This window comes from Corvus kubaryi, unplaced genomic scaffold (genome assembly GCF_017639235.1).
Source record: "Corvus kubaryi isolate FWS band 111438036 unplaced genomic scaffold, C.kubaryi_AGA036_p1.0 split1-37296, whole genome shotgun sequence".
Classification (NCBI taxonomy): domain Eukaryota; kingdom Metazoa; phylum Chordata; class Aves; order Passeriformes; family Corvidae; genus Corvus; species Corvus kubaryi.
This window is the reverse complement of record NW_024582075.1, coordinates 17,761,921-17,833,799: the sequence shown is the minus strand read 5'-3', so window position 1 is coordinate 17,833,799 and position 71,879 is coordinate 17,761,921. Positions and strand designations below refer to the sequence as shown.

General features: G+C 40.6%; 2 protein-coding genes and 2 long non-coding RNA genes across 8 annotated transcripts; 2 read left to right on the top strand and 2 right to left on the bottom strand.

Moving 5' to 3' along the window:
• Positions 1-12,742: 12,742 nt before the first annotated feature.
• On the top strand, positions 12,743-27,542 carry KCNV2 (potassium voltage-gated channel modifier subfamily V member 2). Of its 2 annotated transcripts, none has more exons than XM_042012763.1 (2): positions 12,743-17,887; positions 21,104-27,542. In XM_042012763.1, the coding sequence occupies exons 1-2, from the start codon at positions 16,712-16,714 to the stop codon at positions 21,380-21,382; spliced, it is 1,455 nt and encodes a 484-aa protein (XP_041868697.1). In that variant the 5' UTR covers positions 12,743-16,711; the 3' UTR covers positions 21,383-27,542. The 2 variants fall into 2 exon arrangements, with proteins under 2 accessions (XP_041868697.1, XP_041868696.1); XM_042012762.1 differs by having other exon boundaries at positions 12,744-18,130.
• Positions 27,543-33,650: 6,108 nt separating this feature from the next.
• On the bottom strand, positions 33,651-58,252 carry PUM3 (pumilio RNA binding family member 3). 3 transcript variants are annotated; one of them, XM_042012759.1, is made up of 18 exons: positions 58,188-58,252; positions 57,849-57,955; positions 55,819-56,001; positions 53,997-54,132; positions 53,187-53,262; positions 52,389-52,482; positions 52,126-52,192; positions 51,405-51,579; positions 49,682-49,785; positions 49,098-49,176; positions 47,361-47,459; positions 46,299-46,352; positions 44,643-44,723; positions 42,591-42,733; positions 41,594-41,816; positions 40,462-40,549; positions 38,496-38,586; positions 33,651-33,903 (listed from the first exon to the last, which is right to left on the bottom strand). In XM_042012759.1, the coding sequence occupies exons 2-18, from the start codon at positions 57,943-57,945 to the stop codon at positions 33,774-33,776; spliced, it is 1,920 nt and encodes a 639-aa protein (XP_041868693.1). In that variant the 5' UTR covers positions 57,946-57,955; positions 58,188-58,252; the 3' UTR covers positions 33,651-33,773. The 3 variants fall into 3 exon arrangements, with proteins under 3 accessions (XP_041868693.1, XP_041868694.1, XP_041868695.1); XM_042012760.1 differs by lacking the exon at positions 58,188-58,252 and adding an exon at positions 58,094-58,173; XM_042012761.1 differs by lacking the exon at positions 58,188-58,252 and adding an exon at positions 58,080-58,168.
• Positions 58,253-58,299: 47 nt separating this feature from the next.
• Positions 58,300-62,230, top strand: LOC121657287. Of its 2 annotated transcripts, none has more exons than XR_006013549.1 (3): positions 58,300-58,430; positions 59,614-59,691; positions 60,719-62,230. It is a non-coding gene; the product is annotated as an uncharacterized LOC121657287 (long non-coding RNA). The 2 variants fall into 2 exon arrangements; XR_006013548.1 differs by having other exon boundaries at positions 58,300-58,606.
• An 802-nt stretch (positions 62,231-63,032) lies between these two features.
• On the bottom strand, positions 63,033-71,534 carry LOC121657288. The gene is made up of 2 exons (XR_006013550.1): positions 65,491-71,534; positions 63,033-63,742 (listed from the first exon to the last, which is right to left on the bottom strand). It is a non-coding gene; the product is annotated as an uncharacterized LOC121657288 (long non-coding RNA).
• Between the last annotated feature and the right edge of the window lie 345 nt (positions 71,535-71,879).

Sequence of the window (71,879 nt, the reverse complement as noted above, 5' to 3'; positions counted from 1 at the left end):
GGAGATCCTTCCTTTCCAAAGTATGTTGGGGTTCTGACATTATGGTGTCATCCCTGGAAATGCTTTAAAACCTCCAAGGTATTGCTCCTCCCCAGGAGACCAAGTCTGGTTCATAAAAAATAAGATTTTGATCTCATAGGTACATAAATATGCTGTGCAAGCATTATGCTGAAATGCAGAGAATTTTTCAGCTGAACTGAGATTTTGTGCCATAAAGAACCAATGTTTCTATCCATCTAAACCCTCTGCCTATTTATAGTTCCAATCACCATGGCATCCAGTCACAACAAATGGAAAAAACCCCACAAAACTCCTCTTCATTTGTTAGTCGTCATTATCAGCACGTACGAGCCATCAGATCCTGCTTGCACTGCTCATGCAGTACCCTCTACAGCTCCCAGGGTGCTGCATCTGCAGTCTGAACGTGTAGTACTCACTTCAAACTAGAGACAACATGCAATGCTGAATGCTTAAATGCTTTCTCCACTGGAAGTTTTTTTTCAATAATTATCTTTTGAGGTGGAACTCCACTGGAAGCTTGCATAGACAAAAGGCTAAAAAGGGACTTCTTTGTCAGTGACCTATTAACATCTATTAATATATGTCTTAGTATGCATTTCTTAAGTCTTACACTGTCTGGGTATGAAGGCATCAGTTCATCTCAAATGGACTAAAAATCCATCACCCTGGATTCTGCATCACTATAACTTGTTAGAACTGCAGCTGAGGCAGCATTCCCTTCTGGTATGCACAATATCATAATGATTTACATTGATTTCTTCAGACAGAGGATCAAGCTTGCAGAAGACTTGCTTCTTCTACCACAGCTGAGTATGTGGGGGTGCAGATTTAGTTTGCCTAAATCAAATCAAGGATGGATTCTATGTGTTTGAAGCTCAGCTCAGGCTCAAGAGCCAGTTTAAGTCACTTACTTTCCATTGCAACCTAACAGAGTACCTAAATTAGTTAGCTCATTCCACCATTCTAACCCAGCTTATGATTCTATGGTACTCCCCTGGCACCAAGTTGGGGATCAAGATATCCCTGGCCATCCCGAGGGATACGTGGGGATACAGGCACCCAGGCTAGGCCCCCCCAGAGAAACCTGAGAGCAGCGTTCCAGCAGGTGTGGGTTGGTGATCCCATGGTGCTGCTCCCTGGGAAGCAGAAGGTTGCAGTCCCATGTTGCTGGGGGCAGATAATGGTGACAGTGTGAGGCAGGTTCTCCTCTGTTCATGCCACAGTCCCTAGTGCCCCAAACTCCCCCTTTAGTGCCTTGTAACTTGGACACTTAAATCAAGCACACTGATTTATGCTATCTGTGGTTAAATCTATTATGTGTGTAGGTTTCTTTAATTTATAAATAAGGCTGCAGTCAAGTAAATGGTATTCCTTGTGTGCTGCTTCACTTATCAAATCTGCTATAATGTCTTTTCTGAGCTCATTACAGTTTAGTCCCTTCAGACTTATGCCAGCCTAGGATGGGTATGCAATTGCTCACATTTGAGAAGAAAAAGAAAGCCAGAAAGAAAAGAGTAAAAAGAGAAAGTGCAAGGAATCAATGAGCCAAAGATATATCGCTGGGTTAATTTAAGATCAAGATTTAGCTTAAAGCATAGTTCATGGCAAAACAAAACTAACTGCAGTTCATTATTCTGAGCACAAGGAAAACAGCAACCTAGGACATTGTAATGTATGCCAGGTTCCCTCCTATTGTCAGAGTAGCCATGGGGTAACATACATTCCCCCAAAATATATGCAAGGCACTGTTTGCAATGGAGCATCACAGGCTTCAGGACAGGCTGCAGCCACCAGCAGCAGACAGGAGCAAGAGGTTGGAGAGAGGCAAAGTAGTGGGAACATCTGAACTGCCAGCACCTCAAACAACAGTGCTGAATGGTGATCTAATTCTAAGAAAAAAACTTTACATGAAGTCCCATGCATATGTGGCAAGTTCAGAGCTGCCCTGTGATAATTCATGACTACCATGCACTGTCTTTCCTCCAGCAGACTCTGTGTGAACATGTTGGTTCATGTCAATGGGGAGACATGGAGAAAGAGCCAGAACAATAAAAATAGCTCTGGCAGCCACCTCTGTGAAGGTTCAGAAAAGCAAATACTAGGAAAAAAGTTCAGAGAGCAACTTTCTCTTTAAACATCTCTCATCTTTTAAAAACAAGGCTTTCTCCTCAAGGTCTACAAAACCTACCATGGTCCTAGAAAAGGTGAGGTAACTGATGAGCTGTGACTACTACTGGTTATCAAAGGATCACAACCATTTCACTCCCACTGTAAGCTTTCTCCCACATGTGCATTAGTTACTTCACCTCTTGCTGTAAACTCCAGTCTTAATTAATTTTGGGTGAACCACATTGCTTTTTGTATTTCCTGGGGTTCTTCAGTGAGGATGGGTTTTGGTGCTTCTTCATCATCTTCCTTGTTCTTCAGTGTTCAGTACCTCAGTATCGTTTGGCCATAAACTATCATTCCTGTGCTGATGCCCTCCACTACTGTGCCTCTGGTGTACAGAGCTGATGCAGCTTCTTGGGCTTACACCAGGTATAGGCTTTCTTACTCTTTCCAACCGGAAAGACAGCAATCCAATGTTTCTTCCTAGTCTTGTTCTCTACTTCCAAGTAGAGAACTGGGGGTGATGCATTTGTGTTAGTGGTGGTATGCTTGCTTACACTGTCCCCAGCAGTAACTAAAATCCTGAGTGCAACTTTAAGTTGCCTTTACACTGTAGAGTAGTAAACTACCACTAAATGGATCATTTCTTTTTTCATTGAAAAATGGAAAGTGCAAGATAAAGAATGCTGTGCTTAAACACCCTCTTCATCTCTGGAGTCTTGGAGAAATTTGGTATGATCTCTCCGTGTTGTCTTCCCTGCCTGACTTCCTATTAAATGTTTAAAGACTAATACACCTGCATGTGTTGTTTTACATCAAGTCTCCTTCTTTTCTTTTCTTTTCTTCCTCTGGTCCTTCTGATCTGCCAGTGCACCGTACCATTTCTCACTTATCTCCTTCTACAATGGCATCCCACACTTTTTGTAGCTAAATTATGTCTGGCAGATTATTGAACCCCTTGACCCCAGGGAGCCAAGATTGGCTGTGAAGATACATGTAAAAACTGCAGCCATGAGCCAGTGGAGAATTAAGCTGGTAACAAAGTAAAACACTGGATGGAAGACACTTAATGAAGTAAGACATAAGCTAATACAGTTAGTGAAGCAGAATGGTGACAAAGAATTGTCCTTCAGGATCCAATTGTCCTAGTGGAGGATTTTAGCAAGTTACTGAGAAAGAAATCTGGTTTGAACATATTAAGGTTATCACTGAGTGACAAGACAGGAAAATGACTATTAGACCATATGGTCTCTGAGCCAGGAAAATATCACAGAAGCATGTGTGCCTGACCCATCACAAATGACTGACTAATCATAAGCCAAGGATCATGCTGGAAGGAACCTCTTGGCCATTAACTCCCTCCCCGTGGTCCTGTAAGAGGCACCAAACCCATACAAAAAAATTAAACATGCAGCATAATTACACTTTTACTGTGCTTTCCAGCTCCTCAAATAGATTTCAAACAGGGGTGCTGACAATTTAGGCAAATCACTGTTTGCTACACTGTCAAGAACCTACATTAGCCATTATCAGTTAGTTATGTATGGATTGTTTCTCCCAAAATGTTTTCCTTCCTTCCTTCCTTCCTTCCTTCCGAATTCCGAATTCCTTCCTTCCTTCCGAATTCCTTCCTTCCTTCCGAATTCCTTCCGAATTCCTTCCGAATTCCTTCCAAATTCCTTCCTTCCTTCCTAATTCCTTGCTTCTGAATTCCTTCCTTCTGAATTCCTCCCTTCCTCCCTCCCTCCCTCCCTCCCTCTCTCTCTCCCTCCTTCCTCTCTCTCTCTCTCATTCCCTCTCTTCCTCCCTTCTCTCTCTCCTTTCCTACTTCCCTCCCTTCTTTCCTCATGATACCTTAGTGCTAAGCCATCCTCACACCAGGATGATCTTATATTTTGAATATTAGCTTCAGGAAGCTCAGTTTGAACTGCAGTGAAGTCTGTATAATTCAGGCAACCATGTCTCATCACTTAAGCCACTCACTTGCAGTTGCATCAGGGAAAAGCTCACCTATGCCTGACTTTTTCTTCTGATTCCTAGAAGTCACTCATTGTTACGGTGGGATCTCCTGCAACATGCATTAGACAGCAAGGCCCATGGAAAGAAATAGGGACCGATTCTTGATAGATGTTTCAGAGATCTTTATTCTCCAGCCACACGGCCAGGGGGACTGCTGAAGAACTCAGCAATCACGGGACAATCAGGGTCCTGCCTGGGCAGGAGAACACAAAATAACCAATGGGGAACAAGACTGACCAGGGAGTAGGAAAACCCCATAGGCCGTGCCTCTACTCCAGGGTCCCCTCCCACCGGACCCCAGGGCAGGGGGGAGGAACCCCAACACTTCACCCTTTTGTTTTAACTAAAAGAGATTTAAAACTTAACATTGAAAACAACTGGATAAACATAAGATAACGAGAACAGTTTCAAAAGAAAACAAGCCACCCTCTTGAGTCTCTCAACGTCTTAGGGCTGGCAGAAGAGAGACAGGACTCTCCGAGCATGCTTTGTGGGGAAACTGAGACAGGAGAGGGTTTCTTCCATTTGTACCTGTTGGAAATCTAAACAACAACAGTTAATTCTTTCTCCACTTTTGTCATCCCCCACTCAGTATTGGAAAGGGATTTTTGGGAAGACAGTTGGTAAAGGCATGGTTTTGTGAGGAAAACCATGGGTGGAAAAACGAATTAGGAATACACTGGGGATAACAGGATATAGGATAAAAGGGAAAGGTAGGATTAGGAAAGGGAGACTGTAGGGGTTGCTTATAATGGGGATGTTGTCTGAGATAACTACGATTTGCAGCATGTATACTGCCTTTCACAGAAACACCACCAGGCCCAGTAACATTTGCTTCTTGCAGGCCTTTCCTTCCTTGAATAATCTTAAACCCTACCATTTCTCCATCTCCTAAGCTTGGGATATATTTTTGGGGGTTATTCTTCATAATGGTGGTATGATGAACAAGTATGTCTTCCTGGTTGTCACATCTCGGTATAAAACCATAATTTTGTTTGACATTATATCATTTTACTATTCCTAAAACCTTAGCTACGATAATATTTTCTTTTTTCCGTGTTGGTGCTGGTTTTTGTCTTGCTGTGTTCTTGATTTCACTTTTGCTTTTGCTCGCTCCTGTGTTGGGGCTGCTGGAGGTGCCAGGGCTGCCAGAGCTGCCCGTGTCTGTGTGCTCTCACCACAGACTCTCGACTTCTCGGGGTCGCATTCGGAGCCATGCAGGCTGGGCCGGGCTGCGCCACTCAGCTCCTTGCGCACCGCTGCTGCCGCTGCCTCTGATCACAGCTGAGCTGCCGCTGCCTGGCGTCGCACTCACATCTCAGCCAGGCCCCAGCATGGCAGCCCCACCGTGCCCTGCAAATAACTCCATTCTGGCGCGCATTTCGGCTGGACACGGCTCCACTCCACCACCATTGCCGTCACCCACGCGCCGCCCCTCTCGGTCAGGCGTTCATAGGGCTCGCTCCACCACACACTGCACAGGGCCAGGCAGGCACCGCCGAGTCGCGCTGCTCCCGCTGCGCCTCGCTCTGCTGCCGACACCACAGCTCGTGCTGGCCTGCCTGCATGCAGGAACAGCCTCACCGCCACCCACAGTGCACTCGACGCATGTGGCCGAGGTCACACGGTCCCTGAGGCACGTTTCCCTTCACAAGGACACAGCTGATACTGTTCAACAGTCTCAATAATTAAATAATATTCATGGAAATATTCTTCCATTGGCATATATTTTGACTCAGAAATTAACTGCGTCCAAACATTCTTCCAAAAGTCTCTGGTAAGAATCAAGTCCCAAGAAACGTAGAAAAAGTTTTTAAACAACCGTGCCAGGAAGCGCTTCAGTTCTTTTTGAGCCTGAATTAAGCTAAAATTTACATGTCGCTGTTAAATAATCTTTTCAAGTTCAAGATAAATGTCCCTTTGTAGCTCGGACAGCCAGGAGTCTTTCCACAGCTCCTCCATAGTTTATGGAACAGCAAAACAAAAGCAAGAAGAGAGATCCAGAAAGTTTCTTTACTCACAGATTTTTGGGGATCTTCAAAATCCTGATTGTCTCATAGTCGCTGTCTCCAGTTATGTTGCCCACATTCTCTACCATCTGTTGCAGTGGGGTCTCCTGCAACATCCGCAGACAGCGAAGCCCATGGAAAGAAATAGGGACCGATTCTTGATAGATGTTTCAGAGATCTTTATTCTCCAGCCACGTGGCCAGGGGACTGCCGAAGAACTGAGCAATCACAGGACAACCAGGGTCCTCCCTGGGCAGGGGAACACAAAATAACCAATGGGGAACAAGACTGACCAGGGAGTAGGAAAACCCTGTAGACCGTGCCTCTACTCCAGGGTCCCCTCCCACCGGACCCCAGGGCAGGGGGGGAGGAACCCCAACAACTCATGATCAAATTAATGTTACTCTGAATCACCTTTCATTAATATTGTTTACTCTTCTAAGGCTACTTAGAGATAAACTGCAAATCTGCTGATACTGGTTTTTAAGCTATCTAGATCCTTTATTTCTGCAATGGTTATTCACATAGCAATGACATCATGTTTCTGCAGAATATTTTCTAAATCCTGTCTTCCAAACAAATCTCAAGAGACCATCTTGTGTACAGAGGTCTTAGATGACACTGCAACTCCAGTTTGACATAAAGCATCTCACAACTAACCTGTCATAAAGCATCTCACAACTAACCTGTCATTATAGCAAAATTAACATCCATAATTACGAAATATGGATTTATGACCATTTTTTAGAACAGGAGAGCACAGTGTATTTTCTAAAAGAACCAATTTTCAGGATCATTTTTTAAGTAGTATTTGACAAAGGTAGTGATTAGCTTAAACAGGCACTTGTTACTCCATCACATATAAAAATCTTCACCAGTTTTGCAGCTCTACATATTTCCTTCTCTTGCCAGCCTTTGAGGGTAGAGTAAGGAATGAATTTGGTTTTTACCAGAAGTCAAAATCAAAGGAATATTTTCAAAGGTATATTCATTATTTCTTCAGGGGCAATATCAGCAAAAGATCTTTTCTCTGTCTTGTTCACTGTTCAAAAAATGGCAATTTCTGAGAACAACAAAGAAAGAAAGTTTTGGGTATTGCATTGCATTTAACAGAGAAGTACAGAGTTGAGAATTGAATTCTTCTTCTTCTCTAGTAAAGTTTAGCCTATAAATCAAGCCAGTACAGTGCAGTGTATGGCCAGAACAGGAAAATTTTTAAAAGACAACCTGTCCAAATCACTAAGATATATATCCATGATATGCCCAAAATGCTCACTGCATTAAAGTGGTTTGCAAATGGCACACGGTTAGGATAAGGATAGCAATCTTGCTGACAGATTTTCACACATATGTGTAAAATATGTGTGTATGCAAACATCCATACACAAAAACTGGCTAAAATCCAGGCTTGCAAAAGCTTTTTTTGCCCCTGAACTGATTTGTTCTTTGGTATGCAGGTTTATAGATAGAGAGCTTTATTATAAATCTGTGTTAGTGTTTGGAAAATATCCCCCAGAATTTAAAATCACAATTAGCTCTGAATTAAGCATCTCAGTAATGACTAAAATCCTTTCTTCCACTTCACAAAGTTATCTAAATTCCTCTGAAAATTCAAGGAGCAGCTTGTTTATTTTTAGCCAACCTTTCTTGTGTATAACGAAACGCTAATAATTTTGCAGCATTTCAATTGGTGTGCTAAATTGGTATGGTAATACACTTTGTATTCTTTGAACTTCATCATGATAGAGCATATTAAGCTCTCATAAGGAAGCTGAGAGATGAGCCCTCAAGCATGCTGTGGATAGAGAAGTCTTCATGAGGAACATAAACATCTGACTCAGAGGAATGCTTGTGTCACTGATTTTATAGGAAGAGATGCTGCTGTAGAGAAGGCAGACATATGGGACCAAGGCAATACAGCACAGATACAACAGGGGCAGAGAAGGAAGCAAGAAATAAATGTCAGAAAAGCAGAGGCCATTCAGCTGCAGTCCCAAACTGACAGGGAGAGAGAGAGGGAGAGGTGTGACGTGCATATGCAAGAAGCAAACAAAATTTCACAACAGCACAGCCTTAAAAAACCCACTACGAATGATGGACTTAAAATTATGGGGTCAGAAAATTCATTTCAGGAAGTGTGGCACCCCTTTTCCCCTTTTCAAAGGCAATGCTGGTGTGAAGCTGGGTATGGCTTTGAGTATACTGAGATGGAGAATCTAGCAGATGCCATGCTGTTTGTTCAGATTTGGGATGTAGCATAGACCTGCACACAAGGGTAATTCAGCCGCAAAGCAGCAGCTAAACGTTCAGGAGAAAAGTAATCTGTGCTAATCTACTATCACCAGTAGTGCTGGTATAAGAAAGACTCAGGAGGGGCAGCTACACCCAAGGAAACAATAAGGAACTATGGAAAAATTATTACAATGGATACGTTTGTTAAGGGACAGAACTTGGAAAAGACTATTCCTGCATATATGCCTTGCATTGAGTCCTTTCTAAGTCTGTGTGATCCTGTCGCAAGCAAAGGGCATGAATAAATTGGTTTTTTTCCCTGTTGCTAGCTGGTTTCAGTAAAGTCAAACTAAAGAACCAGCAGTTTTCAGCACAGTATGTGACAGAATGCATAAATCAAAACAAAATTCTATCCAGAGGCCATGACGCATGTATCTATCATATTGCTCTGTAACTGAGTCCAACCCAACTCACCATTATGCCACCAAAAGGAATCCAAGGTTAAATGCTGGTGACTGGTTTCTGCTAGGAGTGGGACGTAAACAGGGTAAAAAGGAGGAAGTGGTGACTGGAACAGTGTCAGAATGATACCGTTTACAAACTCAGTAGGCTCTTTGCAATTCGTGGGACAGATTGATGTCCACCCCACTAGTGATCCTGAAATCTGAAAAGGGAATGCATGTCATGCTGCTTAGCGTGCCAGGAAGGGCTGTGTGGGTTAGAGGGACTGCTGTTCCTCAGGTCACACCTTCATCTGTGGCTTCTATTCTGTGACTTTATTGCTGTTGATTTTTAGATTTTTTTATAGGTATAATGGCACTACTGTTTTGCAAGGTCCTCTCATATTGAAAATAAAGCACTGTATTACTACATGCTGCCAGGAAAAAGTGCCTCTATCATACACAAAGGAACAGCAAAACAAAAAAAACCACCCCAGAAATGTAAATTCCTGGGAGAGAGAGGAAGTGGAAACACTGCATAAATGTATCAATGCTTCCTCTCTTTCAGTGGTATGAAAAAGATTCTCAAAGCAAAACTGGCAACTCTGCCAGAAAGAGAAGTGTTTATTCCAATAAATCTGACATGCTCAGAAAACATAAAGCCTGTTGATTGCACAAGTCACTCCTCCCATACCTGTAGCAATGTGTTGCTGTCATGACTTGGTCTCTGCTTCCAGCATATTTCCCATTTCTCTACATATAGTTGATATTCATTCCCACTCATTCAGTAAAATTACTCTTGCCGCTGCTGTTGTGTGCTTTGTCTGTTTGCTTGTGTTCACTGTAGGGCTGGCACCTGTTGCCTCCATCTGAAGAGCTACTGATGTTTATGAATGAGCCAACACATACAGTAAGCAAGGCCCAGTGGAAAGCCCAGCAATATAAAATACAGAAAATACTGGTTTATTCTTCTCCTGCTTGTTTCGAGGTTAAATCACTTTGTTCTTCAACATCCCATCTGTAAAAAAAGGCTTATGAACTCACTAAGCTAGAACAATATGGTACTGTTGTTTTTGTGTGTGCCACATTTTCATGTGTGTTCGCTGCTGTAACATATTGACTTGCTGAAGCACCTAAACACTGTGGGTTTATCTGTTTAACAAAATTGTAATTTACAACAGTAAGCAGAAGTTCACTGGGAGAGGAAAGTGGTAGCATAGAGCGGCAGAGGTGGAAATAGATACCGACAAGGGCACACTGATACATGACAGCAGTGGGAGTGCATGTCATCCATCCTGGGTCTCTGGGCTCTGGGTCTCTGGTACGCTGCTGCAGTCAGCTGGTACAGCCCTTGGACATACATCAGTGCTGCTGCCCTAGAAGACACAGCCTAAATACTCAGGTGGCAAGACAATGACCTCAGTCTGTCCCTCTGCCTCATGCCTGTGTCTGTAGCTGGCACTCTATGGTCTTTTGCCTTCCACATGAAGGCAACATTGATGCGTGAAGAAAGAGGATTGCACAGGTACATGAGCTCTTCCCTGGACGCAGGTAGAGGTAAACTAGGTGATGCTGATTATCTCACCCCTCAATTACCCTCTCTTCCCCCCTAATCATCTTTTCTAAGCATTGTCTCTGTGACTGTGGCAGCAGGGTTGGCAAGTGAGGGAAAAAGAAAACCAAACAAGCAGAAATAGAGTAAGCAATGAGCAGGCAAGCATTTGTTTAGCAACAACATGGCATTCTGATTGCTGAGAAATTCTGCCAGGGTGGTAGGGTGCAAAGACACTTGAAGTGACAGAGCAGAAAGGATCCTCTTACTCACCTGCTTGCATTTGAATCTAACTAATTGAACTGAGTGTAGAGTGAATGTTGCTTCAGCTCTGCGCAGATCTGCTATTTTGGAAAAGCTCTAGCTCAAGATTTAAAAAAATTTTATTCAATTTTCTTTTTTTTTGATAATCACTCTTTACAAAATATGGGTATGTGGAGAGGCAGAAAGAACAGAATCTTAATTCTCTTACTTGCTGAGTCACTCCTTACAGTTTTAGCAGACGCTGCAATCAGTCTGTCTACTTTCAGCCCTATTATGTTTCTTGAGTGCTCTAAAATGATAAACAGGACATAATTAATTATTACATTCTTAATAATCACCATTAGCAGTATTTTCCACATGGTCAACTGTTGGGGTTTTAGTTTAGTCCTAGTTTTTTTCTGTTAAAGGAATTTTTCCTCCCCTATACATGTTGCTAAGGGAACAAATCGCTGATCATTGGATACTTAAGAAAACAAAGAGCTACCCACTGCGGGTGGGGTGTGCTTGGCTACTCCTTTGTTTCACCTGGGTGTGGGGTCAGTTCGCTCTCGGCGTTCTAGGAGGGAGAAGCTGCTGGTGTTTTTCGGCCGTTTTTCTTTCTGCGGAGAAAGATCCCAGGATCCATGGCCCGCCTTCCCTGCCCCGCTGGAGGCCGGGCTGTGGCCGCCCTGCCCCGCCGCTGCTTCGAGCCTTCGCTGCGTTGTGGCTGTGCCCAGCCTCCCTGCCCGACCTCCGGGGGGTTCCCTGTTTGGATTCACCTCATCTGTCCTCTGGGATTTGTGTTCAGCCTGCTGCTCCAGCCTGCTGCTCCAGCCTGCCGTTCCAGTCTGCTGTTCCTGAGGGTCTGGCTGGACACCGGGATCGGCTGCCCAGGGGTTTGTGAAGCCATCTGCCACTTCAAGGGAGGCTTCTGCCTTCCTTAGCAGACACCTGTCTTTCAAAACCAAGACATTAACTTAGCTTCAGAAGTCACTGGATGTTAAGGAAAGAGCCTGGCTGGACCCTTTGAAACATGCAGAAGGGCAAAATTACTGAGTGAAGTTCTGAGGCTATTGTTCAAGTAAGTCAGAAAAAATGATCTTACAGGCCTTTCCTGACCTTAAAAAACTACTAATCTATGAAATGTTCCTTATGAGGTAGGAACTAATCCACTGAGGCCCTACAGGATCATATAAATTCTTTAAAGTAATTTTAATTTTAAAACTGTCTTATCTTTAAACCAAGACAAAGCACATATGCTCAATTTTGAAGCTGATTTGCTCAGTGAAAGAGCATTACAACTATGCAGTCCCCTATCCTGGAAAAGTCAGCACTCCTAGAAATGAAGGCTTACAAAGACTCATCTGCTCGTGACTGTCTTCCATTTTAATTATTGTTTTCTCTTGTGAAAATCCTGTTCTCAGGAAGCTGGTACCCAGAGCATTGTCTGGTTGATTGGACAGCATTCTCCAATGTTACTGACTGCTAAGTTTTCACATTTCTTCTTCTATCTGTAGAATCCTAGAATCATACAATATCTCAAGTTGGAAGGGATTCGTGAGAATCACTAAATCCAAATCCCTGCTCCTCACAGGACTACCTGAAACTGAACCATATGACTAAGAATGTTGTCCAGACAGTCCTTGAATTCTGGCAGTCTTGATGCTGTGACCTCTTCCCTGGGGAGCATGATTCAATCACTGACCACTATCTCCATGAAGAACCTTTTCCTGTTGTCCAGTCCAGTCTGAACTTTCCCTGATGCAGCTTTATTCCATTTCCCCATGTCCTATCACTGGCCACCAGAGAGAGGAGATCAGCACCTCTCACTCCACTGCCCACCTTGAGGAAGCTGTAGGTTGCCCTGAGGTCACCTCAGCCTTCTCTTCTCCAAGCTGAGGAGACCAAGTGGCCTCAGTCTTGCTATTGAGGATTTTCACCATTTTGTTCACACTCCTCTGGACACTCTAACAGTTCAATGTCCTTATTCTGTGCCACCCAAAACTGCCCCAGCACTGGAGGTGAGGCCACCCCAGAGCAGAGCAGAGCGGGACAATCCCCTCCCTTGCCTGGCTGGTGATGCTGTGCCTGATGCCCCCAAGGACAGGGTTGGCCCTCCTGGCTGCCAGGGCACTGCTGACTCATGTTCAGCTTGCCACCAACCCAAACCCCCAGATCTCTTCCCCCAAGCCTGCTGTCCTCCAGTCTGCATGTACCTCCAGGATCCCCCCATCCCAGGTGGAGAATCCTGCAACTGAATTTGTTTAATTTCTAGTGGTTGGTAGTTGCCCAATCTCTAATCTACTCAGATTTCTCTACAGGGCCTCTCTACCCTCAAGGGAGTCCACAACTTTTCCTAGTGTAGTATCATTACCACACTTCATGTGCATTTAATCCCTGCATCCAGATCATTTATAAAAACATTATAGAGCACTGGCCCTAAAATGGAGCCCTGGGGAACCTCTGGTCCCTGGATACCAGCCTGATATAACACCATTTACCAAAACCCTTTGAGCCCGACTCATTGGCCAGTTGCTCACACAATGTATTATGGACTCAACTAGATGTGTGCCAGGCAGTTTATCCAGCAGGGTACTGTGGCAGACAGTACCAAAAGCCCTGCTGAAATAAAAAACAATCCACATCTACTCTTGGTCACCTAGATGGTTTACTTGAAGATAAAAGAAAATTAAATTGGTCAAATGGGACTTTTCCCTTTTGAACCCCTGTCTGTTGGTGACCAATGACTGCATTGTCTCTTAAATGTTTTTCAGTAACTCCCAGAAAAACCTCCTCTATAAATTTACCAGGTGCTGCAATAAAAATGACAGGCCTACAATTTCCAGAGTTTTCTTCTTATCTTTCTCGAAAATTTGGACAAATTTTGCCAGGTTCCAGTTGACTAAGACATCTCCAGACTCACAAGACAAATGAAATATAATGGAGAGAGGACCTGCCAAGTACATCAGCCAGTTCTTTCATGGAAAGAATCCTATCTGGCCCCATACACCTGTGTGCACCCAACTGAAACAGCAAGACTCAAACAATTTCAGGATTGCCTGGGAATCTATCATTCCCCAAGTGACAGTCTTCCAGCACTGGGATCCAAGGATCCCAGCCCACCATTGATGTTGAAGACAGAGGTGAAGGTGGCATCATTCTCTGCTGTGTCTGCAGTCCTATTTGAACCTCATCAAGAAATGGACCGATGTTATCTCTGATCCTTTTTTTGCAATTAATATATAAAACCCAAAAAAGCTCTTCTTGCTTTCCTTCACAGCTTATCCCGGACAGCTTGAATTCTATCTGAGTTTTGGTCACACAAATTTTCTCTCCACAGAGATGAGCAGCATCTCTGTCATCCTCCCATGTCACCTTGCTTCCAGTGTACATACACTTTCCTTCTCCATCTAAGTTCACTGCTCAACCAAGCCAACCTTCTGCCCCATTGACTTGGATTTCAACACTTTGTGTTTGGCTGCTCCTGCACTCTTAAAAGACAGCTCTTGAAAAGGGACAAGCATATCTGGACTCAAATAACTGCAAAAAAAAAAAATATATATATTCCCAAGAGACTTTACTAACTAGCTCTCTAAGCAGCCCATATATGAGATGTTATGCAATTCTTACTAATGACATTTATGAAGAAAAGCAGCACAGTGAATAAGATAGATAAGGAAAAAAAGTGCGTCCTTTCTGGTCACTTCATTTTCTTATTTATCTAGACTGAGGATCTAGCAGCTCAGAACCAACTCCCACCCCAAAATAAAGAACATACATGAAGCAATTTTATTTTAGCTACTTTGTCAGTCAGAGACAAGTATGAGCAGAGTGCAGCAGGTGTCCCAGAGCTCTGTTCCCATGAATATTTAGGTCAAAGAGATTAGTCTGAGCAGACAGAAGCCAGTGATCTTCCTTGCTTTGCTTAGTAATGATGTCCAAGATCTGAGTCCATGTGCATGAGGAGCTGGTGCCTGACAGTCATGAAATTCACCCTGCAGAAGCTCCTGCTACTGCAGTATGGTGTAAGAAATTATCTCGAATAGTGGGCAATCAGCCTTACTGGATACTTCTCAGAAATGAGACCAGGGAGCCTGACAAAAAGCAAAATTAAATGCAACAGCAAAGGCTGGCATGAGGAATATGGTTATAGTCTACCCTGGATCTTGATTAAGAAATATTCAAGAATTTTTGGTACTAAAATGATGGCATTGCAAACTACCCTTTTTCTTATGTCTGAATTAGTTTGCTTAGGAGAAAGAAAGAGCCTTGAAACTGGACATGAATTTGCATTAAGGTTGCTATACAAAGGACTCACCATGGTATGGTTTAATGCTCAAAGCAAACTGAAAAGCAGGTTGATATCTCCAAAGAGGTACTGACACACCCTATTAATAGGGACCTTGTCTCTTTTGCATCAAGAAAGAGAACAGGCAGTGGAGACAAATTCGCTTTCAAGCAGAGTTAAATATGAATTACAAATAATTCAGGCCTTAAACAGTGTGACTCAAAGAAACCTTGAACAGTTTGGTGTGATCCACTCACAAGAATAAAGCCTGAGAACAAAAGTATTGCAAAATGCTCAGCTGTGGCATCTTCCAAGAACTAGTCAATATAAATACAAAAAACTACAGCTGGAGGTAGAGGAACAGGAAAGAAGAAGGAGACATTCTCATAGCAACAGCAATTGCTTCACATGGGACACTACCGAAATGACAGTATTGGACTCTGCAGGTGCAAGAACATGAGAGCAGTGCAGAAGAACAGGAGTTTGAGGACAACAAAGTGAAAACGCTGCTGCAGGAGCTCTGGGATACACTGTCCCAGCAGCTTACATGAAAGGGTAGAGAGCTGCAAATGGAAAGCAGGCTACAGGATTGCAAATGGGAGGCCTTCCAGACCAGCGAGGGTGTTGCCAAAGCTAGTAGTTTTCCAGCGCCTTGTCCCTCCCTGCACCAGCCTGGATACAGGTGGGATAATGAGCTGCTGCTTAGAAGTTTTAAGTCAGATGCTAAGAGCATGCACAAGGAACCAATATTTTGTTGTGTGTATCCCCTGCTTTACAGGACCTCCAGCTTAGCTGAAGTGCTCCCAGTGACAAGGGGAAATAACCTGTTTTTGGGATGCTTGTTGTTACAGGAGTTGCTGGTGCCAGCCCAACCAGAGCTGAAGATTCATTCAAACACAGGGAAAGCATCTCTCCTGTCCTGCTAGTTACCCACTGCAGCGTTATACTACTCTAACATGATCTGCGAGAGAAACAAGAGTGGCTTTATGCTGTTTCTCAGTAGCTCATGAAGAGTTTAAAGCTGGAAACCCCTTCACACCCCTGCCCTTCACTCCTACTGAGCCCAGCAGAGCATCAGACCTGCACTCCCAGAGCACATCCAAAGCTTCAGGCACAGACCGCAACATTCCTCAGCTCTTAACCAAATGGAGGTATCCTAACTCTGAATAAAATGAAATTACTTCTATTTGCTCATCTTTTGAAAACATTTTAATAGCTATTCCAGTGAGTTCCTACCCTTTATCTGCATATCTATTATTCATTATTTTCATTAAAGAAAACCAAGCCATGCTATGCTCATGAGGATGAAAGAAATCTGTAACGTTCTCTCTCTCTGCACTCCTCATACATTTTTATTTGAGATTATTTTTAATCCATATGTACTTGAAATAGGAAAATGTGTGCATTTTATTAGCAATAAAACTTCAGGAATTTTTCCCCCCTACTGATTTTTCATAGATTTATGGATCCATAATCATTCACGTCACAGCCTAAGGGAAACGAGGTTTGAACAGGATAATAGCCCTTAAATCCCTTCCTCTAAGCACTCAGATCTTTGCTGTCAGCAAGATTAAAACAGTCAACAGCAGTCTTCATGTGTCTATATCCCACACAGAGCTTTCACAACAACTGGAGTGGTAGCTGGCAGGGAGAAATATGCAGAACCACTGCTGTGCATGATATTACTGAGATAAAGAGAGAAGAAAACCAGGTTGTCAGCTTTTGCAGTGTTGAAAAGGACTGGTATTAACTGTTTAATCGGGTGAATGCAGAGGGGAGAAGAGCAAGGAATAATACTATGTTGCAGTTTAACAGGCAGCAAGAGTTTCCTTTCCTAAAACATAAAGGCAGAGAGATGGAAGCACCAAACATCCTCCCTAAGGAAGTCATTCATGTAGACAACCAGAGTGGTTCCTCTGCCACCACTCCCTTGAGCGCCCAGCCCCTACTGCAACTTGGACCTGAGGGGCATTACAACTATTATGTGGATGATGAAGATGAGGAAGATGAAGAGAAAGAACAAGGAAAATGGCCACATGAAGATGCATTTAAGGGAGAAAGCAAGGCCTCATCATTTATTCCTTGTTCCCCTGCTCTTTCCTCTAGAGCCCCAGCCATGGCATCTGCTCCATCCATGCTGAATATCAACGTTGGTGGCCAAAGTTACCGCCTCACTTACCAGGCAGTGGCCATCTATCCCAAGACTCGCCTGGGCCGCCTGGCTACCTCCACCGACCGTCGTTGCCAGCTGGGCCTGTGCGATGACTACACTGCCCAGGTCGATGAGTATTTCTTTGACCGGGACCCAGCTGTCTTCCAGTTGGTGTACAATTTCTATGCCTCGGGGGTGCTACGGGTGCGGGACGAGCTGTGCCCCCGTAGCTTCCTGGAGGAGCTGAGCTACTGGGGCGTGCGTCTCAAATACACACCCCGCTGCTGCCGCATTTGCTTTGAGGAGCGCCGGGACGAGCTGAGTGAGCAGCTGAAGGTCCAGCGGGAGCTGCGCTCCCAGGCAGAGGCTGAGGAGAATGAGCATCTCTTCCACCACATGCGCTACTACGGCCCTCAGCGCTGGCGCCTCTGGAACCTCATGGAGAAGCCCTTCTCCTCTGTCACTGCCAAAGTGATGGCCGTGGCCTCCAGCTTCTTTGTGCTCATCTCTGTGGTGGCCCTGGCACTCAACACAGTAGAGGAGATGCAGCAGGTAGGCTGGAAGAGTGGGGATAGTCGGCCTGTCTTGGAGCATGTTGAGACCTTGTGCATTGCATTCTTCACTCTGGAGTACCTGCTGCGCTTGGTCTCTACTCCAGATCTGCGCCGTTTTGCCAGCAGTGCCCTCAACGCAGTAGACCTCATTGCCATCCTGCCCCTCTATCTGCAGCTGCTGCTTGAATGCTTTACTGATGATGACCAGCCCCGGGGCCGGGGCTCCCAGCACGAGCACGATATCGAGAAGGTGGGACGGGTGAGCAAGGTAGGACAAGTGCTTCGCATCATGCGCCTCATGCGCATCTTCCGCATCCTCAAGCTGGCCCGCCACTCCACAGGGCTGCGTGCCTTTGGCTTTACCTTGCGCCAGTGCTACCAGCAGGTGGGCTGCCTTTTGCTCTTCATTGCTATGGGCATCTTTGCCTTCTCTGCCATGGTCTACACAGTGGAGCACGATGTGTCCAGTACCAACTTCACCAGCATTCCTCATGCTTGGTGGTGGGCTGCTGTAAGTAAACACATCTTACCTTGCTGGGTAGCCAGAGACCCTCCCTTCCTTCCCCTCCCCTTCCTTGCTGGAGTTGCTGACAATCTTGAAAATAGCAGGCTCAGATCAGTGAACATCTGGTCTGAATTCCGAGCTTACAGGACATAAGCTCACACACACACCCCCATACACGCACTCATTCACCTCTCTGTAAGCTTAAATCAAGGCTTAATCAGGCAGACAGTGTTGAAATTCCCATATCTCCAAATGCAGAAAGTATTTTCACTTTTAAAGAAGAAGTGGGCGAAGAGACAGGAAAGAAAAGCATTTCCCCATTTAATGCCATTGTCAGTGTTGCCAAAACAATAGCGGGAAAAAATGCATGCATTAGGCTATCTAGTTACAGATGGACACAGGGTTTTCATTCTTATTCTATTTGTAGATCTTCTGTGACCTATCATACAACTGCAAGATCGTAAGACAGAGTTTATTAATTATAGTCAGATCACTTAAACTTTAAGAGTGAAAGCCGTCCCAGAACTCTGGCTGTTAAAAGTCCATTAGGACCAACAACTGTTTTACACAAGAGATTGTGTTCTGTTGTGCTGCAGAGGATGTGTGTATTTATAACATCCTAGATGTAGCTAGACATTGTACATGCTGAGGACCCATATCTTGGCTGTCTATAACCCTAAGGCATGTCCTAGGCTATTGTCACACACACTTTGTTTTGCAACAGCTGATGCTGGCCTCCACAGACCATTATTATGGAGGGCCCCAGGAGCACTTCTGACCCCTGGGCCTGGCTATGGGTCTGGCTCTATCCTAGTCATTTCCCTGGAGAAAAAAGTCCATGCAAATAGACTGAATATGAGTTAGAACATCTCATGTTGGTTGATCAGCACAGACACTGGATGCACAGAGCTGCATATGGGGCCCACCAGACAGTAATCCCAACCCATCCAAGGTCACTTCTCCTGGCCAGCCACCCCAGAGCCCATGTCTGCACCTCTGGTTCAGCCATGGCCAATGAAGTGTGGTGGTTTACCACACATATGCAGCACATGGCAGAAAAAAAGCCTTACAGACAAGCATAAATACATACATTTATATGTGCACATGCATTTATGTAACTGTGCTGAAAATCCTTTAAGCTGGGCCATGGAAGGATGGAAAAATCAGTGAAAAAAGGAAAGGGTCCTTTAATGTGACCTTCACAATCATCTTGTAGTGATATAGGCAGCCTATGAAAACATTGGTGATTCATACATTGCTAAAATATTTTCTTTTCTGAGCATGCAGGTTATATGCCAAATCTTTAGGGCTCATTTTTGCAAACTGGTGACACCATAATCATTTAGATATTCCTAAGAAAGTTATATGACTAGGGGAAAAAGGCCTATTTAGCTGAGCAAATGTCTTCAAAGACATTTGAAGGAGCTGTATCACTCACATTGCAATTCCAAAGCACAAAATACTTTTTAAAGCCTTTTAGTTCTTTAAGACTGTAAATTAAAATATCTAGATCATTCAAATTTTATAAAAATCCAACAGCATTCACCATTTCACATATGCAGGAGAAGTATCCCTCCTAAACTGTTACAGGCAATGTATAAGACTATGCCAGTGGTACAGTACATTATCACAGAATAACATTTTTGTCCTGGCTGGTGGAGATAAACATCTTGCCTTCATCTCAGTATTTATTTTTGGAGATATTTATCCTGTATTATCATTCAAATCCAGTGACTTAATTTCCATTAAACCAAATCACTAATCCTTTTTATTCCACAGGAAGCACCAAGTGCATCCTAAAAATGTGCTCACCCAGTGTTCTCTCATGTACCCTAATGCTTTCTTCATTTGAAATATCATTCCATTTAGCGTGTTAGAGGATAGCAAACTGTACACAGTGATTTCTGAAGACTTATTTCAGTGTTAAAGCCACAAGGGCATTACGGTGAAAGTCCTACTGTCTGTGGCTTATTTCTGTCAGAGTTTTAGGTTACTGTTAACAGATACACAGAGTGTGTTGAGACACTGTGAAAAAAAACTAAATAAAATCCACTGGCTGAAAAAGATCCCTTGCACAGACTAGAAAGTGATAGGTGACAGAAACCTGCAAGTTTTACCTGCCAGAGAAAAGTAAGTTATATTTACTAAGTGCAAAAATTATAAAATATCAAGATGTGTGCAGTGGAACTATATAAATTAGGAGTTATCTTATGTTGACTATTTGGGAGTACACCCTTCATATGTAGCAGCTCCATAATCAAACATCCATTAATTTTGATCTGAATTTTACAAAGAAGATATTTCAGTACTTGGTGTAGCACTGGATCCGTAACATAGTTCCCTCAGGTATCTATAGGCTAGAAAGAGAAAATTATATTGGCTGAGAAGAAAAATGTGAAGCCATGTATACAATGAGATGGTGATTCATATAAAACAAATATACTAAACACCATCCTAAAATATATATGACAAACAAAGGTAAGACTCAAAATATAACCCACAGAACGAGGCCCAAATACAGGGTTTTATCAACACACTGGATTTAGAAACAGGACATCTGTTCCAAGTGACACGATGAGGGAGCAGGGTTGCAGCTATCAGTGGATTTGCATGGTCAGTGAGCCAGATGTCTCCTCTCCCTACAGCCAAGCAAACTCACCTTCTGGACAGGCTGGTGTGGAAATTGTCTGGGAATTTCCTCTGCAGGGCAAAAATCTAAAAATCTTCCTGAATGGTGTCAAACCATTGTCTTTCTTTACTTCGTGAGAGGGATTTAATTTTTTTTTTTTTAATTAGGGATGTTTTGCATGAGATAGATGGTACACCAAAAAAAAGAAAAAGAAAAAAGCAGCACAGAGTATTTCAGATTTACAATGCAAAGTACAAAAGAGCTAACTTTAACATTGTCCCTGATCAGTGAGCATATCTGTCTGTGTATTTCTTCTCAGCTAATGAGGTTTAATGTTGGTTTGCCTGTAGGTCAGCATCTCTACAGTGGGATATGGAGATATGTGTCCAGAAACTCACCTTGGTCGCCTGTTTGCTTTCCTCTGCATTGCTTTTGGAATAATCCTGAATGGCATGCCCATCTCCATCCTCTACAATAAATTCTCAGACTATTACAGCAAGCTGAAGGCATACGAGTACACAGCTCTCAAGAAAGAAAGAGGGAAGGTCGACTTCACAAGGAGAGCCATAAGGAAAATATATGAGTGCTGTGGTGAGGGTGCATCCCACCCTTTGTCACAGCAACAATAGTTTGTGATTTGGCTATTGGGAGGCAACAAAGAAGTTGGAGGAGAAAGAATAAAAACAGATCAGCCAAAAGATAAACAAAAAAGGCCAAAAGTAACAAAAAGTAGATGTTGAAATCTGTTTCAAAGGGGGGTGTTTTCAAAACTAAAAAGGCTCAGATTACAACAACAGATTTTTTTAACTCTGAAGACTGTGAGCAGCACTTTCAGCACTCTCTGAAATTACCTCCTTCAGATTAAACACTCTGAATTAGTCCCAGGCAAAGATCTAACCCCTTGCTACTGATTAGATTGCCAATAAAGACCTGCGATAATTGTACAAAGGGAAAACAAGTTGCTGTCATTAAGGGTCAGCCACCTTACTGCTGTTAAGGCAGTCTCAAAAATTAAACAAACAGAATACCCAATACACTGACTGCATCACTTAAATTGGTTTTGCATCAGCTTTCCAATAGAGGAAAATGGCCTAGGGTACTTATCTAAACATTAGCAGCAGCTAGACTCCTTAAGATGTCAGACTCTGTTTCCATTGCCAGATAGCTATGCTTCATTGTTTCAATTTTATTTTTCAAATGCCGCCCTGCAAATGATTCCTATTTTCATGCCTAGTCAAGCATTGCACTGCTTTTAGCATTTCCCCCCACCCCATCTCAATAATCATCTTTCAGTATGACAAGAACTAGTGAAGAATTCTGGAGTCTGAGTTGATAAATCTCATTGATCAATTTTTTAAAAATTTCCAAACCAAATCATTTTTAGGTATAGGATTAAGTGATAATTCATTTTGCAGTATTTAATATATCTACTGATTGAATTGTTAGAATAATAGACCTGTCATAGGACATAAGTATTAAGGCAGTATTTAAAAAATAATCAAAGGAAATATGTAATGGGTAGTAACTCATAAAGACTGTTCATACAAAGGATCTTATCAGCACTTAACTGTAACCAATTTTAAATATAATTTAAAATCAAGATAATTTGTCTGGTACATACAGCCATTAGGGACACAATCCTGACACTTAGCTCACCCCCAGGAGTACTTTATGTCCTGAGATTACTGTGTCTTCTTGCACAGCTGGATGGGATTTCTCATGTGTCTAAATTCACCCCAAAACTTAAATAACAAATAAAACTAACAAAAATTTAATGGAATTGCAGTTTTATGTATTACTTCAGAGACTATCAGGAATATTCTTTTTACATAAGAGCAGTCATACCAATTCAGAAACAGTAATCAGAATAACAGATCTGAAAGAAAAATTATTTTTTTGATAATCAGATGCAAAGATCTTAAAGAAAAAAAGTCTAATGAAAAGGATCAATGGTAACAATGCACTGACACGACCCATGGCTGTTACTCAGCAGGCACTCCTGTTGCAAAGCATCCTGATGACAGAGATGCATTTGAAAACTCTTGAACTCTCACGCTGTGTCTGTGCTGCTCTGATGAATGCAAATGGCTGCATTCTAATCTCAGGGCCACATGGGACACAATGGTGTGAAGCTCACTCTGGGACAGCTGAGGGTGAAAAAGTTCATTAATTTTGACACTTCCATGCGAATTGTGTCAAGCACAGGGACGTTTCTCCTTTCAGTGGTGGGAAGGTAATTAGTAACCAACTTGCTCTTCTCATTCTCTACCTCCAGACAAACGTATCATAAGCCCATCTGTCATTTTGTTCTTTAGGAATGACAGTCAGAACACTGTGTGCTGATCAGCTCTGTTAAAAGCTAAACCATGTCTTTAAGGCACAGCTGAGCCCTGGGAGTTCAGTGTGATAGATGTTTGCTGTTCTGGACTGCACACAATGCAGCAGGCACAATCCTGGCACTCACTGAGAAGAATAGCTGCTTTGCTTTGGCTCTAGGGAATTTGCATAGCACTTCTGCACAGCAACAACAGGACAAGAAGCTTCCAGGAACCACAGGAAACCTCTTACTGCAGTTCAGTGAGGTGACAAGTACAAGCATGCAAAAACACAACTATGCTTTATTTTCAACATGCAAATTGAGTTAGAGCCATTAAAAGCATTTAAAATCTGATTACTGGATTTTCAAAAAAAGGGGACACTGTAAATCAATTTCTTTGCTGAAGGAATTCATACTTGCATGACCATGCAGATGGGACGCAGATGCTCAGCCTTGCATGGCAGGCTCAGCAGCTTCTTGCCACCTACAGAAATCCAGAGCCTGAGCACTAACTCTGCTGAGACTGGACTTTGTCACAGCCTCAGACATGACAAAGATCACTAGTTTTGTTTTCCACCCACTTGCCTCACCTGCAGGACCTATTCAAGCAGGTATTTTTGAAGGCATGCAATGAAATAGGTTTTCCACACCAAAAATGAGCAGACAAAAAAGGAGTCTTGTATCTTAATCAGGAGTCAGAATTGAATGTCCTTGGCAAATGCTTTATCTGTTCAGTAAGATTTCAATGCACAAATCCCACAGTATTGCTCTAACTGTTCAAATGCAGCTCTGACTGTTCAAATGGAGAGGGTCTCCTGCACCCCTCTAGTTGAATATGTTCCACTTTGCACCAGGTAAATAATGGCCCACAAGGTGACAGTAAAAGAAAGACCATATAGCTCGGTATTTCCAGCACTTAGCTGGGTGGAAAGGAGTGTGTCACAGGCCTTGCTTCAAAAAAGAGCTATGGAAGTATCCTGACCAAGCAGCAAAGTCCAAACACTTCCTAAACACTCAGTCTCCTCTGGCCCAAGCAATCTTTAGTTGATGGCTTTAGTTTGGAAGGAATCCAGAGTCTCCACACACTACAGCCACATGAAGGTAAAACTCTTACTTAGAGTACCCTACAGGCTAATGGCTATGGGCCAAAATACTGCCAGACACAGAGGAGAATGATTTCTGTCCCTTCAGAAGCACAAGGCTTTGTGACCGGTACCACCAGATCCCATTTGGGTGCACTGAGCACCAAGGCCATCACACTTTGGGCAGCTCAATTTACCTAGCAACTGCTCAACTCTCTTTTTTCTCAATGCACTTTGCCCCCTCACCCTTCATCCAGCCCCACCATCTCACAGACGGCTTTGGTACCGTCTTGACTACTCTGTGCACTTACTCAGCACACAGATGTGACTCTTCGCAGGAGTGGGAATAGATTCTCACTTGACTCATGACCAAGCTCCGTGCTGAGAGCTCTGACTAGCACTAGAGCTGGCACAAGGTACATGGTAGAAGTATGCAGTCCAGAGGACACACCTCTGGCAGTGAGACCCTAAGTATCAGACTACACAAAGTTGCTGGGTTTTGTTTTGCAATACCTGTCAGCCCTGCCCTGCTGCATTGGGGAAGTGAATGGGTGCTTAGTGGAGTAAAGCACACTCCAGAAAATTAGAAGATAGTACTTGGTAAGGTTTTTTTCCCAAAGGTTTGTAATTTTCTTCTCTGGATTATTTTATGTAGCTTTCTGCCTTTGGCTTAACTATTCTTATTTTAGGGGTGACAAGCATAAGTCTGTGCATTTCAATAGGAAGGATTATGCCTAAATTTGAGGTACCATTATAGGAGCCAGACAGTGCCTGGATTGCTCAAGGCTCTGTCAGTGCCAGCACTTTCTACACTCCGTGTAGATGGGAACAAGCAAGGTCCTCCCACAAAGTCTCTCCTGCTCCTACCACTCAAAGTGGACCTCCAGCCAGCTCAGAGGAAGGGACAAGTTCATATTCCCACAGAACAGACTTTTGAGAACCTGCCGAAGGCTGTGCAAACCTGTATCAGCTGGTTCTGAAAGAGCATGAAGCATTTTTGCCTTTTCTTTGTGGTTGACACAATGTTCCCCGCAGAGGACTCTGTTAATTTATTGTGCAACATCCATGAAGACTTTCAGTGGCATCACTGTCCCTAAATTAGTCAAAAAGGAAACAGGCAAGTGGTAGACATGATGACATCCAAGAACAATTGAGGAGAGTCGTGATTGTCTTGGTTACTTGAATTCCATAGGGCTTTGGCAATCAAAAGGTTTTGAAATAACACATCAAGGGAAAACATGCTTAAACACAACAAAGATGGGCAACACTATTAAAGTAGACAGTCTTCTTTTATGAGATGCTAATTCGGCATAACTAAGGTTTTGGGGAAACAGGACGGAGGAATCTCAAACCACTGAGAAATAAGAAATCTCTCTAAATATGGCCATGGTAAAGTCTTCTATTTTAACTAATTGCAGATATTAATGAGACCCAGAGGGAGAAGGAAAATGTATTCCATCATTATGTTTCACTACAGACTTAGCAAACATGCTCTCGCTGTAAGACTAAGAAACAGTCAGTTTATCTGGATGGCTTCATTTTAGGAGAACGAAGCATTGTTTCTTCTACTTAATTTAGGACTGGGAATTATGGGGGGGAAAGGGGGATGAAAAAGAAAAGAAAAGAAAAGGAAAAAGGAAAAAAATAAAAGAAGAAAGAAAGGGGAAGAGAAAAAATTTTAAAAAATATGGGGGGGGGTAGTAGAAATGTAGAGTCTGTCCCTACATGAGAGAGTGGAAAGAACTCCAGTTAGAATATGCTCCTGCACAAATCCTGTTTTAGAAGAACATCACTTTCTCAGCGCAGTTCAGGAGCTGTTTGCTTTTCTCATTCAGAAAGATAGCACTTGAAGGGGTAGCTACAGTACACCACCGATTAATAGGCATCTGGTACTATTCCCAGGTTTCTAAGGCAAATAGCAATATTCAGTCTTTAAATATTTTAAGTAAAGTAAGTGAAATTTTTTAAATATCAGCTAGGAATATTAAAGGTTTTTGATGAAACGTAATTACTATCAGTAAGACTAAGAAATAAAAATTGTCACCTTGCTTAAAAAATAGCTTCAACTGTTTAGACCATTCCAGTTTTATGTCATGCAAAAATATGCTTATCTACTATTACAAAACTTTTATTGACTTCTTTATTTGGTAGTATAAAAATTACATGCCTTTTGACTGTAATCCAGCCCTTTATCTAGGACTAAAATAGGGAAAGGTCAGAGGTAGACGTTTTTTATGTACTTAGGTATTTTAATGGAAATATGCTGAGAAAAATTAAAGCTATCTACAAGTAAGTCCTGAGATAGACATTATCAAGGTTTTTAAATAAAACTTGTCAGAGTCTAGTTCTACTCTATGAAATTTTCTGTACTGTCATTCAAACTCCTGAAGTGGATTTGCTCGATTTGTAAGCAAAAGAATTTGCCATCATTAGAAAGCAGATAAGCAAGTACCATTCTTTAAAGCCAGTCTTTTGCCACCACTTAATAACTGTTCTTCAGGCCATCAATTCTGACAGGGGCGGGGGGGAAGATGGGGAAACGATGGCAACACACCACAGTGGACAACACAACAAACAAGCAAAAAACCCCAAAACCAGTACATTCCAGAAGTTCAGGAAAATTTAGGAAGTCACAGGCAGGTTGTGACAGCACCTTCCGCTGTGATGAGGAGCCTCTTTAGAGCAGGGCAAAGTAGCTGAGTGGGTCCCCCCGTGGGAAGAACAGCTCCTGGCATGGAACATTGTTCACTGCTGCCACTCAGAGGTTACAGGCTGCCAGATTCCCCTTTTCCTTAACAATATCTGGTGCCTGCTACCAGCCATGTTAGCCAGCTGTGCTGCATCCTCCTCAGGTAGTCTACCAAAAGCCTGAAGTTTTGTCACCGAGGGTGGAGTGTTTACAATAATGTACAAGTTCAACCATTTTTAATTCTTTTGAAGAGAAATAATTCAGACATATCTCAAATGTCTTTAATTGGTACTGCCTATTTTTTTCACTATCCACTATCAAAAGATACGGAATTAGGAAGAGGCCCTAAATATTTTTTCCTGTTCATATAAACAGAGGAAAAAACCCATAAAAATTGAAAATGCCTACATAGAAAAATGGGTGGCATCAATTTGTAAAACAGCCTCTGAGAGCCTTTCAACCATAAGAACAACTGCCTTGAAAACTGTGCTATCACCACACTGTGAAGATGACTTCATAGCAAGTGTTGTGGCAGCTGATGTTCTTCATCTCCCCACAGCTTGGGAGCAGAAATTTTATCAACTGCAACATACTGAACCAGCTCTCATATTATCTTATTACTCTTTTCCGCAAAAAATATTTTCTCAGAAATACTTATAATTTAGTCTATCATTAAAATTACAACCCCTGGTTTGGTTTTCTCTTTTTGTTGGCTTTTTTTGGTGATGGTAGTGATGGTTGGTTGGTTTGCTTTGGTTTTCTTTTTTCCCCCAGAAGTGTTTTATTTTTATCTGTTTTGCAAACAGATATAAACTTTTTGATGACTTCTTAATTCAATGCTTATAGCACCTGCTTGTCTATGCCTGTATACCCAGAGGTCCTGTAGCTCCCTCCTGTATGCATTTTATTTTTGGTTTTAAATTCTAGTAAAAGATGTAATCCATGTAGACACACTCTCATTAGAGCACAAGACCGACAAGATACTTGAACGACAGACAGAACCAGCGCTGGGGAGGACAGTGCAAACTAGAGAATCTGTAGGATTTTTGCACTGTGTAAAGCACAAGTGTATCTCTAAGACACGTTCTGATTGAAAGATATATAAACCCAGCAATTAAAATCGTCTTCCATGACAGCAGACGACAAGATGGTTAAATCCACTTCAACCAGTACGGCCCTTGACAAAACTTCAATATGACTACTGCAAGAGGAAAATCACAAAGATACATAATGTAAAGTCGGGCATATGCAAGGAATTACTGCTGATATCTGAGTTTAACTCACATACTTTGCAGTTTTCCAGCCATCAATGACTTTCCCTTCCCTCAGTCCCTCCCCATAGAACAGCTTATAAGTAATAACCCTACTGGCTTCTTTGATGCTACAGCAAAATGAGTTAGACCCTCTGTATACATTTACAAGTAAAAAATCATGTCAAGGAAAACTTGAACTGCTGAAATGCAGAGTTGCAGGGATGAGACAAAAGGTGGAGGACCCATTATGATAGATTAGTGTGGGATATGCCCAGCCACTGCCCTGGAGGGATGTCTGCTGAGATAAAAGATTTCACACTCGCCCAGCAGGACTCCCTGGAAAGGTGACTACTTTGGAGTCATGGTGAGGAAAAGTAGACCCACAATCCTTTGGGAGACCCTATGCAGATCGTTCTGTAACCCATTGGTCTATCCCAGACCCTCTGTAACCCATTGGTCCCCTTGCTGATCCCCTGTATCCCTATAAAAGAAGACCAATTCGCCTCTGTAGGGAGAGCTCGTCCCTGGCCTTCCCTTCGCCGGAGGGAACCCACAATAAAGCTCCCTTCGTGCGGAACCAGCCATACGGGTCTTCTTGTCTCTCTCTCCGGTCTGGTTTGGCCTAGAGGCTGCCCTGCAGAGCTGAGCTGGAATCACGAGCTGATATCACTAAAGAGCTGACAGCTTCTGCAAGGGCTCCTCTGCCAGCAGCTGAGAGGAAGACACCTGACCTCGGGCAGGCGATTCCTTTCGGGACCATCTCCCCGGACCGGTCATCTCTTCCTGGGTCACGGCCACGGATCCCACCACCAGCTGTAATAGATTAGTATTTCTTAAATAGCAGTGCTTTCCAGGAATGTCTGTTCCTCTTTATTAGGTGGTTAACACAGGGTATTTACTATTTATAGATCTTTACAAAAGGTTTCATACCCTAAAAGTCCATCTTAAAACAAGACACACAAAACCACAGAATGGTCTTTAAACACCAAAAAACTTATTAACAGAGGAAAAAAATTACATAATGCAGAATGTAAGGGAGCAACTCAATGCAAGAGTTTTAAACCCCCAGAAGAAAACAAGGAAACTGATGGAAGAGTAATATGGCTAAGGGTAAATGAACTTCGGTGTTTTCACAAAGCAGCTGAGCAATATGGTACACATGGAGGCAAAATGGATGGGTTTTGGCAATGATCTTGAACTTGACAATGCAAAATGTCTAATGGGCAGTACAGATTTCTTCCAAGAAATCAGAAGGAAATGTGTCTTGATTAATGCAATGAACTCTTGCATGAATCTGTTTTAAAGATGTAAGAAATTTTTAAAAACCCTACTTTTAATATTTGATTATTACAGTTTAGTTTTTTAGACATAACACAGGAATAAAGAGAACACATGGTTGAACTCTCTAAGTACCAAGTGCTGTGCATATGTGGATACGGCCTTGTGTCCATTCTGACAGTCTACAACCCAACTAGACAAAAGATGGACAGGATTAGAAAGAAAATCTCATAGCTCATTGGTCACAGTCTGCCTGCAATATGTATACTGTCCCCAGGCATTCCCCCTTTATTTCCAGCTAAGTTAATCACTGCATTCTCTGCTGATCCCACTTTTTCCTCTGTTCTGCAGTCAGAAACAAACTCAAAGTCATTGTGTACTTCTTTTTCTTTTGAAGAAAAGGTAAGTTGGTGGAGTCAGTGGGAAAGCAAAACACTGCTTGCTTTCGGTAGATCCTGTTGTCAGCAGCAAAGGGGAAGTCTGGTTCTTCTGTACCTTAAACCTAGAGCCACTAAGGTACAACAGTACCTATCTGCATGCCCTTATTACCAAGGTAATGGAAAATACACTGTCACACTAATATACATCCAAGAAAATGGGTCTTCTCTCTTCTAAGAACAAAAAATAGAACAACCATTACCACCTTTTCTATCCTCGCAAGTTCACCCTCCAAAGTCTGCTGAGTAAGGTGAGAGGTGTTGGCTCTGACTGATCACAAGGGACAGGCATTTCTCCTCGGGAAAATGGCTTTAAAGCAAATACCTCATAATTGCAGCCTTCTTCTGAGAGAGTAGCAGATAAAAAAATTTACTTGCTGCCTGTGCACTTCTGTTGTCTTCTTGGCAATAAAAAAACTACTACTAGCTATATTAAGATGCTGGCAATAATTTGATCACTTTGGATAATCTAAAGTGGGCAAAAAAGTTCATATAAAAAAAATTAAAAGGACATGCTTAAAAAAAAAAAAAAACAAATCCAAAAAAACCCCACTATTGTTTCAGAATCTTTCAAAAAATTTACTTCTCAGCCTTCACACAGCCACAGAGACCCATGGAGACTGGGATAGATTCAACCAGCTTCTTCACTGTGAAAAACCAGGTCAGCCCTTGACATACCTTAAGCCATTGAAACAATCTTTTGCACTCCACATAACCTGCTTTTCCTCTCCTTCCATTTAGGCTATTTCAGAATTTGTTTTCAACTGACATTAAAGACACACCTTAACAGTAAAAGTTATGTTCTATCTCTGGTAGGAAAATAGTGGCAACTATAGCATAACCTTAACTGATGTCTACTTGATGAAGAGTGGCATTTCTCAACTTGTGGTAAGGAAAACTAACAGTCTCTCCAAATTACTACACATAACTTAAAATAAATGATGTGTGCAGACTCAAAAATGAAAATAAACTGCCTGGTACAACTCCAGCTAAAGCAACCGTAATTAAAGCACACAATCAAAGCATCAGATCAGATTCATGTTAGCACACATTCTTACATGACTTTTTGCTGTTCAGTTTATTAGCACCTTCTCTAGCTATGACTTATTTTCTTTTCTCCCTGTATTCCTCTTAATTGGAAGTATGTCTGTGCCAGATTCTAAGTATTAGTTCCCCTTAATAACCCAAAAAAATGAGAAGGGCTGTACCAGTTTTTTTTTCCACTCGCTGTTTTATTTTACTATTAATTATTCAGTCACAAATCTGTCGCATATTTCATTCACGTTGGGTTTTTGGCAGAAACTGAGACTTCTTTAGAAACAGTTCACTACAGTTCAAATTCATTATCTGCTGCTAATTAAAATGATCTGGTTTATTGTCACAAAAGAAAATCCTGTTACAGAAACTAATGAGCTCCAACCTTCAGTGAGAGGATGTGTTTACGAGCAGGAACACTTAATGCCATTGCCAATCAGATGAAGTAATTAAGTACATTTTCTAGATGTGTATGTTTAAGTATAAACGGTTTAAAGCAGTGAAATGCACTGCTTCATCATTATAAGTAATCTCTTGCTTCTCACTGGTCCTGTCTGGGGGCAATATTTGTTAGTTCACAAAAAATTGTAAGATACTCAAATAGGCAAATTCATAAAAACAAATAAACCACAAACCCAATTGTAATTTGTAGCTTACTTAGGCTACTTTGGGCAGCACATAAATGTTATAGTTAGGAAAATCGTTTCTAACATTGTTTGTTTGTTTTCACCTGTTGATTTATGGCTACTTTGCTGCTGAATGTGCTCCCCTCTAATTCCACCTAAGCTTATGTGTGGGTGTAAATACTTAAAGGCTAATCCCAATTAGAACTGCTTGGACCTGGCACTAAGTGTTCCTGCTTGTAAACCCATCCCCTCAGTTAGTGAAGATTGCAGCTCACTAGTGTCTGCAGCACGATTTTCTTTTGTGACAATAAACCAATTGTTTTAATTAGCAACAGATAGTGAATTTAAATGGTAGTGAACTGTTACTAAGAAGTCTACGTTACTGCCAAAAAAGCCAACGTGAACAAAATATGCAACAGATTTATGCTGAATAATTACAGAAGTACAGAAGCACAGAATGAATCAGTTTGGAAGGGACTACAGTGGGTCATTTGGTTCAACCTTCCTGCTCAAGCAAGGTCCTCCTACAGCACGTGGCACAGGATTGTGTCCAGAGAGTTCTGGAATATCCCCAGTGAGACTCCACCTCTCTGAGTAACCTGTTCCACTGCACAAAGAATCTTTTCATCATGTTCAGGTGGAACTTCTGTGCAGCAGTTTCTGCCCATTGCCTCTTGTCCTATTGTTCAGCATCACCAAGAAGAGCCTGGATCCATCTTCCGGACACCCTCCCCTCAGACACTTACAGGCATTCATGAGGTCCTGATTCAAATCATCTCAAGGCTGAGCAGGCCCAGTTCCCCCAGCCTATCCCCACTGGAGAGATGTTCCAACTCCTTGATGAACTTTGTAGCTCCAATTAGTGCTAGAGCAAAACAGGGAGGGCAAAAATATCCCCTTCTCAATTTTCACGTTATTGAGGGCTATAATCTAATGTTTAGAATCCGGCACAGATACAGGAGCAATGAAATTAAGTCATAGCTAGAGAAGGTGCTGATAAACTAAATAGCAAACAGCCAAGTAAGAATGTGTGCTTACATGAATCTGATGCTTTGATTCTGTGTTTTAACATCAGGGCCATACAGGTGCTCTCTAGAGAACCTGAGTATTTTACCTCATGCTAAGCATTCAAGTCTGAGTCTCATACTGGGTGATCTGGTTGTGATGTGTGCTGAGCACTGCAGTTCCCAATGGACTGCAGGAGTAGTGGTGGATCATCAAGACCTCTGTCAGCAAACACACTAAATTAGGAGACTGATTTCCATTATGTAAAACATGGGAACTTAAACCAGTTTACTTAACAACTGACAGCCAATCACTGGTAGCAGTATAGTACTTCATGTTGACGAAACTGCTATGTTAGAAGTAATGCCTCACTATCTGCCATTACAAATGGAGCCACATCTTGTCAAACCAAGTAACAGAGAAGAGTAACTCCTAAAATTGGAGATTTAATCAATCTGGTTCTCTGCTTGGATCAGTCCATCAGCATGACATTAAGCACCAGCAGGGTGGGTGTTCTATGAATGCCTTATGAAGGAAGTTCTGGGCTTTCTTCTTAATGGAGAAAATAAAATATTGGCTTCATTTTTGTAGATCAAAACAGGGTACAGGAAACATCGATACTGATTTGATATCAACCACAAGTTAATTCATCCCTCCCCCATTACCACAAAAAAACCAAAAAAATTTCTCCAAATCCCTTGGGTTTATTAGGGCTTAAAAGTGTGTAATTAGAAGACTTGAGCAAAACAAAACCAAACCCTGGTTCATTGAAGTAGTCAGCTGTTCCTTCAGAACCTTCTCTGAAAGAAGTCAGAGACACTATTTTCATTCTATTCTTGTTAGGTCCTAGGGATGATAGCCTCCATCACAGGGTAAGAATGGGACTTGAGTAGTCTTCCTGGTTGTCTTCTGTTTTTAGGAAACCAGGAGGAAAGGGGATTAAGATAAATATATTTGCCCATACACCGTATGTCCAGAACAGATGCCTGTGTTTCTATGGTAACTGTAACACAGGCAAATTTTAACAAGATTTAAAACATTTTTGTGCAAGTTATCAGGAAAGACTCAACTTCTTGATTATGTGTTCAGAAGTTTCCATTAGCTCTTAAATCTTGAGATTTCAATCTCTGAGAACAATCTTCTACTGTGAACAACAGAATGAGTACAAACACAAATTGTTTTAGAAATTATTTAATATACAAATGCATACACTGCTTCTTAAAACAATCATGGTGCAAAATCTTATCAAATCTCAGTTGACTGCATTGATGTAAATAATCATTTTAGGTTCATTTACACTAGGAAGTTAATTTCTCCAGTAATGCTTCTATTCCTTTTACATTTTTATTTTGCTTCAGCTTTGGGATGAGCTTTTTCAGTCCTTTTTTGACTGTGCTTGCCACATTTTCATCACTGCTCCGGAGAAGGCTGCAAGACACAGGAAAAAAATGAAGGATATCAAAGGTCAGCATGGAGGTCACAGAAAAATAAGCTGTCCATGTAGGAGAATATAATGCAAGCCAGATGCTATCACCTCCTATTACAGAAAAGACATAAAACATTCCAGAAAATATGAAACACCAAGTCAGAACACAGCCAACACAGGATAAATCAGTCTGCAAGGAACAGCTGATCCCAACTCAAAGCATGTTCAAATACTGGGTCAGACCAGGTTGTTCAGGGGTTCACCCAATCTGGGCTTCAAACCTGCCAGGCTAGAGACAGCCCAAACTGCCTGCACCCCAGTCCCACTGCTGCACCGTCCTCATGGTGGTAAAGGTTTCTCCTTATCTCCCACCTGAGCCTCTTGTGTTCCAGGTTGTGCCACTGCCTCTTGCTCTCTACTCATGCATGCACTGCTGCGAAAGGACCAGCTCTCCTTCACCTGTCCTATTGGTGCCAGGGATGCTGTTGGGAGCCCATAAGCTGCTCCTTCTCTCAGCTGGAACGGCCTTGGTGGCACAGCTTCTCCTTCCAGGCCAAGGGACCCAAGCCATGGCTATGCCAGTCACCCTTCATTGAACTCACTCTGGTTGTTGATACCTTTCTTGTAATGGGTGTCCTAAAACTGGATGCAGTGAAGTACATCTAACATACATCAAGTACCTTCACTACTGCACTTTCATGCTACATTTAGTGAAGGACTATGGAGCCTTACAAGTTCTGTTCTCTTTTAGATACTACTTTTGGAAAACAAATCAGATTTCCCAGATAAATTCTCTTCCTCAGACACATAAGCAGTCTTCCTGGTTGGGTTTTTTTTTTTCATAAGCTGTAAAATACTATCAGCTTAGTAGTGACTATCCTTCTTCCTTTCTTCAGCTAACAGTGAAATGTTCTTGGGATTGAAACACAAGATCTGCAGAGTTAATGGCACACCTAATTGGCTACTTCAAAATGATGAGTGAACACTGCCTAGAAAAGTGTCTTCTACAGCCAGTGTGTGCAAACAGACGAGAATTACAAGTTTGACATACAAATAAACTAAGACTGGAAACAAATTATAACACCCATGTGCTGGTATGAAGTTGGCTGCATGATACTACAAGTTCCTACAATCCCTAGGATTCTTCCAAGTGGCTCCCAAATTTGCATCCACCTAAAAGCTTGTTTCTTATCTACTTTTTAAACAAGGATTAGACAAGGCAAACTGAACTGAGTAAGACATAAAGGAATTAACGCAGTTGAAAATGAGACTTAAATTTTGTCTCCTTTAGGATGCCAAATCCTGTGCTGGATGGTGACACTATAGTCAGAAAAGCACTGGATGTCCACCTGACACCACCACTACTTTCAGCTACTTAATTCCCAGATTTCTATGACTACAACTATCAATTTTTAGTAGCAAATTGTGTTACACTTTTAGCCGTAATGGTATTATTTAATCAAGAGGCCTTCTTTAAAACTGAATTCAATACAGCTGAGGGTGGCATTTTCTCATCTCTTCCATGAGTCATATACCCCTGATAAAAGCAAGAAAGTCAAGAATCCGGACAAAGTATGTGCTGAACACATTGTTAATTAACATGGAGAGGTATATATGTTTCACTCACCACAAGAGACATGGAGCACACAAAGTAGCAAGCCACTCAGGACAGCATTTTACTTATCTCTAAAAAGGCATGTCAACTTCTGACAGCTATACATGTAAAGCTGCTTTCAAACTCGTAGTAAATACAGGTATGTTGAGACACTGTTCTTAATACAGAACATCTGCATGCTTGATAACACATCCAAAAGACCAACATAGTGACATAGTGGGGTATTTTAAATTACTATTCTGCAAGTTCTTACAAGGTCTAGAAAGCCAGCACCTATGTATTTTGTGGATAAAAAACATAACTCCCACAGATTACAGAAACAAAGGAAGTCAGTAACACATTCGGTGAAGTATGTTCTTATCCATTTTCTACCCTGATGCTACACATTATTTACAAATTAAAAAATATACAGGAAAAGTCATATATAGGAATTTAAACAGACAAGCATCTATGACATCCAAGTACTTACAACACTTAATATGCTAGTCTGGGCTGTGAGCTTGCAGAGGGTCCTCTCAGGACCTCTGGGCTCCTCAAGATAGTACTAAGTCAGAACCAGGTGCCAGATATTTTTATAAAAATCAAAAGCAAGTAGGGCAAGGAAAGGAGAAGGTCCAGAGGATACCAGGTTACTGAGAAGCCAAGCATATGCAGCGACTGCTTATAACTGACAAATAAGCTTAAAGGACTAGATAGCCAAAAATCTTTGAATGGACTCACTAAGTAATTCTGAGTTTCAGATCTGCACATATGTGACAGATGGCTTTCGAAAGCCAACAACAAAACAAAAATCAATCATGGCTTTAGGAGGAACTAGCATTGTCTGAAAATTACCTCTGTCTGAGGATTTGTGATTCTTTATGACAAAAGAAGTATCTGGGTTTTTTAAATGAAAAGGTTTTTAAAAACTCAACAACTATTTTATGTAAAAAAACCCCTACTGTTACCTTATACCAGACTAAATAAATCATTGCTGTATGATTTAGGCAATCTCTTGACTTCAGTGCATGCAGTTAGACTACAATGTGATTAATTACTATGTGACGGTGAGGTAAGCAGGTGTCACCTGAACTGGAGCAAAAGGGATGGTTATGTTTGTGTGTTCTCAGCTGCCTAAACAAAAGGACATCATGCCTAAAAAGTCATCAAGAGAAGTTCAGTTTACAAAGGATTTAGATTTAAGTGAAATAAACCAAAACCTACCAACAAAATTCCATTAAACAAACGCTCCTACAATATACTTTTTTCTCTCTTTCCTGTTAGGTAAGTTTCAGTATGGGTGAAAATACTGCCAGTCTGGGAGATAAGATCCCCCACTTGGTAACAAAGGACACTTGTCAAGGCCCCACCTGTAGTGGCATGAGTAACAGCAGAGAAGGAGAAAGACTGCCATTCCTCACAGACTTTTCCACAAAATTCACCACTGCTGTGCTAGTTTCTTTAACGAGCAATTACTAGTTTCCTGTTTTATCTCTAAGTCTTCAACATCTATTAAAAGACTATTGTCACAGTGATTGCTGAACAGTTATTAGTGTTAAATATGGTAAAAAAATCTAATAATTTACTTTACAACTTTATTTGGACAATCTCAACAGCTTAGTACAAACACTAGCAACATCCCATGTTAAATTAATCTATTCAGCCTTGACTTAAAGGAAGAACATCCAAGCATTAATACAGAGTCACTGAATAAGCCTTTCTAACAAAACTTCACTGAATACCTGTGCACAGGATCAGATAACTTAAAGGCATTAGGTGCATTTGCTGAATTCTGAAGGCCTGTTATAAGAGGCAAAGAAAGAGCATTACCATTTTGGCAGCTGAACAATCTTAACAGTCAGATACATATGACTAGTAAGAGGTTGTATGAACTGGTTTCGTATCTGGATTGCAACTACTCTTCTACTACCAGTTCTTCACACTAGTGATCTGACTGATAATGACTAAATAAAAATTAGAATTAAACTCAGATTAACTAACAGAAGTGAAAATGGCTTTTGATTCACCTTGCAAAAGAGCATGAACATCAAAGTAGCCCTACTCTAAACTGATAAAGATCAGTGATGGGAAGCAAACAGCAAGGAATCTAAAGTAACTTTAGGAGAGGGAAAAGTGGAGCAGAAAAGAGATCAAGGGATTTCATTTTCAAAATCATGTTATGTCTGTTTGAATTGTTTCCTGATTTTGATTCAGTGAAAGTCTTTACGAGGTGCCAGAAGGGCAAGGCTGACACACAAGTTCCACAACACAGACCACGCACTTCAGGTTATAGGACAAAACCTTGGGTTTCTATGACCTGATACTGACAGGTAGCTACAAAGAGGAAGCAGAGGTGATTAGCACTGCAGTTCACATTTGATAAAACAAAATGTTAACGTTAATCTGATCCCAGTGGGGTGTTTTTGATCTCACTAGGTGCATGGTTCACTGCTTCAAATTTGTGAGCCAGTTAGCTCATCATAGGCCTTTGCATAATCTATTATGTATGGTCTCTTCCAAACACTTCCCTACTTCAGTATGAGAATGTTTTAGCCTTTGCAATTAAGGCATCAACACAAAGCAATAATTCACCAAAACAAACAAAACAATTTCTGGATTTTTGTACGCTGCCACCAGTACCAGGTATTTTAAAGTTAATTATTTTAATGTAGTTATTTGTGGACTGCTCTTCTGAGAGTTTTGTGCTTGTAAAACAAGACATGGTAGGCACAATTTAAAAAATAATTTTGTTCAAAACCTTCAGATTTTCTGATACTGAGCTGTTTCTTAGTACTACAAAAGACGGAGCTCAAGGAATAACCCATGGAAACTCTGGTTTGAATTTTTCTAATCCCTGTTTCATTCAAGACTTGCCAGCTGCATTCAAGATAGCACACGCTGAATGTCATTTTGTTGGTAGAAATTTCAATTGATGTTCTCTCAGCTGTTCAAGAAATTAACAATGTAATCTAACCAGAATTAGCCATGTGCCTTACTTACCAACAAAGAATAATGGCCCCTCGATTTACTTCTGCCCAGGTCTTCAGATTCTCAATACCAACACGTTCCACCAGTGTTCTTCCAAAGCAAACTGTAAAGTATGGGAAAGAAACAGGGGAAGAAAAAAATGAGACAATATCTTTCTACAAAGAAGCCTGTTCAAAGTTTTCTGCAGTCACATTTAATCAAATTGTATTTAGTCCCCCAAGTATTCACAAAGTTCTGCTCCCTCAAAGTAATTGACTGTTCAATGCAATGCAGACCTTTATAGATATAAGACTACTTCCAAGTACTGCATGGGATTTGTTAGACAACAGCAGCACTATGTGACAGTTTACTATTATAAAGTATTCAAACTTGTTTGTTTTTTAAAAAGGGTGTAAAAGGCTATTAATATCTTAGAGAAGGCATACAGTCCAAAGACAGAACTTGGCAGGAATCACAGAATCATTCTGAATGAAAAGATCATTGTATACTAAATACACACACACACCTCTGTTGAAAAATGCTACATTTTTAAACATCTGACTCTACAACTAAAGGAAAAGAATTTGAACATAGGTTACTTAAAATTTCAGAGCTAATCCTTCATTGATGCAAAAACTCTGTCTTTTTCAGCTGCACTGATGCTCCAGGGATCTATTTCTTCAGTGGCTTTGAAAGCCTAAGTTGACTTCAGATTCATTACACTGATGACATGCAAAACAAGGAACCTAGGCTGACTTCAAGGCCCCAGATGAATTTAAAGAACTGAACTTCACGGAAACAGTTCTTACAAATTGGCATGCTGAGCAAATTTACCAGTAAACAATGAAAAAAACCCCACCCAACCCCAACAAACTCCAGCCTCCAAACACTGAAGCTATTTTTCACTGTCATTTTAGATTCTAATTCCACCTGAAGACAGGTCAGATTTTATAATACTTGTTACCCATGTGATAACAATTTGCTTGGGGTTTAATGCCAATTTAATAAACTCAGAGCACCAATTCTGAATGGTACTTTTTGGAGGAAACCAAAGGGAACAGCATGCGATTAAACTGGAAATTGTACAATTTTAACAGAAATAAATCCAGATTACTATCATCATTTCATATAAGCAAGTATCTGAAAGACACTCACAAAACTTTTCTTTTGCACATTTTTAATCATCTACTTGAGAAGCAGGAAAACAGACTACTTTCAGAAATATTTAATAAAGCACAACTAACATTTTTAAAGGAAACACTGGATATCTGAATGTTGCAAGAGGAAAAGAAATAAAATGTTTAACAAGATCTGATAATTCTACATAGAAAAAAAACACAGAAGAAGTTCCCTCAGATTACACTTTGCCAACCACACACATTCATTTTTTGAGCTCTTTGTATGAGAAAAATAATCACTATTAGGATAGAGTGATATACACAAAAGATTTTACAGTTATGTAATAACATAAGTTTAAAAGCTAAAATAAGATGAGAACATCTGTGCCCAATATCTGCCTTATGGAACATAAACTAGCAAAGATGTCCTATTTTAGTGCACAAATTATTTTAGTAACAGTTACAAAGCATTAACCCAACAGCACTAATGAACAAAGTAAAGATTACAGCCTGGCTTACGAGCACTAATGAAACAGGGGTTCCTGTAAGAAAGACTTCACTGTTTCTATTATTATCCTTAAACAACTGTGTAATTTAGCAAAGCTATCAAGACATTTTAAGCACAGAAATGAAGTCCGTCCCAAATACACATTAAAGCCCTGAAAAAAACCCAACCACTGCTTGCATTGCAAAAAAAGCAAACATATCCTTGGCATTCTGTTTGTATAGCAGCTTACAACAGCAAAAAGATAGAAACAATTATGTTAAATTTTCCATATACTAGTATACCCAAAGAAATAAATGCAACAATCTTATTTGAGGTCAGATAGCCAATTACTCTGAAGTCAATCTGATCAAATAAAGCTGTATTTCCAACATACCTTCTTTTCCACTCTCCCTCATTTTTTCATCTTGCTCTATTAACCATTTCAAAACTAGATGGCCTGCTGGATGTTCTGCAATGTGAAGCTTTAAGGGGAATAGACAAATCAAAACAAAATTATTTAGTGGTGTTGTTTCAAAATGCAGTTACACATCTGGCCATTAATATTTCTGCTTGATTTATTCACTCTGCCATCACACTAATTCACAACCAAAGCAAATATGAACAAGTTTGATGCACATTTCTTGCTACTCATTCAAATTGACCAGTTTAACTTTTACTATATTCCCTGTAACATTTAACTTTCAGTAATATAAACAATATCAACCAACACTTCGTCCACCCTTCCAAGGATTTTATTCATAATAAGCAGAATCTCCTGGTCTAACTTCCTCTGCCAGAACTTCCAGACCTTCCACATTTCCACACTTGAAAATTCACTACAGTATGGTTCACAAAAAGCCACAGAAAACACATGTAGTTCACATAAAATTTCATAAAACGTGTATCAAAGAAGAGGAAAGACAGAGCTAAAACACCACAACTATGGAAATCTGGAGGATATCTATTTTAAATATAGCGTACATTGTATTTTTTTGTTTTCTAATCTACGGACGCATATCTGATGAGCTTAACAAAGTAGGGGAGGGGTGCTCTTTGGAGAGAAGGTCATATTGTGAAGACAAACAGCTCTTATCTAAGATCTTTCCTTGCATGGAGATATGCACACCTGAAAGGTAAGAGATCCCGTCCCTCTTCGTGTAAACAGTCAAATGACCTATAAAACTTTGCTAAGTGCTTGACTGCACAGTGATAACATCAAAAGAGAGACTGTGTAACATGCTTGTCAGCTACCTTCCCACTAAGTGTTCAAAGCAGTTCTGAAGATTGAAGATCATGAAGCATCTTGCCCTACAACTCATACAAAATGCTGGCTCAAGCCACCATCACTCCAGATGCACTAATAATAAACTATGAAATCAACAAATCAAAAAATGGGATCACATCTAATGTGTAAGTGCTATCAGGGCAGTATACTGATGTCTTACACAAAGGAAAACAAGACCAAAGTTCATTTTAGTAATACAGAAGATCTGCAAGATCTCAGCACCTTGTCTTCTGTACATTACCTGTCCATCACGGCCCCCTGGAACCAGCTCTTCTGCTGCTAAATTAGCAATTGCATCTAGTGCAGGCTGGATGTCACCAAGAGCTGTTCTTAAAATATCAGCAACCAAGACAAAGGTAGCTTTGTCTATCACTACTTCTTGGGTATGTTCTTGCAAATATTCTAGCAAAGGTGAGGAAATGGCTTCCAGGAGTTCATGGCGACGGAGTTCAGTATTCTTCTTACTGATGAAAGAGACAGCACATTACTCAGATTTGCACCATATGCACATCAAGTAACAAGAAATTTCAGAACATCTGTGCTATTTGAGACATAGAAATTACTGCTAGATTAAAATACAGGCATTATTGTTCCCTCTGTTCCATGTACAATTAAACGCATGTTGGACACAGAATTTACAAACACATGGAGTGAGAAAGTGTTTAAAGCTGACTGCCTCAAAAGCTCATAGAGTTTTTTCTTGTTAGTGACATTTATCATTTCTTTTCACTTTGCTATCTCAGCTATGGAGATGTATTTTTTACACAGCTTACTAGTCATCTACAATTACTCCTTCTTCAAAAGCTGAAAAGCATCAATGTCAATACCAGAGCCTGAAATCAAATTAACAATTTCCATTTTTATTGCTAGATTTTAAGACATACTTGTATGCTACCCAACGCATCAGTAATGCACGTTTCAAATTTTCTTCTACACTAGATTTGATACATGAGCTTACACAGTATATATCACAACATTTGCCCTTTACCAAACAGGCAAAATGCTGATCTCCAGTACACTGCTGGTTACCAATCCTTGTATATGAAATTTAACAAAAAAACCCAAGAAAAAAATAAGGACAGATTAACATATCTAATAATGCTTATGTATTATTTATATATATTTATTACATTACTTAGATTTATTATGAAGAAAAGTTGAAATTAAATCATGACAGAAAGTTGCATTAATTCTTCTGGACTCTAAGAAAAACAATTTAACTTTTATATTTGAGTTACCTATAGGCATTTCCATCTCCCTGCTGCAGAAGTGTGATGATTTCTGGAACGAAATGTGCAGGATCTCTAGGATTTAGCAAGTACAACAACACCTTCTTTCCGTATTTGTTGTTTATTATATCAGGCAAAGAAGCCTTTATTTCCTGTGAGAGTAAACGGACCGCAACAAAACATTAATGAAATAACAGCTCTTGGTCACTGTCAGTATCAGAAGTGTGAAAAAGTACCAGGAGAAACTCCAAATGACAGAGACATGCTATCTCATGTTGGTAATGTCTCCATTTTTTTGGAGTCCTCATAAAAGAGGGATTTTGTACTAAAATCTGCCTGAATCCTTACGCATGCCAAGTGCTCAACGTACAGTTCCAATCACATACTAAAGTTCAAAGCCCCACACAAGTACTTTGGTCCAGGATTAAGATTCCATGGACCTGAGAGATGATGAGAAGGCCTTCCTCAAGAGGATTTAAAGAGCTTAAAACCTTCCTTTACCTACAAATTCCCAGTCATACTGCCAACACACATAAACGATGAATTTTGCAATACTACCAAAAAAAAAAAAACAACAACCCCGAACCAACAAAAGCAGCCCCCAAAAAAATAAAAATACAAAAACCCCCTTGCTTTTTCTCCCCCTCCAGTCTTACTAGTTTTTTTACCTTCCTAAAGCTAATGGTTTAGGAAGGTAAAAAACCATTTAGGAATGGTTTATGGACAGAATGAAAATCTCTATAAGGTATTTTAGAAGTCTAACTGCTCTTCGAGATAATTTTAAAGATTGGTTTCCTCTACAGAATGTGCTTCACTGCTTGGTTTTAAGATGCCCCCACCTCTCATCTGCTACTAGTGATCATTCACTACCTGAAGAGCTGGTTTTGACCCTAAGATTTTCTTTTTTCCTTTTCCTGCCATCCTTTCCTCATTCTCAACCTCACATAAACCCTGATGGGCCAACAGTGTATGTATGAAGGCCACTTCTTGTCATCCTTTTTCTGTCCAGATTGATGTGGTAGGATGACTTAACAGTAAACAGCCCATTATCTTTGATGATGGATTAATTCTTGACCTCAGATGATTCTGTAATTAAGTGGCATCTTGGAAGCTCAGCTAGACATAGTATCTGAACTAATGAACCTCCAGAAAGTAGAGTGCTTGTTACACAGTACAGAAACAACTCAAATATCTCCTACTAAGCCCAGATACATCAGAACTTATTTCCTTAGACCTTTCCCAGAAATTGTCACATTCCAGACCAGGCTCTGGGAATCAAACCCAGCTGCAATCACAGCTGAAATACTTGAGGAACAAAAGCCACCTCCACATGAAGATGCTTTCATCTCTCCAGACCCATTAGAGAGGCCCAGTCTACAGGCCAAATCTTCATGCTAGGCTACAAAATCCCAACTGCCCCCCATACAAAGCTGCTCAAGGAAGATTTGTTTCTATTTTTCAAAACAAGAAAGAAACTCATCAGAGCCACTTTCTCCTCATATTCTTTCTCCACATGGAGAACACTTGCCTCACTTTACCTCTCTGCCACTTCCATTAAACCAGTCAGTGCTTACAGCTATAGCATGAGTACTATTGCAAGCAGATTACAATATGTACATCAATGTTTTTTCTGCTTACAGGATGCAAATATTTTTGCCAGTAAAATCAATAAGGTAACATCACCATTCTGAAGTTTTCCACCAACTTAATCTCTTGAAATACTAGTAAAGCTCAAGTTTCTATGATAAAAGACATCGACTTTAAAGAGACTCTGGTCACCCATTTTCCAGAATGAACATGTACTAAAAGGAAAAATTTCAGCAAGCAATGAACCTAGTTTAAAAACTAATTCAAATAAATAGTTAAAACATATGAAAGTGCTACGGTCTGCTATGAAAAGAAAAAACTAACCATGATACATAAATATAAGGAAACAGAAAAGATGAGAAGTATTCAAGTAGTCTAAAAAAGCAGATGGATTCCTACTTTCATCCTCCTATAGACTGACAAACACACTGACACTATTTAATATACTATTTTAGGAAAAATTCAATTACTTACTGATATAATTAACTGCTTCACAAGTTTAGTGTCATCAATGCAATCAAATGCTGCCAGCAAGACCAGATGAGAAAATTCACCCTGCAAAGATGAGACATCAGAAACTGCATGCAATCAAGTTTTATGAATATAGTAATTTACTTAGAATCAGTATTTCTGAGAGTTTATCTCAAACGTAACACAACATGAAGCACAAGCAAATTCTGACTACTGTCATAAAATGAGTGAAGTCCAACATTTAGGTTTTCTCTAAAACCAAGGCTTGTTAAGAGAAATATGTTGTTAAAACAAAAACAAAAGTAGATCTTCTATTTCAAGTGAATATACTGCTTTATCATATTCAAGCTATTAACCTAATCATACTGTACTATCAACATTTGAAATCACAGTATTTTCCCTACAGGAACATTACATACAGACTTTATTTCTGTCATAGATTTGCTTAAAACTGAACTAAGTCACAAACAATGTTTTCGGAGATCATATCTCTGCAATGAGCCATACGGTCTCTACTGCCTTGCTGGAAATGAAGTCTCCAGCACACTCAAAAGGGCACAACCGAATTCACTTGTATGTCAGTGAGGCTCTATGTCAAAGTGAAGCCAGATCTTCTGTGCTCCAGTGTTGTGCCAGCTGTTATTTACCCACTGTCTCATACTTCCATATAATATATAAAATGGAACAACTCATTTATTCCAGTACTAGAAAGTTATGGAAACATTACCTAGACTAGTGGCCCTCAAAGCAGGCTGCACAAGACAATCCATTGAGGTGCAGAAAGCAAATATTCTTGGCACCATTAATAAACAAATAAAAATAGCCTCTGGTTACTTTTATCTCATTGTTTCAAATTTTCTGTTCCTGTGTATGTTTTATAACATATACTATTACAGTAGTAAAGGTATGTAATTTATACATAGCTATATATATTGGGGATGCATGCCCAGGATGTGATTAAAAACGCTTGAAGGCCACTGACTGAGACCACAATAACTATTAGCAAATAAAAAACCACAGCAAGCAGGAAGGGAAGTTTAAAAAGCTGTTCTTTACAGCTGCAGGTTTGCCCAAATCCATGAAATCTGGTTGCAACTGTTACGCTGCTGGTGCTGCAGTCTCCAAATACATATGTTATTCATTAAAAAATAAAACAGACTTCATCCACTGTATGCTACTCCAGCATTAATTTATTTTGAAGCCTCCTGACTTGAAAAAAAAATTGGGAATCTTCTAAGAAATATACATGTTCAAAGAGCCTTTCCAGTGACATCTCCAACACATCTTGATTCTTCTTCCTCTTCTTTATATATGCTGTTTTACTCCCAACCAAGGAGAAATAACCAATGAGCCATATGAAGATGAAATATAAAGTTGGGACCAACAACAGAAAAAGTAGGAAGAAAACCTAGGAATAATAATGAACTCAGCCACTTCAATGAAGCATAGTACTACCTGTAGTGCCCACAACAAAGCTTCTTGGCGTGTCCCCAAATATTCTGTACAGCTCGATTATTTTACATTATCTAATACATCACCACTATTTTAAGACTAGTTTTATTAAGATCTCAAAGTTGTTCCCAGTACTAAAGAATATTCAAACTAGCCTCTATCAAATCACTTGTTTGACTATGAAATAAATGGTTAATGAACACTCACCGTTGCTATTTTTTCAATATACGTCTTCATAGTTTTCACAATGACTTTTCTGTCCTATCCAAAAGGAAAGAGGAAACTCAAATGAGCCCAGAATACCAGTGATTCTGAGTAACTAAACTGCTATTTACACCTTTTAAAAACATAACCTTCAATTTGCTTTCTAAAGCAAAGGCTATCTACCAAAGACTAACACTTATTCTATTAGTCTACACCTAGAACCAGTGTGAAAAGTTAAACCCAAATTGTGACTTGATTCCAGAGAGATTTGCAAGTCCAGAGATTATTTGCAAGTCCAGACCACCAACTGGAGATGTCAAAAAAACTTGGAAAGTAACCCAACAAACCCAAAACCACCACGTATGTTCACTCATATTTTGTTCATTAATTAAAGGAAAACGCATTTCATCTCTTCATTTGGAAAGAAACACATTAAACAGGACTCTAGCTTGTCTTAAACCCCTATTACTAACAAGAATATTTTGTCAGAAAGTTCTCTTCCTGTACTTCTGGCTCTTGGAATCACTGCTCAGTGTTCTTTAGATCCATTATTATGCCTAGATCCTAGGAACTTAATTTTTTTTCTGCATTCTTTAACAAGTAGACTATTTTAATAACTCATCTTTTTTATTTTTTAATACAGAAAAACATAGGAGGCATTACAATATTTCCAAGAGGTGATGACATACATTACACCTAAAGTATTTCTGGATACTGTATCAGCAGATGAAACTAAAGTTCTTTACTGTCCTCTCCCTACTGCCAATTTCACTTGTATTATGAAATCTATGGGACAAATGAAATGCCAATAACCTTACAATGGAAAAGTGACTCTATGCATTACTGCCAAAACCTCTGCTAAAAATAAAAGGACATCCTTCCACTATAAAAGTTCTAATGAAAGCATTTGATTCACAAAAAAACACTGCTCAAGTTTGCTAGTAGATAAAAAGGGATCAGTTTTAAACCTTACTCTGAAATTGTTAATTGCATGAAAATGTGCACAAGCAGAAGGACCCACGTGGGCAGTCAGAGAGGACTAATTAGAGGGAAACCAAACAGTACCTTGGGAGTGCCATGCCATAAACAGTGCATTGCTACTCGGGCTCCATCATGAGTGTGTGCCAGGTAGATGACAGCCTCTCTAATAGCTTCTATCATTTCCTGGGGAAAAAAAAAGGTGATAAAGCAAAAAGATTAAAGGCTTGAGGATCTCAAGGCAGGTGGGCAAGGGCCTGAAATTATTTTTTTTTGTCTGCCCACACTATATTGCATCACTGGCTCTACAGAACAACTCTCCTTTCCTTGACCTATGAAAAACTGCCTCAAGAGGAGTCCAACAGACTGTAAATGACACAAGCTTTCTGTCTTTAAAACTACACTGTTCATCATAAACATGCCATGAAATCACAACTGTATTGAAGCTTGTCAGCTGTCCTATTACAAAAAATTCAAGAAAAGGTGGTCAGAACTGAGACAGAACTTAGAGACAAAGAAGAAATCTTTGCAGGTGATGCATATTCATACACACAGAGTACTAGTCAGAAAGAAGAACTAAAAAGTCATTTAAGCACCACGTTATGTTATAAATCAGGTATTACAAGAATTAGCCAAAAGTTGTGTCTTCATATCAAAGGAAAGAGATTTTCGGAAGCTGTCTGACAAATAATACCATCAGCCAAAGGAAAAAAAGCAAACCAAATCAAACAACCCCCTCTCAGGTTACTAGATACTACTTCTGCCACCATCCATTAGACTTGCTTGAAGTACAGCTCCACCTATCCCTGTTTCTATCCCTAGCTCTTCTTGCTCTCTAGCCAAAGGCTCCAAGCCTTTTACCAATTACTTGCAAACTGCTCCGTCAAAACACAATTGGTCTCACTAGGTGTAAGCACAGGGCAGGAATAGATCTGCCAAAGGGGTTTCCAAATCTCAAAGAGCATGTCAATACACTACCACATTTGCACAGAAAGCCAAGCAAGGAGATACGCCATTATTCCCCTGATTCACACAAGTCCGGAAATCCAAAACCATTCTCAGACATAGCATTACATGAAACCATGCACAGGAATGTTCTGGACTCTGAAGAGTTGGACTCAGAATAGTCCACTTCCCTACTCTTAGCTCTGGGTTTATTAAGTAATAAAGAAGTATTCAGGAGTCTGGTCTAGCAGAAAGAGGGAAGAGTCAGCAAGTTTAGAAGGCTCTGCCTGATTTGAAGTGAGATGGTTCTGAGCTGCAGAACCAGGTTGAGGCTGATGGACACACCCTGAAGACAGGTGAAGTCAAACAGGATACCAGCTTAAACCATGTCACATCACACAGATGGATTTATGCCTAAATCAAGACGTAACCTTAAACCCGCAATTTAATACATACATAGCAGACAAAGTTTTGGTTGCTGATAGAAGGGTGAATCTCACTGTATTTTTGGATCATCACTGCAAGTCATTAAGAAACTACACACCGGAAAGCTAAACTACTGCAAGCAATGGTCCTCACTGTAATTACTCCCCAGCTACTAAGAAGGATAATTTACAGGAAGAGAGGAAACATCTAAGTCATCTCATTTTTTTAAAAAAAATTCAAGTATCGCATACATTATTGTGAAAGTTCACTATGACTATAAATCTCCATACAACACTACTCTCCAGTCATCTATCTAGAATCACCAGATGTATAGAACTCTATCAAAGAAAGATGTGTATTTTTGTCTAGTCAACTTACAACATTTTCATAAGAAGATAAAAACCATTCCACTGAAAGGCAAAAGAAGACAAAAAGCAAAATGAAGATACTTACAGATCTTTGTTTTGGAAGAGCGTAAGTGAAGAAGTCCAAAAATACTTTATGTACCAGTGAGTGCTTTATCACCGCCTCCCTGTATTTGGATAGACGAAAATAAGCAACAAGTTCCCCACAAACAATCATTTTAACATATGCTAGCAATAACTCACTTGTATTTTAAAAAGTTAGGCAGCATGGTGAGAGAGAACACATGGTCATTTTGGATTAGATGTTTGACATTTACAACATATGGGAGACTCAAAACTTACGAATTATAGAACCTATTATCTCATAAAGACCACTGGAGAAGGATATCTAACCATGCATTATGGAAATACATCACAGTGCAGCATTTCTACCAATTCTCTGTCTGGGACAGAGGGCACTTTAATTCACAGAACAGGAGTTCAAAATTAAGATATTCATTATGACACCTGGGACAAAACCATAGACTATTCAGCACAGCAACGTTACAGCTTAAAAGAGTATCAGTATCACTGTCGTCTGAACTTGTAAGAATACCAGTGCCATTGTTTGTGTGTCAGAAGCAAACCAGTTTGTGCTAGATTGTCACACCTTCAACCAACTTTTGTCCTTACTTTTGTGCCATTGGTGTAAGAATCTGCTTTATTTCCTCCAAGATGGCCTCTCTCTTTTCAGGCTGAGCTTCTAGCACTTTATCCAGTGTTGGGACAGCCGGTGACTGAAATGAATGCACAATCAGAGGTTTAATTGTACCAGTAAGTATCAGAGTTCAAAGAAAATTATAATGCTTAGACCTTTTTCCATCAAATTTCATGAATATCAAAAACAAAATTAATTTTCTGCAAAACTAACAATTTTTACAATTAAAAAAAAAAAAGATGCATTTTTGAGTATGTCAGAAGCTGCAAATTTAAGTTTCTACAAATTAAGTATCTCTCATTAGCAAACAAAAATCACTTCTGTGGACTGAGGTGCTTTTTGCCAGTTATATCAGCTCTTCATGCCACTGTCAGATACAAGGCAAAATACACAAAATTGGCATTGTGTTAAGGTGCTCCTGAGCTAAGCAGAAATCCTCCTTTACACATACATCAGAGGGCAACACAACAAGTCAATGAACTGAGAAGTTAACAAAGACCCAGGAAATTCCAGTTCATGAACAGCAGAGAGGAGGGATATATACCATATACTTTACATACAGAAGTACTTCCTGGTATCTTAATGAAAGAATTACACCGGTAAGTCTTTTAAAATAATCTGTTGTTAGAAGGAAATCTGACTAGATTGACAATTAGAAGAAGCATTTTTTAAATGATCCCTGCTACTTTTCAAAGACTACATTGCAACTTTGTATACACCTGCATTGTGTTGAGTCTGTTTTGCACTACAATCTATGGCTACTTCAAGCACTTATGCCAAAAATACCAGAATGATGGAAGCTAACTTCACTTGGTTTCATGGTCTGTTTGACTCTCAGTACAAATTACAGCCCATAATCACAACAAACATGCCTCTCTACTACTCACTGCTGCAAAATGCCTAACTAAAACTTATAACATGTTAACAAAACACAGGTTCAGAAATAAGCTGTTAATTTCTTAAGACAATTTACCAGAAATCTTGGGTATAAGTATGCTGTGTTGTACAACAGGTGAAAGAGTCATTCTAGTGGAATTAGTAATTGTGTAAAACAGTTCTATACTTTGTAGGAAAATTCCTAACTCCAATGGATAGAACTTTCCAAGTCAGCAAAAATTAAAAACAGAATTCCAAAGAATGAAGGTTGTACTTTTTAAGAAGGTTCCAACTGCCTGGTGAGGATCTGCATCTAAATGGTTTCAGTGGAGCTTGGACTGAAGTCCTAAAGTCTCCATGGGAAAAGGAAACAAAGAGAAAAATTAAGCCAAAATAGAACACTGTATACAGGCCCAGTCTGCCCACACTCAGTGCTCAGGAGATACAAGGTCGTTCTGACACAAGAGTTATCTAAAGTATTAATGAAGAATTATGCCTAAGTCTTACCTCAGAAAGGCTGATTTCAGCCTAGACACTATGAGAACTGAAACTACGTAACAAACTATCTTTGATGTGCAGAGCAAGCTCATACATGAACACAGTGTATTTTACATAGTTCAAACTAAAAAAAACCCACAACACTTACATCTAAACTAGAAATGTGCAAGTAATCATTACATTTAAACATGCTAAACTAGACTACCTTTGGACAGCTGACAGAAGGAAATGTAATCAAAGGAAATAGGTAAGATAGGTAAGGCATTACTAACACAATACCTTAGGGGCTAAACTACCTTAAACTACAAAATACTGAAATACCACCTTGTAAACCTGGAAAGTGTTCCCATACAGTTCTTCTGTCAGCATATTCCTCTGCTCCAGAATGGCTTTGTCATTATATGCATATTCCACTACAGCAGATGCTTCAGCATGACGGAGCATTTTTTTCACATGGCCTTTAAAACTTTTTATTATTTCTGCAACTTGTGCTTTTGTTCTGTTTTACAGGGAAATACAAATAGCAAGAATTAAAACCTCTAGAGATAAGCTTATCGAGTGATAGTTTTGCTTTTAGAAATACAGTCATAAGTTTTATCATAGAAACCATGAAATTTATGAATCTGGGTCAGCCTTATGGCACTTAGAAAAACATGTAAAGAAAGCCAGGAATCTAGAGAAATTATAAGGCATTTCGAGGGAAAGAAAACAGTGGATAAACTCTAGAGAATAAAGAATGGCACCCTGAAACACTTAGGAAAGAAAATGTTTAAAAGCCAGTCTTTTATATATAGCAAAGATCAACTCTGAGCATACATGTGACCTTTTTTAAATCATGTTTTCCTTGACATGTACAGCACTAGGTTTACTTCTTGCAAAAAGAAAAATACTGTTAGCATTCCCCTGCCTTAACTCTGTAATATTATAAAGATGTTTTCAGAGACATACTTTTTATTCATGATTGATCCACTCTAGATTAAGAAGCAGCATTCACACTGGAAATGAAACAATGCAAGACTGATGAGCAAACTCACTTAATACTCACCCATACATAAGAAACTTCTTCACAATATTTCTGGAATATTTTGACTTGCTCAACTCTACTAGGCTATCTAGAAGAAGGGAGAAGCATTCAGCTGGTTTATTTTTCTCTACAAAACAACATGTCATTATTTAAATAAGTTTGAAGAATTCACTAGAAATGATGCATCAGTTGAGAAAAAAATGTAAAAATATTCAAGAGAAAACATGTGTTGTTTAAATGCATCCTAACCACAATACAGAAGCATAAAAGTAAAATGAAAGTACCTTTCAATTCTTCAAATGTCTCTTGCCTTTGTTTCTCATTACCATACTGAATAAAGCACTGGATCACTCGAGTTGAATCATGTGCAAACGCCAGCTAAAGCAGAGAGGTATTTTGTTACTCTAGGCCATTCAAAAGGCAGTAAGCACCATAATTATTTCAATGTGCTCTCTGGGATAGTTTCATGCCACGTGTAATGCCAGTTATAAATTAGAAAAGCAGTTACCTGTTTATAACAAACCAAGACTCAGGGGGTTTACCCCTTTACAAGTATGCTATCAAAAAAATACAGACAACATTTGCAGCTGCTGACAATTAAGGACATGCACTAAGATTTTTCATACTGAAATAAAAACATTAAATGGTATCTCATTTTTTTTCCTCTTCTTTGTTATTTCAGAGTAAGTGTGATGATACAGGTCCACTTCAGCATGGACTACCAAAAATTCAACGTGTTCTTCACTGCAAATTTATACACTTCAAGAATAAAGCAGAACGACTGTTTAGTACAGTTAAGCATCAGGACACTAACTTCCCAAGAAACCTGCAAAGCAACAGTTGTTACTAATCAAACCTCTGAGTTCCTGAACCCCAGCTAACACCAAATTTTACTGGACTAAAGCTGCTTGGCACCCTTTTACAATAGCCAGCTGACAAACAAAGCATCCCAGGACTATGGTCCGAAAAACAGGTGCCAAATGTACTCTTTCAGCCCCGTTTTTCTTCTGTTTACTCTCAGTTTCACCGTTCTTTAAAGAAGATTTTGTAAATTTGTGCACTATGCCATTAGTTTTTCTTACGTTTTTAATTTTCCCATGAAGAAGCTTCTGTAGTTCATTCATGAGCTTTTCCCGTTTCTCTTTATCACATTTCTTCCTACAAGCAAAAAAAACCTAGTAAAACAATTTTAGTTGAGGAAGCAGCTTATTTGTAGTATGATTCACTTAGATCTATAAATTAAGAAGCAAGACAGTACAAAATAAAAACAGATTGGCTTCTGCCAATTCAAATTTACACTGTCATTCATTAAACCTGTACAGAGATATAATTTAGCTATTTCAGTTCCTGGAAATCAAACCAGAATTCCACACTTCATTCTTTTTTTGAGTAACAATATTTTTTTAAACATAAACTCAAAGTTGCAGTCAGAGTTGCTTACAGATCCAAAGTTCTGTAAGCATGCAAAGTACAAACAATTAGGACAAGCAAAATTAACTTTTCTTGCTGTCATGAGGCACCAGTTCTAGAATTACACCCTCAGAGAGAGACAATGAACCTTCACAAAAAACTCACACAGTAATCCCACTGCAGGATCAGGGTGAATCAGTACACACTCTGTATTTCAGGGTTCAAAAAAAAAAAAAAAGGCAACTTCTTAAGCATTTACAAATTTTCAAATTTTAGCCTAAAATACAAGTTCAATCCAGACATTCCTAGGACTGTGGGTCACCATACTCTGTTTGAACTGCCTACAAAATCGCATGCAATGTTACTGCTCACCCAAAGAGATTCAGTTTGGAAACAGTTTTATAAAATTACAAGATGAGAAAGACAGTGTTCTGGTAATTTATGACTAAAAGTCAACAGAGTGAAAGAAAAAAACCCATTACCTTCTCACACTTTCCCATATTTGTTTTGATTTTATAATTATGTCATAATTGCTTTTATCATTACTTTGTCTGGTTTGCTTTAACTCTTTCCTTTGCTTTTTGAAGTCATTCCACTTTGGCTTCTTAGAATCTGACCCTTAGGACAAAAATAAATACATTTTCTACAGTCAACAAACAAGCAGCAATAGAATTCTTCATCAGTGTAAAGTATGGCAGTTCTATGACTTGAATTGCTAATGATTCAGGACCTTTGCCTGCAGTTACCTATCTAGCGAACATGAAACAATAAATACTGAAAAAATACACTAAGCTAGCAATCACCACTTCTAGACTACTGGAAGAACAAGGCAAACAGTTAATTTTCCTTAAAGCTGTCAGATGATGCATCACAAACCTCTTAATAGCTTGAAAATTGACTGAAGATAAACTTAGCAGCCTATGCCTGCCCCAGTAATTCTCCCATTTTAGTTCACCCTTAACTCATGCATATGGTTTCCCTCTCTTGAAAGGAGAACCCTAACTCAAAGATAGATATTCTGAAAACTCAAAAACAGAAAAAAAATTAAAACCTTTTTACATGCCTAATCTTTCTACTCAGTCAGATTCCTTAAGCATGGGATTTTACTATACAACCACTGTACACTGCCACACAACGAACTTGGGCAAAATAACATTATAAAAGGGCCATAAATTATGCATTAAAGACACAGCCTCAAAGTTTTAGGGTTTAAAGCACCACTCACTGGTATTGAGTAGCATGTACTTAACTGTTTTACCCATTCAAGAACCCATGCCTTCCTTTCTACAAAGCATATTATTGATTTTTATATCACTCTCCTAAAGCAACAGTGACAAGAAAAATGCTTTGAGAGCAGTGCCATACACAGAGGCTTTCATTTACTCTTATGAACAATATTTAAAGGTTTGTCGTGCATTTCCTTTTTTTTAAAACAGCCTAACAGGAACATTCTATTGTTATTAGATTTTTCAGGTATCTAGTGCATATTCCACGTGAAGCCATTCTGCAAACATGAAGGAACAGCAAAAATAAAATACTCAACATAATCTACTGTCCTTCAAACAAATGACATACTTCTGCTGACCTTCAGAACCCCTCACTTAAGATTCCATTTCTTGTTTTACTATACTGATTAACTGACCCAATAGAGTTTTGCTTTACAGGAGAGGAAGGGACAAGACGAAGATCTCATGCAGAAAAAATTAATTTGAAAAATAGATCTATTTAAACATGATAAAACCAGACAACTATTTAGGCTTTCTGTATAAACAACAGAAGAAAAAAAAGCTGTAAAACATAAAAGCAGCGTTAACATCCACAATGCTTTTTTTTTCTTAAAGGATGTGACCAGATAATCTGGACCACAGAAATGAAATAATGTCAAGTATAATCAACTTTGTTTCATGAATTTCTACTCCAAAGTTTATAGCAAGTACTTTTAGTCCAAAACACACCATAAAAAGCTCTGTGTTTTCAAATCATGTGTTAAAAGTGCCAGTTTCTAGCTAACCACTTAACACTGCCATTAAACTAAACTGAGCTTTAGGATGGTATGACAATTTTTAAATTTGCTACTGTGTCTTTACTTTTGACTTCAGAAAATTCCAAACTGTTGATTTTCATGACTTCAGCCTCCAGCTTAGTCAAGTGAAGTAATTTTTCTCACAGCAAAGATTAAACGGGAAGTGAACCTGGAGTTATTCAGCCAATTTGGAAAGGCAGAGGGAAAGAAGAAGATGTAGATAACAATGTGTTTCCCAAAACCTGGTTTCCATTGATATCCAGGCTTAAAAATCTGCTCACCTCCCTCTTCACCATCCTGGAGTTTTCTCTTCTTTGCAAACTTTCCTGGTTGCTGTTTATTCTTGAATTGTTTGACAGTAGATTTCCCAGGTCTTAACTGTCCTTTAACAAATTTCTTGGAAATTGATTTAGGCTTTCCCTCCTCATCTCCTTTGTTAAAGACTTTCTTTGGTGGACCTGGATCTAATAACCAACACAGAAGAAATGAAAATGCTATCCTACAGTTATTGTTGCTTCAAAATTAAAAAAAACCAAGAATTACTGTAACAAGAATTTAACTACTTTGTAATAACTATTCTATATTTAACAAAAATTCTTACAGGCTTCTCAAAGCCGATGTTTTCACTGCAGCCCCTGGGTGTGTAAATTTTCTGTAAGGAAGTTTGGCCCACGCATTATTTTCTGGGGAGCAGTGTTAACAGCTCAGGCATAAAAAGGATTACTCTGTATCACAATTTTCACCATCCCTGACACCAAGTCATTTTTTCATAGTTTATGATCAGAACTGTTTCAACATCATCTTGCTAAGACAGTAAGCAGTGAAAGGCATCTTCTCAGTCCTAACCTACAGCAGGTTCCCACCTACCATCACCTCTTAAATAATTTTTTCTTAATGTTGGAATGGCAAGTCTAGAATCAAAAGGTTATCAACTTCAAATTTTAAACTGAGAATATTTTAGGTGAATCAAATAGAGTTGAAGGGCTTGCAATGCAACCTGTTTAAAGCATTTCAGCAAGTTAGTGGCTCAAACAGTCAGTACAGTTTTGAATCCAAGACAAAGTCATAGAATGGCTGTGGTCAGAAGGCACCACTCGAAGTCGTCTGGTCCAACCCTCCTGCTCACACAGGAGGGCTATGCAAAGCTGGTTGCCCAGGACCATGTCTGCGCGGTTTTTGACTAGTCCAATGTGATAAACTCCACCATCTCCCTGGGCAAACTGTGCCCATGCACAGTCACTCTGAGAGTAAAGAAGTTTTTCCTGGTGTTGAGAAGGAATCTCCCATATTTTAGTTTGTGCCCACTGTTCTCTGGTCCTGTCACTGGGCACTACTGGAAAGAGTCTGGCTCTGTCTTTGAACCCTCCCTTCAGATACCTGTACGCACTGAGATCCCCCTCAGTCTTGTCTTCCTCAAGCTGAACTGCCCCAGATGTCTCAGCCTTTCCTACTATAAGAGATGCCCTGGTCCCTTCATTATCTTTGCAGCCCTTCACTGGGCTCCCTCCAGTACGTCTGTATCTCTACTACACTGAAAAGCCACAGCTAGGACACAGCACTTGAGGAGAAGCCTCACCAGGGCTGAGGAGAGGGCAAGGGTCACAGCCCTCAATCTGCTGGCAGCACTCCTCCTAATGCAGCCCAGGATCCAATTAACCACCAGAGAACATTGCTGGTTCATGCTCAACTCTGATCACCAGGAGCCTCTGGGCTTTCCCCACTGTTTTCCAGTGCATGGAGCTGCTCCCCTCAAGCTGCAGGACTTAGCCCTTCGCTCCTTGATGAACTTCACCAGGCTTCTGCCAGCCAAGTTGTCCACCTGCTGACCTCCCCCGGGAGGGCAGCATGACCCTCCAGTGCATCTAACACTCCCTGCAGTTCTGTGTCACCTGTAAATCTGAAGAAGCCACACTTTCAGATGCTGCCCCATCATCCAGGTCCTCCATGAAGCTGCTGAACAGAACTTGACCCTGTATTGACTCCCGGGGTCCACTGCTGATCAGTGGCCTCCAAAGAGTATGCCAGTCTCTGGGCCCAGCCGTTCAGCCACTTTTCAATCTACCTCACCAGCTGCTCTTGCAGCCCTTAGTTCATCAGCACTTCTGTGAGAATCTCATAGGAGAGGAGACACTGTCAAAGTCTTACTGAAATCCAGGTAGGCAACACCCACTTCTCGTTGCTTATCTGCCAAATTAGTCGTTTCAAGACATGAATTTACCAAAAGAGAAAAAAAAAAAGAACTCCAAGCATGCCAGTACACAACCATAACCATTCAGTCAGGACTCCTATTGGCGACTCTTCGCGTTCCTACCATTATCTTTTTTAAATTTCCTTTTCCCGTGCTGCACTTTTCCACGAGGTCCTTTTCCATTCTTCCCCACGAACTTCTTTTTGCCCTTGTTCTCCATCGCGGCAACACTGCAAACGGAGCAAGAGACAGCATTACTGGACCACCGCGGCTCCCCTCGGAGGAAAAGACAGCCTGTGCCTCCTGGTTAACAGCCACGGCGAAGTTAAACCCTCCCAGTGGACGGTGGGGTACCAGACGCCGCGCACAGGCAGGGCAGCTCAGCCAGGCGAGCCGGCGGTCCCCGCTCCCCAGGACACCCAGCCCCGGCCCGCCGCGGCCCGCGGGCTCTGCCGCCCTCACCGCACACGTGCGCCCCGGCCGCGCCTGCCGGCTCCCAGCGCCGGGCGCCGCTCCCCATTGGCCGCCGCGCCGCTGCCGCGCGACAGTGCCGCGCTGCCGTGCCGTACAGCGTGCCGGAGCGCCCCCGCGGCGCTGCGGGCAGCGGTGCTGCCTGGCGCCTTCGGGCTGTGGAGGCTGGGACAGGCCGGAACTCCCGCCGGGCAGCGCCTCTGCGGAGAGGCACGTGGCGGGCAACAAGCCTCCGTGAGCCAGCAGTGTGCCTTTGGGGCCAGTGATATATCGGGGGGCATTAGGAAGTGTATTCCCAGCAGGTCGAAGGAGGTGATCCTGTGCATCTGCTCAGCCCTGTTAAGGCCTCACGTGGAGTGCTGGGTCCAGTTCTGGGCTCCTCAGGACAAGAGGGACATGGAGGTCCTGGAGTAGGTCCAGGGGAGGGCAAGAGAGGTGGCTAAGGGACTGGAGCATCTCTTAGGACGAAAGGCTGAGGGAGCCGTGCCTATTCACAGAATCACAGAATATGCTGGGTTGGAAGGGACCCAAAAGGATCATCAAGTCCAACTCCTGGCCCTGTACGGGATACCCCCCAAAATCACACCATATATCTCAGAGCATTGTCCAACTGCCTCTTGAAATGCCTCTGTCAAGCTTGGTGCTGTGACCACTTCCCTGGGGAGCCCATTCCAGTGCCCAGCCACCCTCTGGGTGAAGAACCTTTTTCTAATACCCAACCTAAACCTCCCCTGACACAACTTCAGGCCATTCCCTTGGGTCCTGTCACTGTCACCCGAGAGAAGAGATCAGTGCCTGCCCCTGCTCTTCCCTCACAAGGAAGTTTTAGACTGCAGTGAGGTCTGTCCTCAGGCTGCTCCAGGCTGAACAGACCAAGTGCCCTCAGCTGCTCCTCCTACGGCTTCCCCTCCAGACCCTTCACCATCCTTGTGGCCCTCCTTTGGACACTCTCCAATAGCTTTATATCTCTCTTATCCTGTGGCACCCAAAACTGCCCCAGCACTGGAGGTGAGGCTGCCCCAGAGCAGAGCAGAGCGGGACAATCCCCTCCCTTGCCCGGCTGGTGATGCTGTGCCTGATGCCCCCAGGGCACAGGTGGCCCTCCTGGCTGCCAGGGCACTGCTGACTCGGGTTCAAATTGCCACCCACCATCCCCCTTCCCCTGCTTTTGCTGCCTGGCACCCTGGGCCCCTCTTCTCTGGCACAGATTGCCCAGGGCACAGCGGAAATGAGAACATGCCATAGCCTTGATTAAGGGCCCTTGATGCCAGGGAGCATCAGGTGGCACCAGTGCTGTGCAGGTGTGTGGTGGTGTGAAAGGCCATTGGCAAGTGCTGGTTCACTCAAGGGGAGTTAGATAAGGGCTCTTGAACAGGGAAGGTGCTCTTAAATGTGCTAATATTACACTTGATTACAGAGATAATTCTGTTCTCTTGGGACTCATTTCACTGAGGTCCAAGTCACCTCATCACTAAAGTTTGCAGAAGCAGTCACGGTAAGCAGTTCCAGGAGCATGGAGTCTTTGCAGTGCAGAGCAGATGTGTGAACCCAGCAGAGGCTGAGGCTCTTTCTGCAACTTGGGCTTCCTTGAACACTCTCTGATGGTTCCAGGCATCGTAACTGGGAATCTCTGAGAACCAAGCATCCCTGAGAACAGGGACGAGGGAAACTCATGGTTAGATGTGGCTCGGCCCAGCCAAATTCCAACACGTTTTATGATGCCAGGGGTACCTTAGATGGGCCCTACAAAATCACCATAAAACTTGTCACTTACCATTCCTGGTGATCCTTGTATTTCCAAGCCTCCCACTCTATGCTGATGCTGCCTTCTTCTGTGCTGCAGGTGAGAAACCTGGGGGGCTGCTGTGTCATGTGACCAGCATGTGCTGTGTGATGGAGCACAGGACAGAGCACAGGACACAGAGGTGCAAGTTAACAGGGTGTAGCACAGCTCCTGCTCTGTCTTTTAGGCCAGTTTCAACAACTCTCAAACTGCTTACACTGAGGAACAACCTTTTATGTGCAAGGTCTGCCTTTCTGCAGTCTCTTGACTGCCACAATGATGTTGCTTTCCAATTCTGAGGTCAGTCCTGGATGCCCTTTCCTAAGGAGTAATATGCTTCAGCACCTCCTGTAAATATGTCCTGAGTCTTCTGTGTTGAGTGTGGGCTGCACCTGTGAATTGCAGTGTTTTCTAAAGATAGATTTGAAAGGAGTCAGGCCCTCTCTGTCTCAAGAGTTGGTCCAGACTGCCCAGTTCTGATGGAAGTTGTGTCAGGGGCTCCTGGTTGTGTCTGAAGTAAATAGAAATCGAGCTGGATTTGCAGTTAATACAGCTGCATACTCAAAGCTTCCCATGAGGTCTTAAATTGGTCATTGCTCTATATAGGGCATTTTAGTCAATGAAAATGCACTGAAGGCTCTATTCAGTAACAATAATACAGTGTTGATACTTTGTTCTGACTAACTATATCCAACCACTCATCATGGAAAATAAATCCTTTCTTTTTCTTTGCCACCAGCTGATGTGTAGGCGTAACTGAATTTTGCTGCCCAAAAGGGTCCCAAAAGATGGAGATCTAAAGATAGCCTGGAACAGTTGCTCCTGCTGCCACGCTGAAGTTGGGAAGAATGGAGACAGCACGTAGAGTTTTTATGAGTTACCATCCGTTCCGTGGACTTTGGCACAGCAACAGAGGCAGACCACAAGTGTTTCGCTGCCCCCCCCCCCCCGCTGCCTACTCCATATTTTGCTTTCCCCTATGGCTTCCTGCAAGCTTCTTTTAGCTTGATTTTTAATTTTCTGATTGACTTAGAATTCAGTGCAATGTTCCCTAGAGGTCAGCTGAGCTGGAAAAGATGATGAGATACAATTGTAAAGAAATGGTGAATTTTTAGTAGCAGTCACAGTCTGTTACTCCGGGATACCTGGTTACATCGAGAGCCACAAACTAATTCTCATTTTTGTTTTGTTTTCATACTTAGACTGTGTGAGAGAGGACTCAACTTCTGGTCTTTTTCCAAAGTATAGAGACCTGGTAGAAGTGACAGTGAAAGTGATTTAGCTACCTATTGAAAAAAATAGAGTGCAGGCTTCCTGTGCATCTTGATACTGCTAGCTTTCTTTTGTTTATAGTTATATGGACCTGCTAAGAGCTTCATTCACATGACAATTAAAGTGAATTATTTTGACCCTTTTCTAAATTTGGCTCAAAACACTCAGCTGTAGAGTCATTTGTCCTTATTTCTCAGCTCACTATTTTGAGAGCAGATGGAGTGTGACGTGTATGTGTCCTAGAATCAGTGTCCCTGGGAGAATTTCTGAGATCCTCTGAAATCCAGCATTATAATTGAATGTTGTCAGTGGTGACTAGCCTTTTTCTCTTGTATTGGTTTCCATATAAGGACCATGAGTGCTCTTTCATCTACTGGCTTACCAGACCAAGCCATGTATTCCTAATAGATCTTGGGAAGAAAGCACTATTCTCTTTGAATTCTTGGGAAATTCCAACTGTATTCTAGCAAAATTGAACCTATGTTCTTCCTCTCAGGATGTACTTATATATTAGCATAGGAAAACTTTTTCTGCTGGGATTTTGTGTGAAAGTGATTTATTTTAGAGGAAGCACCTTATTTAGTTCTGTGCTATTTCCTGAACTTGGGCATGTTTCAAACTTTGTGTTACCATCCTCTTTTATTAATGCTTTTATGAGTGTTTGATTAATGTACATTTGAGGATCTCTGTAGGGTTAGCTGTATCACCTCAGCATAGAAAACTACCCTGTTGGGGTTTTAGGAGTTCTCCTAGATTTTTTTCTGTTAAAGGAATTTTCCCCATATGTGTTTCTAGGGGGACAAATTGCTGGATACTGAAGAAAAACAACGACCTAACCATTGGGGGAGGGGTGCATCTGGCTACTCTTGTTTCACCTGGGTGTGCAGTCAATCGGTCTCTGGCGTTTGGACAGAGAGGGAGGCTGCTTTCTTCGGCTGCTTTTTCCTTCTGCCAGAGAAGCCCCAGGATCCCAAGCCTGCCTTCCCTGCCCTGCTCGGAGCCAGGCTGTGGCCGCCCTGCCCCCACCGAGCCTTCACTGCGTTGTAGCCCTGCTCGCCCTGCCTGCCCGGACCTGCGGTGGGTTCCCTGTTTGGATACATCTCTTCTGCCACCCCAGATTTGTGCTCGTCCCTGCTGTTCCAGCCTGCTGTTCCCGAGGGCCCGGCCGGACACCGGGATCGGCTGCCCAGGGGTTTGTGAAGCCTTTGTCCCATCCCTTCCCGGGATCCCAGGCCGCCATTGCCGCGTGCTCCCCGAGCTCGCTCCGGAGCGCCCCCTGCAGCCGCGGGGGAACCATCGCACCTGCCCTGCTCACCGGGAGCCGCCAGCGCCCCTGCCGGCTGCGAGCGGAACTGCACCCGAGGGGAAAGGGCCCGACAGCCGAGAGGGCTGGGGCTGGGTTTGTGATTGCTGGTACTGCCGTAGTTATTGTTTGTTTGCCTTGTTATACAGATATAGATACATAATAGTAAAGAACTGTTATTCCTATTTCCCACATCTTTGCCTAAAAGCCCCTTGATTTCAAAATTATAATGACTTGGAGGGAAGGGGGGTCGCATCTGCCATTCCAAGGGAGGCTTCTGCCTGCCTTAGCAGACACCTGTCTTTCAAACCAAGACATGCCGATAACTCTAAAAACAAGTTTCTGTTTCCCCTTCCACCACTGAAGAAATGCTAAAGATTGTTTGGGATTTCTCCACAGATACTCACAAATGTTCATTGTAGAAAAAATAATCGAACGACAGACAGCATTTTGAAGTAAAAACTGAACACCGACTTTGTTCAGAGGCCATTAAACGTAAGATTTATTATCGTAAGTTCCAGTGCCATTGAGCAATGCTTTGTTCACAGTAGTTTGGAATCATGATCCATTGGATATCTGACTACAGACTCACCAGTTAGATGAGGGACATCTAAAAGCTCCTGTAAAAAAAGCCTGAAATCCCAGAAAAATCAGGCTGAAGTCTCAGGTTACTGTTGTGAGATTACATACCTGAGAAATCGCTAATCTGGAGAGGGACAGCCACTGAAAGGAAGATATTTTTAGACTTCCCACTCCCTTCTCTTTGGTTTTCTTGACTTACTTTTGTTTCTTTTTCTTCTGTAAATACTTGCATCTGAGTGTCACTGAAGTCAGTGTGGGTCGCACCAGGTCAGCTGAGCCTGAACAGTGAACAGGTATTCAATATCTTCTTGGATGCTTCCAGCAAGAAAGTAATCTTCTGCCTGAAGTGTCCTGTTGAACTCTTGTCCTCCATCCTGCTGACTCTCCAGCTACACCCTGACAGTGCATCTTTCCCCAGTTTTAGCTCTCAACTTGATCAATGCACCATTGTAAATATGTCTGTTTTCCAGTCATGAAGAGCAGAAACCTGTATCTCACATGCCAGGGCTTCAGGAAGAATAAAATGCATCTAGTCTGGAGACTTATTCTTCCAACCTCTAAATGCCTTTTTTTTCCCCTCTCTCTTCTTTAGTTTTCTTCTGTCATCTTAAAAAAAATAAAAAAGCACAACATGTAGAAACTTAGTTAAGCAAATTAATGTAGTTGTTTCACTGCAGGTAGATCCAGATGCATCAAAGTTGCTTTTGGATATCATAGTTGTCATAATTACTACAAAGAATTCTGTGGGTCTAGCATACACAACATACAGGAAATCACTGTTTCTCTTAGCAACCTCTATATTAATAGTAAACACATGGATTTCCTATACTATTCCTAAGGACAGAATATTCTAATATCAGTTCAGATGGGAGAACTCACATAGATAGACATTCAAAACGAATACTACTGAAACTGTAATTTATCATGAATTGCTGTGTGTATATATTGCTGCTTACAAAAATTTAAATGTATCTGTCTAGGGTGGACATAAAAAAACCAACCATATACAATTGTTGAAAGATAAGGTAAGTTGAAAGATAAACTAAAAGCATTTCTTGCTGCTGTAATTTCTTGAAGATGAACCTATTAAATGACCATGATCCAACAAAATGTGCAGATTTATAGCTCCCTAACATGAGCTCCTGTTGTGTTTTTTGAGTCTACAGAATGCAAGAAAATCTATCATTTTTTGACAGCATTAACTGTATTAGCTATTTTACTATAAATGAGGAAACACTATATTTCATAATGTGGTTCAAATAATGTTCAAGACTCTTACATTGTAGAAGTACACCATCACTGTTTGCTCCAGAACCCCCACAGTTCTGCTTTAGTTTCCTTATATGCTCTAGCATTCAGTAATGTTGCCTTTATAAAAAACTGGAAACCAAACATCAGCATTTGCATCAATAAAAATTTTTAATTGATAAGTTGTTTCAAAAATACTTCACAAATTTATTCTTACATTTATAATCAAAAAATTCTGTAAGGTAACAACATTTCATTGCAGTCCTTGGAGATGGGCTTCTGTATATGTATCAAAATCAACTATGCCTCAAAGCAAGAAAGAAAATGTTACATGATAAAGGAATTAAGGCAGTCATAGGATCTTATTTCACACTGCAAATGGTACAGTATATGATGTCGATCTTCTCTTCAGGTTTAGCATAAAATTGGAATAAAGTAATTCCTGAAGTAGAAGGAAATAAAAATACCAGTCCTGTATCATCCAAATCACTTCAAAGTAACAATCACTCCGAAATATTTTTTGTACTTAGTGGTTTTTTTGTATTTAGTGTGTAAGGAAACAACCTCTTCCGTACATATTAAAGGTACAGTTATTAGATACATAGACCTTTTGTTCTGGAATTAAACTGATGCCATGAAGATTTTTTGCCTTTTCTTTTATACCCCTGTTACACCTTTTTACAACTTCTGTATTCCTGGTGCTTTTGCCTACATTCTTGGACTTGTTTGTCAAGCTAAGAGACTAAACATTTTAGAAGCTTCGTAGCTAGGGATCAGTGTGCCCCAGACCCCAAGGTCCTCTCCAGAACACATTCTGTAAACCAAGATAGAACCATTCAGGGGAAGGCTCCTTGGGGAGGGGGGCTCACTTGAGCCTCTCATTGGGGAATCTTTGATAGATATGCTAATTAGTAAAGATCTATAATGTGATACCAGATCTTTTGGGGCATAGACTCGGCAGAGTGCATCTCGATGCATATGACCTGGATGCGTGCACCTAAGGATGCTTCAAATAAATACCAAGGTAAAATCCCTTTTCCCCTTCTAACCATGTAGGACTCTTGATTTTAAGACCAGGAAAAGGCATCAAAATAAAGATACACAACCTGACAGTTCTGTCTGCTGCTGTCATCTTCTTCCCTTCCATTTACTTTCTTCCTTAAAAAGATGTGAAGCTGTCACACAAAATTCACAGTGTAAGGTTTTTCACCATTGAAAAGAAGTGTACAGATACTTTTCAGAAGAGGTTTGGGGCTGACATGTGAGATCAAGACAGACATGCAGGTCAATAGGAGATACAACAAATCTCTAAGCTGAATTCAGATTTCATATACTCTTTTCACTATTGGTGAGGAAAACTTGCCAAACTCTAGAGAACTGAACTACAACTGCCTGGTATTTGGATTCTGATGTTCCTGGATTTGTTTCCTTCTCATATAGCCTTAAGACCACCAATCCCTGTACGAAGTAAATTTAGGAAGGATAAATAACCAACTACCTGACATTGCATCAGAAATCTCATTCCACTGCTTGTGCTGGGTAGAATGATAATCTCTGTTATAATTCAGAGGCAACAACCCACATTAAATAGTATTTTTTTTTAAAAACTGTGTAACAAAACAGTCTTTTATTGTACCAACTTCATTTTATACTAGAAATCTCTCACCTGCTGTATTAAATGCTACCAGAAATAACAAGGCAGTCATTGTCTGACACTACCTTCAATGGTTTCATAGCCTCACCCAGGAAGCTCCAGCCATGTTAAATTTACAATTTTCACAGTTTTAGGGACTGGTTTCCCTAATGTCATTAACTATCTTTATTTAGCTGCAAATGGCTGTTGACTTGGAGAAAAATCTCTGGCACTACACCTGTTTCTTAATTATTTTGAGCAGCATGTAACGTCCTCAGAGGAGGGTCTGTTTTCCTGGGGCTTTTCATTCAAACCAGCCTTTCAACAGTGTGTGGAAGGCAAAAAGCTGATTGTATTGTGCTAGAGGTAACACTACAGTTATGTTTTTGGTATTAAAATGATATCTGCATTTCTGATTTGACTCTAGGTCATTCATTTAGGCTGAGGCATACATTGTGAACAACAGAAACATATTCTATAAAAGTCACTATGCTTATGGATGACATTACATGGAGAGAGATCTCATTAAGATCTGTTCTACAACTCTATTGATTTCTTCATTTTCTAGGTACACAAATGAAAAACAGACCTTTATATAGCTTGCACTATCACTACTTCTCACAGAGCTTCAGAAAAGGTGAAAGACACACATATCCTATCACTTTTAGTTTTATATCATGTTATGGTGGGGAGAATTTACAAGTGTGTTCTGTTAGACTTCTATAGGCATAGAGAAATCTCAGAACATTTACAAAGTGTATGCAAGATGACTCTAGGTTCATGTCTCAAAATGAATCAAATTCCGGAGTCCATTGAGAGAAAATTGCAATATTTAACAGGCTTTTGTGGTGAGCCACAGGATTATCCTCACACAGGGAAGTACCTGGAAACAGGTGCTGAATGTTTAAAGCATGAACGCTGCATACTGCTCAAAGATCTTTTGATGTGTTACATTCATAACCATGATGTAGATTTTGTTCAATAACCTAGAATATTGGTAAAAATATTTTAAAAAGTAAGACCAGTGAACCTGTGTGAGCTTACTGTAAAACAGTAAAAACAAACACAGAGAAATAGTTCTTTATATCAAATGAACTTTCAGGAATAGAACTGAGTCTTCTGCAATTCAAGTTTAAATATTAGTGCAGGCTAAATTTCAATTAAAGAAAAAAAAGAGCTGGAAGGACAATATTCCCTTCTCATGTGACTGACATAGTGATGCACAGTTACAAGCTAATTTTATACAACATCAGTAGTCTATTAGGAACCTCTGTTTTCAGATGCTGTATTATGATATATTCTATGCATACCTATAAATGGCTGAAAGAATAAAATATTTCCAATAAAAATATACAATTCTACAGCCTACAGCACTAGCTGAACTAGGTAAACTTAATAAATTCCAATATAGTCTTTATTTTACTCTGTAGTAAAAGCTATTGGCAGCTTTTTAGCATTTAATAAAGGGTTTTATGAAACTGAAAGTGTAAGCACAACACTCAGCCAATGTATGTCAGAAAAATATCATTGGAATAAAGCCAGGAAATCAGTCCTCTGTGGTATTACTGGATTTTTTAAAAAGCATGATTTCAGATTTGAATTGTAAGTCTTTTCATCTTGACTTGCAGCTATGCAAGCAAGTGTAAAATACTGTCAAATCCACTGTAGTTTACTTTGCAAATGCGGAGGCTTTCTTTTGCTCTTAAGTATAGCATCTCAGGCCATTGCCTTCACAGAAGTGAAAGGCTTCACTGTCTAGTGAAGCCCAATCTTTTCTTTTTATCTTAGCTATGAAGTTAGTAGGGAGTTATTTTAAATGAGAAAAAATGTCCAGAACTGCCCCTTCCCTACTATTCATCCCTGTGGTACAGAGATAAATATTTGCATCTGGGAGACTTTGAAGCAGTGGCATAGAAGAGAGTCAGAATGTATGTGTTGGTAGAATGTCCCACCATGCACAGGAATTAGTGTGTCCTAGTTTAAAACCTGTTATTTTTTTAAGCCTTACAAATGCTCTGAAAGTTATCTCCTGTTTTTGAATAAGCTTTTTTTTTTCCTTTTCGGAAGTGTTCTTTGCCTTTGCTTTTTCTTTCAGAGTTCTGTTAATTGCTGTGGGAGGGCAGGGGCAGAATGGAGAAGAATCAATTATAAAAAACCCTGATGGAGCCTCACAAGGAGAGCCTATTAAATTTGGTTAGTGTGCTGTGGCAGGATTTCAAAACAGAGCACTCTAAGAGCTAATGTATATAAGAACAGTAGTCAACATTATTGAACTCAATGTGGTTAGTTGCCTAGCAACTATGAAAACATACAGTTATCTTTTACATTAAATTTTCAAACTAGAATACCACTTCATGTAACTTAGGGTACTTCTATATATATAACACACAACTTTAACATTTTACTCACAGCTTTCTTACAAATGAGTGATAGCACTCTGAAAGTGATTTCTACTTTTTTTGTACTTTCAAAACTTAGTAAAAGTTTCTTTTGCTTGTAAATGAGTAGACTTGTATAATCTTTAAAGTCACTCATTCAATGGGTGTTGAGAATAAACATGGAGATTTTAGAAGACCAGTAAACTTGCTTATAATTATCCTCACAAAAAGCTTTTAGACTTGAAACCAATATTAGCCAAACCAAAAACATAAGCAAGCTAGGTACTGTCAATGTCACAGGTCAAGTCTAAGGAAATTGATATTTTTTAGTGCTGCACTTTTGATATGCTGATGAAAATTAATTAATTTTCATCAGACTTCACGGATATTTGTTTTGCAGCATTACTGTGGAATTTTCATATAGGTCTGAGTCAAAATACAAAACAGGAAACAATTAATGGGTTTACCATGGGTATTTCTGGGAAAAAATCAATTCCACCAGCTGTGTTTGCATATTTTTATGCCAAATACAGCATAAGAAGGAGAACAGAGCAAAGCCTGTTTTACTTATAAATCCTCTTTTTTTTCTTCTTCTTCTTCTTCTTCTTTTGGAAGAATTGATGGCTCCTTCCTCCTGCTTGTTTTGATCTGTAATTAACACCTTTTCTTCCAAAATATGCTGCTGTAACAACACCCAATCAAGGTCCCTGCTCGGCTGGAATGGATTGCAGCAGGTAGATTTTTTCATCGCTTTGCATTTAAAACAGAAGGGAGGTGTCCTTCATGTCCAGCACCAGTTTATGTACTTAGCAGAGTGCATCTTGGCATACTGCTGATTCCTCCAGTAACATGTAACAACAGGAGACAGCAAAGGATCTAAGTACACATTAGTTCAAGTAAGTAAATGTCAACTATTTAGTCACAGCACTAAAACATTACTGTAGTTATATAAAGCTTTTCTCTTTTGTTCTTTACACAGCCTAAATGAATATTGACTTATGTAAGTAACTACTGCTAATACAAAATACCAATGCCTGCACAAATACAATAAACTGCAACTGTAATAATCAGGTCAGGAACTTGTTCGTCTACATTAGGTGTGCTTTTTTCCTGTCATACAAGAGGTGACCCCTCTATAATGGTGTATTTTAGTCAAAAGCATTTCTTACCTAGAAAACTGAGAGTTCATCTTCTTTTGCAATGATAGGACAGAGAATACTAATTTCTCTCCTCTTACCACTCAGGCAACATCAACAAATCAGGAAATCACAGGAAATGAAAGTTTGTCCTTAGTGTGTCAACATGACTCTTCACAATAGCAGTTTCATCCTTCAGTGACACTCACCAAGGAGGTCCTGTATACTTTTCTCTTCCAAGAGATATTTCTATCATATACTGAAAAGATCTATAGGTGCAAAAAAGGGATAACACAGGTATTATGGGGAGCCAAATTGACTGAGATTTCAAAGTGTTCAGAGAAAGAACTCCCAGAGTTGTAGACAGGTGGAAGAACTGCTGATTAACAATTGCCTACTCCAAAATGGAGGCCTTCTCAGCAGATAGTTTGAGTCAGTTCATATAAGTCTGCCATTTTCTCAATTGTTTTAATTGATGTAGAGCTTCTGGTTCCTTTGTTAATATTAAAAATGTTACTATCAGCTGTTAAACTAAATACAAATCCACATATGTGCATTTTCATCTAATGGGTATACTATTCGAAGTTCTTGATAGTTCTAATTTCAGTTCTAATAAAAGGCATTTATCAACACAAATAAATAGAAGTGCATTTTAGAACTTATTGATAAACACCACCCCTTCTTGCAGAAACATATCATAAAATCAGCGCTCACATATGAACATGTTAGTTCCAAGAACCACTGATATACCTGATATATATTTTACACACCTACCAAAGAGTGTTCTATGCAAGCAAGAAACAATAACTTTTGTCCAGAAATTAATCACTCCTAAGAAATAAAAGGTGCGTTTCTTTGGCTTTGAGGTTGCTTTGTTTATTTTAATCTAAACGCATTTTAATGTCCTATTCTGCTTATTTGCATAAGTTGAACTAAGACAGGATGGAAATACTTGAAAATTAAATTAAGTAGAGAAAACAAAATTACTTAATACAGGTTGTCCTCTACAAAAAAGTTAATTTTTCATTCTTAAATTACATGTTCTAATCCTAATCTATCATTGCTCACAAGTTCTTTCTTAAGTAAAGCAAACATAATGTAAAGTCTTGTATCACATTGCCCTAAGTTAATCCATTAATAATTAATATCTATAATATTGAGAATGAGGGTGAAGCAAGGAGATGTGTGATTTTTTAAAATGAAGTAACAATTTAATGTGGCTTTTTTGGGGCAATTCATTTCTGGTGTTAAATGGAAGAAGAATCTCAGCCAAGACATCAAAGCCAGACGTACTTCATTCAGGATGCATGTGCGTGCTACAGTCCTAGGGATTACTCCATTCTCTAACTGAAAGCCAGAGAGACATGCTACAGTCAAACACAGGCTGAAATTTATTTTAAAAAATGAGAGTTTTTTCTTACACATTTCTAGTATCAAAAGCGGTTGAGTGCAGAAGGTCACATCAGTGGTCTTGCCAGATTTCTGGACAGGTTTTAGGGTCTCCATGCAACAGCAGCTGATACTGCTACTTAAACAACTTAGCCTAAAGATAGGCAATATTTGTGGGGTTTTTTCCCCTGGAGTGGTGAGAAGGATTTTTTGCTGCATTCTTCCTAACTATGTCCCCCCTAAAAGATAAGAAAGAAGATATACTGGTGGGTGCTAAATCCAAGAAACAAAGGATATTTACATATTAAAAAGCACTGTTTCATTATACAGCAACATGCTCATTTGGCTCCTCTCTCTTTTCTTTTCATTTTTGGGTAGAAAGGGGAAAATCAACATCAAATCACTTGTTTAAGAGACGAGAAACAATGAGGGAAGCTAGCTGCATATTAGGAAGAGAGTTGTTCTCTGTGCCTTACTCAGTTCAGAGACAACACCAAGTTGGGTGGCAGTGTTGATCTGCTGGAAGCCAGTGCTGTGAGGTTCTACAAGGCCCAGTGCCAGGTCCTGCCCTTGGGTCACAACAACCCCAGGCAGTGCCACAGGCTGGGGCAGAGGGGCTGCAAAGCTGCCCACAGGAAAAGGACCTGGGGGTGCTGGTGCCAGCAGCTGAACATGAGCCAGGGTGTGCCCAGGTGGCCAAGAAGGCCAATGGCATCCTGGCCTGTACCAGCAACAGTGTGGCCAGCAGGACCAGGGCAGGGATTGTCCCCCTGTACTCAGCACTGGTGAGGCCACACCAGTATCCAGTTCTGGGCCCCTCAGTACAAGAAAGGCATTGAGGTGCTGCAGCGTGTCCAAAGAAGGGCAATAGACCTGTAAAGGGTTTGGAATACAAGTCTCATGAGGAGCAGCCTGGAGAAAATGAGGCTTGGTGGGGACCTTATGACTCTCTACAACTC

Coding starts and splice junctions, on each gene's coding strand:
- PUM3 (XM_042012759.1), bottom strand. CDS start 57,945: ATGGAGAACAAGGGCAAAAAGAAGTTCGTGGGGAAGAATGGAAAAGGA. Junction 53,263..53,996: donor ATATGGGAAAGTGTGAGAAG/GTAATGGGTTTT, acceptor TTTTGCTTGTAG/GAAGAAATGTGATAAAGAGA. Junction 40,550..41,593: donor CAGGGGGCCGTGATGGACAG/GTAATGTACAGA, acceptor TTCCCCTTAAAG/CTTCACATTGCAGAACATCC.
- KCNV2 (XM_042012762.1), top strand. CDS start 16,712: ATGTTGCAGTTTAACAGGCAGCAAGAGTTTCCTTTCCTAAAACATAAA. Junction 18,131..21,103: donor ATGCTTGGTGGTGGGCTGCT/GTAAGTAAACAC, acceptor GTTTGCCTGTAG/GTCAGCATCTCTACAGTGGG.